General features: G+C 50.4%; 6 protein-coding genes across 7 annotated transcripts; 3 read left to right on the plus strand and 3 right to left on the minus strand.

The window, feature by feature from the left end:
- Nucleotides 1–24,320: 24,320 nt before the first annotated feature.
- Nucleotides 24,321–34,402, plus strand: LOC131212920 (tyrosine-protein kinase hopscotch). Its single transcript, XM_058207006.1, has 14 exons — nucleotides 24,321–24,578; nucleotides 25,564–25,886; nucleotides 25,970–26,246; nucleotides 26,329–26,486; nucleotides 26,559–26,654; nucleotides 27,219–27,332; nucleotides 27,528–27,826; nucleotides 27,900–28,027; nucleotides 28,114–28,759; nucleotides 29,006–29,125; nucleotides 29,889–30,427; nucleotides 30,510–30,847; nucleotides 30,944–31,184; nucleotides 31,630–34,402. Exons 1-13 carry the CDS (start codon nucleotides 24,321–24,323, stop codon nucleotides 31,086–31,088), a joined length of 3,441 nt encoding a protein of 1,146 aa, XP_058062989.1. The 3' UTR covers nucleotides 31,089–31,184; nucleotides 31,630–34,402.
- An 897-nt stretch (nucleotides 34,403–35,299) lies between these two features.
- On the plus strand, nucleotides 35,300–39,540 carry LOC131212753 (vacuolar protein sorting-associated protein 54). Its single transcript, XM_058206749.1, has 2 exons — nucleotides 35,300–35,481; nucleotides 35,671–39,540. Exons 1-2 carry the CDS (start codon nucleotides 35,300–35,302, stop codon nucleotides 38,441–38,443), a joined length of 2,955 nt encoding a protein of 984 aa, XP_058062732.1. The 3' UTR covers nucleotides 38,444–39,540.
- Nucleotides 39,541–39,599: 59 nt separating this feature from the next.
- LOC131209834 (enhancer of rudimentary homolog) lies at nucleotides 39,600–40,539 on the minus strand. Of its 2 annotated transcripts, none has more exons than XM_058202977.1 (2): nucleotides 40,409–40,539; nucleotides 39,600–40,213 (listed from the first exon to the last, which is right to left on the minus strand). In XM_058202977.1, the coding sequence occupies exon 2, from the start codon at nucleotides 40,142–40,144 to the stop codon at nucleotides 39,833–39,835; it is 312 nt and encodes a 103-aa protein (XP_058058960.1). In that variant the 5' UTR covers nucleotides 40,145–40,213; nucleotides 40,409–40,539; the 3' UTR covers nucleotides 39,600–39,832. The 2 variants fall into 2 exon arrangements, with proteins under 2 accessions (XP_058058960.1, XP_058058961.1); XM_058202978.1 differs by having other exon boundaries at nucleotides 40,346–40,487.
- A 367-nt stretch (nucleotides 40,540–40,906) lies between these two features.
- LOC131210157 (uncharacterized) lies at nucleotides 40,907–42,537 on the minus strand. Its single transcript, XM_058203362.1, has 2 exons — nucleotides 42,265–42,537; nucleotides 40,907–42,187 (listed from the first exon to the last, which is right to left on the minus strand). The coding sequence occupies exons 1-2, from the start codon at nucleotides 42,326–42,328 to the stop codon at nucleotides 41,004–41,006; spliced, it is 1,248 nt and encodes a 415-aa protein (XP_058059345.1). The 5' UTR covers nucleotides 42,329–42,537; the 3' UTR covers nucleotides 40,907–41,003.
- A 201-nt stretch (nucleotides 42,538–42,738) lies between these two features.
- Nucleotides 42,739–44,528, plus strand: LOC131210557 (nucleolar protein dao-5-like). Its single transcript, XM_058203820.1, has 4 exons — nucleotides 42,739–42,873; nucleotides 42,950–43,105; nucleotides 43,187–44,159; nucleotides 44,226–44,528. The coding sequence occupies exons 1-4, from the start codon at nucleotides 42,805–42,807 to the stop codon at nucleotides 44,417–44,419; spliced, it is 1,392 nt and encodes a 463-aa protein (XP_058059803.1). The 5' UTR covers nucleotides 42,739–42,804; the 3' UTR covers nucleotides 44,420–44,528.
- An 800-nt stretch (nucleotides 44,529–45,328) lies between these two features.
- Nucleotides 45,329–50,525, minus strand: LOC131208190 (uncharacterized). Its single transcript, XM_058200842.1, has 8 exons — nucleotides 50,503–50,525; nucleotides 49,113–50,441; nucleotides 48,555–49,048; nucleotides 48,357–48,492; nucleotides 46,616–48,292; nucleotides 46,409–46,555; nucleotides 46,178–46,334; nucleotides 45,329–46,110 (listed from the first exon to the last, which is right to left on the minus strand). Exons 1-8 carry the CDS (start codon nucleotides 50,523–50,525, stop codon nucleotides 45,844–45,846), a joined length of 4,230 nt encoding a protein of 1,409 aa, XP_058056825.1. The 3' UTR covers nucleotides 45,329–45,843.
- Nucleotides 50,526–62,184: the final 11,659 nt, after the last annotated feature.

The raw sequence follows: 62,184 nt of genomic DNA on the forward strand, positions 1-62,184 counted from the left end.
GACAGCATTAGCCGGACCAAAAACCAAATGCCCCGAGCTACCCCAAGCTGGCGAGCGTAATTCGCAACTAATCCACAGCCAGCATCAACTGGTCCACCGGTCAGATAATTATGCTTTTTGCCAATAAAATCGCCGCTCAGTTCAGGGGTAATCCGTAATGGCCCTAGCGTCATATGCTTACTACGATATCCGATACTTCCACTACAGTGGGCACACTGGTCCGGAGCGCCTCCACGTCCAGCTCCCATCGCCAGCACCTGTGTCCCCGTTCCGGTGCAACGAATAAAACTATAATGAATAGCGTGCCGCTCTGGCGCTGCGTTATGTTGGCGCTGTGTAAAGTCGAAACCCCAAAACCTTTCCCCACTAATTACCGGATATTGTTTCGTCCGGAGGTCGAGCGACCTCGGCACGCATTTCCATCCCTCTCCGGCACCGGGGTCCGGTCCGGTTGCGGTCCGGCAACTATTTGCCTCGTTGCTGACTCCTTATCTCTGTTGGAAGTTGGTGCAAGTTTGGCTGCCGCACCGGAGCTTACCGGGTCGGGCTGGAACTCCGGTTCATGAAGGAAAGGTACATCATCGTCCACAACTGACGGCTCGTCTGAAGAGTTAATATTGCAAGTAAACCACAAGACTGGCTTTCGGTTCGGTCGTGCAGTTGAGATGCCGGAAGAGAAAATCTCATAAAACGGGTTTTAGGTTGCAGGAGATTTTCGCTGCACTTATTATGGTCCATTATTCAGGTAATTATGTGAGCCAATTATCTACGTCGCTAAAAGTAGAAACAATCTACCGTATGGATATTTGCCAACTAGTTTTTAAAAAATTGACTAAAACTGTGTATTGCTATATCTGTTTTCTCAATATTTGTATTCAACGCCGTTTTCTCATTAACGATTGGGTTAATGTCTGGCATTGGATGAAATGAACAACATATTGTTTATTGTCTAAAACATTATATAAACAAATCAACAAATTTTCAAATAGCTCATCTCTTGGTTTATTTTTGATTAACTTATACTTGGCCATTGATCTTATAATATAATTTTATTCAGACCACCACAACCTATTGCTCAATCACATTAATTGTTTGCAGGTTGGCGAAACGCCCTTGGGAACCATTCTCTTAGCACATGACGTCACTCCTTGGAATCCACGCTTACACAGCCGAACCGAGAACAGGGCGCCACCACCGGGAACTCTAAGTCAATGTTGGTTCAAACATTTTCCTCAGTAAATTCGCTAACAATCCAGCTAACCGAACTAACCGGAGCCGGGTGCAGTGAAACCGATGCCTACCACTGCACCTCTTCATGGCAAATATTTGAAATGTAATTTAAATTATCTTCCTTCCGCTGCTGCTGCTGCTGAATGTCGGATGTCGGGCCTCGCCAAGTCGGAAGTCGACGGCGCCGCCGGTCTTAGGGCGAACTATCTGGGCGCAAAGGATAACGATTGAATTCTCACCGAGCAGTCCGTAGTATCTGTGTGCATGTGTGTGTCGATGATAGTAGTTCAAATTTGTAGTCGTGTGGTTCATCACCGGGTTTCACTTGCCGCACTTAAGTCTTACGGTTCCACCCCCGAAGAGGAAGGTGTCCTCGGCATCCGGTTGCAATTGGATCAGCTCCAACCAGCGCACGGTCTTCCGCAGTCGAAGGCAAACTTTGACAATGAAACCCCAGAACCCAGCCGGCCCGGGCCGGGCCCATCGAATCCGATGTGCTGGTCTGCCTTTCTCCGCTTTCTCCGCTTGCTTTGTGGGTTCTGGCTTGAAGGCTGTATTTGAACTGTAACCGAAATCTGTATTTAAATGAGAATTTCATTGGCATTATTTGCATTCGACTTGAGCAGTGTCTGCAGCCAGCCGGAACCCAACTCCCCCCCCTATTCCCGTGTAATCTCTCACTTTGTTGCCACCGACTGGTCGTTCGCGCTCGGCGCGCTAGTGGCGCACTTCCGGTGGCACTATGCGCAGGACCAGGCTGAATACCGAATTTGTTTAATTATCTGTGAAGAATGCGCCTTTTAATGCGACGTGGTGCGCGTGTGTTGGGAGTTTTTGGGTGAGTCCTGGGCAACGAACGACACCGTCATCGTTTCGGAGGACGACCTCGCGGCAGGTTACACGGTCCAATTTATCGGTTAATTTCATTTGAAATATTCCACCAGCAAATGGACGCCACCACCGGCGTTTTTTTTTCTGATCCCCGAGAATACTAGTTCCGGACCACCCTTCGGACCGTTACATAAAACAAACCCAAAGCCAGCCAACAAAGCGGGGCCAAATAAAGCGATTCCGGTGCGTGTACTTTAAGGACACCCGAAATGTGCCGCGTGGAGTAAACCGTCACGTTTGCCGGCGTCGGCGAAGTTCGATTCAAGGTAATGGCGATTCGCCCCACCGCGGCCAGCCCCACGATAAAAACTGGCTGACGATTGGCATCTTGGCCCAAAGCGTCGGGGAGACAGCTGCCTACCGTCCTTCTAATCTGGTCCCGGGATCCTCGTTGCGCTGAAATGTTTTGCTGTTTTTATGTATTCCTCGTTTATCTCGGCTGTATATCAAAACTACGTGAGGATGCTGTTGCTGAAATATGGTAATTCTTCGATTTTCCATCCACTTCGGCCGCCTCCGGTTCGGGGTGGACGAGTTCGTGTTCACATCTTGCGCCTGTCGGAACGTCCTTGGCCCGAGGGGCCTCCGGCCACCGTTTGGCGCTTGGTGCGCAAGTTTTCCGTTCCGATTTCTTGGCCCATGCAAATGGCCTACCAACCGACTGCGGGGCCGCCAGTTCACTGCAGCCTCTGTCGCCTCTGTCCCACCAATCCGTACAGTGGGATCGGAACAATACAAAAAGGCCAAATTTGGATAATTGAAATTTTTAAGAAACAAAAATGTTTAGTGTACGTAAAAATTTAACTGTTTTGAATGATATTTTTCGGAATTTATTCTGAAGGCATATTTTTAAAAATGGCAGCCTTTAAATCCTCGGATGTTCCGAATGTCATTCAAGCTGGTCGTTCTGTTCTTGGTCGATTGGTGTTGAGTTGTTGCAGCATTTGAGTCACCACAAAAATCCGATCTAAACACGTAGACAAATTGTTTCATTTTATGAAGATTTGTTTTACAAGACTTTCTGTATTGTTTATTTAATTTAGTGAAACGTAAAAAACAATGGTTTGATGGTTTTTGGCACCTTTAAACTCATCGCTCGCCCACAGTGGGGCCCCACAAATACAAGCTGCCAAGCTCCGGGCGTAGGCAAAATGACAATTGATTGGATTCGATTTCGTTTCCGTCGTCTTCGGTACCGGGCGGGGCCATGGGAGGCTTTTTCGCTATCGATTACCAATATCTTACGACCCGGCCGGGGTTGCCACCGCCCGAGGACCGCAGGGTCCCTGGTGCACCAAATCTCGGCTACCTTCGTCTCCGGCCGTACCGTGCCATGCCGGCTTATCTACAGGCAGGGAGGGGATAAACGGACCCCACCACGCTAGCAGCGGCAGCGGGAAGATGACTTTCCCGATTTTCCCGACTCGCCCCGTAACAAGCCGGGGGATGCGGAGCCGGGGCAAAAAATCGATGAAGCCATAAATTTAAAGATTTTCATATAAATGATGATGGGAGTGAAGCGATAACGATTTGAATATTTCGCTCCACGGTGCGCCCGCCACTTGCCGGATAGTCCATTCGATTAAACTTTGGAAAAACGGGAAACACTCCACGGTTTGGGCGTACCTTCCTAAAAACAATAGGCCTCCGAAGCAACAAAGCTTCAAACGAAATTTACGCCTATCTGCACCGGGCACTGTGGGCTCGCGGCGGAAAGGACGAGGAATGAATTGTGGTGAAAATCCCTGGTCCGTCCGGGAAATCCCGCCGAGGAATCTCTTCATTCTTCCGAACGGTCCATTAAAGCCAAGCACCGGCAAGCCAAGTGCCGCGAAGTGCTGAAATAAACAGTGGAAAACCCTTCAGTAAATTGAAGACTTACGAACGGAGTCGGGGACGAAAGCGGCCCAAGCGGGACAGGGCAGCCCCCGGCGGAACGGTTTATAAGAACTTTTTAGACAGACAGTTGTGTAAAGTGATGCTCCGGAGCGGCCGGATGGCCGGTGGTGGCCCCACCGAAGACGGAGCGCGCGGCAAACAATCGTCGGAAAATCAGACGTTTCCGGCCACAACTTTGCCCCCCCGGTGGAACTTGCTCGGAAAGAAAGCGCCAATTGTGGAAGCAAATGGCGCTTTCCACCTGGCACAAAACGAACAGCCAAGCCGCAGCAGACCGGATCGGAGTTGGGCCGGTGTTTTGTTCACCTCACCCGGGCGCATTTCTGGCGGTGGCCGAAAGATTAATTATTTCGCTCCGGCCCTGCAAGCCGGCAAATTGAACGTGCATAATTGAATTAGTACCTGCTGCTGATGCTGCCGCTGTCGGGGAGAAAAGTCGATGGCAAAAAACGCGAGGCGCGAGGAAAAACCGGGGGCCCACCGGAAGGGTTCAACGTTAATGAAAAGCATCAGTTTTGATGGGCAGATCGACAAATGGTAGCGAGCAGAGTCTGAAGTCGGTGGCTGATGCGCTGACAAGGTTATTGATATAAAATACCCGGCAAAGAGTTTATGATTTAAACAGTATTCTTTCGCGTTTTAATTAGTTTCATCACGGTTTTTGAGACTTGTAATCGGTTTGATTAATTATGTCTGTTTTAAATATCTTCAAAACGTTGCATTAGGTTGGCCGTTTGTTTTAAATAACTGTCCTTAAAAATGTTCCAAACTGTAACACGTGGACTAAAACGTCCCGGGTCTGAGAAAGAAAATTCGTTTATTTGTTCAAAATTCGCTTTATTCATCAACGTAATCTCCATCAAGAGCCTGTACTATAGTACCACTTTTGTGGAACGATTTATCTCTTCCCTCAAAATAGCTAATTTGGTATTGTTTGTTGACTTGTGTTTTCTTTCCTTGGTTTGTGTTCCTTTGAGCTCCGTGACAGACGTACCTCGGTTCTGACATTGTATGGTTTCTTTACAATTGTCGAATGGTCATCAGAACTCAGAATTCACATCCTTAAGGACACCTTTACGGGTCTGCATATCCGTCCCAACTTGCGTTGCTATTGCTGGATCGAAGAATTCAGAACAGGCTTTGGTCTCTGCGCTGAGTCCATTTTCGAGGATCCGATTCAAGTACGAACTTTTGTAGAAGGACGATAAGATCCGGAAGTAGCGGATTTTTGTTTTCGTCCCCAGGAGCAAACACATCTCGGGACATTTGTGTGAACATAAAAATCGAAAAACTTTGCACACTTACCGCCCGACACTAACGGCACTGTACGCAATCGATCCGTGAAATTTGTCCTCATCCCATCCATTTCGGGGACTGTGGATTCGCTAAATTTCTCCACTTGCTCCCACGAGAAGATGATTCGACGACCCCCACCGCCCTCGGTTCGAGAAAAAGATAAAAGCCCCGATGGAGACGCCTAGTGGCCGATGGCATCGAGCCAACTGTAAGGCGCCCTACACTTCCGATTTCGGTTTGTTGGTGGCGACGCGACGCGAAGCTGTCAACCATCCGGAACCGATGGCATTTTCTGCCCCACCCACACACAGGCACCGAACCGAACGAGGGTGGGCCGCCCTTCAAATTATGCGCCGCTGCACCCAGTGTGGCAAGTGTGTAATATTAATGGGAAAACTTTGCCACTTAATTCGATTCCTGTTCGCTGATCGTCAATGCCATTGTTAACGCCGCGTCCCGTAGCCACTTCCGGTGGCTTTGCGTTTTGCGAGCGAGGAGCAAGTTTTGGGAGCTTCTGATAGAAAGGAAAAAAAATGGACTGGGAACGCGGTTCGAAAATAAACTCCCACCCCGGCATGGCCACCCAACGAGGGCAGTGTGGGAAAACTATTTCCGCAGCCGCTCACCGAGGCGCCCTTTAATTCACTTTCGGTGAGTTCGGACGGGCCGCGGCTACTGTCGTCGGGCTATGTCGGGCCCACGTGCGCCGGAATCCGGAACGCTATTTTATGCATGAACTGCCGCGGCTGCTTTCCATTGTTTCGATTGTTGTAACGCGAGTGCATTTGGTATTCCGTGCGCAGCGCAGTTTCTTGCCTTGACTTTGCTCGGTTTGCCGGGTCACGGGTCGGATCGACAACGGAATACAACAATATGTTGTACCAGGTCGCCCGCTCAACATCGTTTATGCTGCGCGCGCGATAAAACAGTTCGGGCCAAGACAAATGCTATTTTGACCAACCCATACCCATGGGTTGGCAGCATCCTTGCGGATTGCTAGTGCACCATAAACGTGTGGTTGATTTATTGACCTACGGAGATAATGTTTTGAATTTTTCAACTCCGACTCAGCTGTGAACCCGCATCGACTCGAGAGCCAAAATCACAAAATGACGCCCGGCAGACCCTTTTTGGGAGCCAACGTCGCCCGATTCTCGAATTGCCCGAACGGTGGAATGCAAGCCCGGTATGTTGAGGTCAACGGGGACAACAGCATAAAACACGCAATCCACACCACCTCAAAGCCCCAAACCGAAGCAGACGCGCGCAACAACGGGACCGAGTTCGGATTCGGTTTTAATGAACATTTGCACAATTAGCACGGCGCATTTGCGCTGAGTGACATTATCTAACTCCATTACCGTGGTCTGCGGCTCGGTTGGGACGGAACCGGACCGGTGGGGAGATGAGGTCGTACACGCCGAACATGCCCCGCCACCTAGCCCCGGTTCGGTTGTTGTCGGGTGCATGCTGCACGTCCAAAACTCCACGACAGCATGTTTATGTAAAGGCTACGCAGCATCAGCACGCGTAACAACGCACGCAACGCATCCACTGATTTCAGTCGCGTCCAATAAATGTCATTGCGATGTTAGTCAGGCGAACGGCTCCGTTACCCCGTTGTCCCCGTATTCTTTCTCGCTCCTCTCTCTTGTATCCTCGGTCCGCTTGCTATCGATTCCCTGCGGAGATCCGGGAACTCGGTGGACTCGGATTTATTTCTTTTGCTTCCGCTTTTAGTTGGATGGACTCCGTTCGCGACTTCAAAAAACTTCACGATAACGTAGAATGTCCAGCAAGGCTGAGGCTTTAGGGTACAGTATAGCCGTTCAAACTTTAATTCAACCTTTTTTATTATTTTTAGCTCTTTCTGTTTGCAATTTAGGCAAACCTGTGATTACTTCTATTCACGGCTTTTATAAATGATCATTACTAAACTGATCTTAAATAAAGAGTTTAAACAAAACTTCAAAAATATATTCATCATGCTGTCGGAAGTGAAAAATTAAAATAAATTACCCAGATACAGAAGCTATCTGTTTGAGCAAGAGCAGGGAGCAATTTGATTCTTAAATTGTTTCCAGACGTGTTTAACAATAACGTTCTAAGCTGCATCCGAAATTGGTAATGTTTCGTTAGATAGTGAAAGAAAAAAGCTTAGTTCTACTGACTAAAAATTGTTTTTTAAAATTCTCCGTAAACCATTTTATGATCAACTATAGCTAAACTATCACCACTATTATCGTGTAATTTTTTGCCAATAGCTAGTGTTTTTTACAAATTATGACTCCCTTCAACATCCACCATAGCGCATGAGGTGCCAACGGTTGTGGGCTGTGCGTTCATCATCGCTACCGGTTTTTGCACACATTTTCCGGCCTTTTCCGACCCAAAACTAGTCGCACTTTGTGGTCGCGAGTTGATGGCCATTATGTACCTTTTTCTTTTTGCACAGCTTCATCCCAAAAAGTAGATAGCGATCCTTACGGACGGATGGTGGATTGCTTGCTGACTTCTCGACCAACGCACCAAACAATGGCGCAGACAGTGAAGCGAACGGACCTTCGGGGGTTTTCCGGCTCACCGAAAAGATACAAAACCTGCGCGGGGTCAGAAACGGATAATGCTGGATTGCGTCCGTCGTGCCGGGTCCATCGGGCATCGGGCGGGGCCAGACCAACAGACATGTGCATGTTGCGAGCATATCATCGATGTCGTTTGTGGCTACGTCCCAGCATCTTTTTCCCGACCTCCGATGGTGGTACACATTACGGCGGTGTTTTTGGCGGAATTTTGCATTCATGTATGAATTTCAAAAGCTTCGTTGTCAGAGAGGACACAGAACGGAGCCGGACGGGGAAAAAAATACCGAAACACAAACACGGAGTCCAACAAATAACTCGCTCCCTGTTATCCGATGCCTGACCGTCTGACTGACGTCCGATAAGATTATGGGGCCAATTGTGTTGTTTCGTCCGGGCGCATGAAAGCTCCCAACGAACGAGCCCCTGGCCGGCATGGCGTGCCGGGTCTGGGTCTGGGTCGGCACGGGAAAAAGGTGGAAAAATATGCGTCAAAAGGGTCGTGCCTCCACTTTTTATGCTCAACCCCGGGGCGTTAATTTGCCCATTTTTGTGTCCAATTTTCAGACAATAACAGAACAAAGTAACATTTTTGTGAAAATTTATGTCTCCCTTGGACTATAAATGGGATTTATGAGATTTTAAAAATACAACTTTATCAATTGATTTATAGTAGTTGATTGGTTTTTTCTTCATCGGGCTGGTCCGTCACACAAATACACAAGGGCTATCGACTGAATTTATTTAACAACAATTTAACAATAAACATTATCTCTCGGATCGTGTATGTCAATCATTATTCGAAAAGAAGCTCAATTTCCACGCAGGATGCGTTTTCGTCGGGGCAATGGATGCGCAAATAATGGAATCATTTTGGCAAGCGAAATGCATCCGGACGTGCTGAAAAGCCACAATTTTTTGGGTCTCTTTTTGTGACCGCGTTGGTTATGTCACTTTCTGGCACAACCGCACGTACATCGGTGAAGGTCAGTTCGAGTTTAAATTGAAACGATCGATGTCCATAATGATACCAATCATGCGATAGCCCATGGAGATGCCCATTGTTACAATAAACATGAAGTAGAAAACTAGAAGTTGATTGGTTTGTTTATTGCATTAAATCTCTATTCTAAATATAGGTCGCTTTCTAGATTTCGTCACAACAACTTATAGTCAGGACATAAGCTACATCGATCGGTGTTAAGGGCGTGTCTCTCATTTCACAACCTTCATTGTTGACAGCGAAAAACTGTCCCCCTTTCGATATGCTCTCAAGCTCATCCCTCGGTGCTCCAAAACGGAAGCTGATTATATCATCCATTAGTCGTGTCTGCCCTTCGTGACAGGGCACGATTATCGTGATCGGAACCTGCGTCACGGGTCAAAGGAGCTGGCCGGAAACGAGGCACGTTCCAACAATTAACCCTATCGACCGCTGGATATTTTCTGTCTCTATCGCTCTCTTCTCTGAAGCATCCCCAAAACCCGGATCGGATAACTTGAAGAAAGAGGCGGCCAAAGATCAGCTTACCGTCGTCGTCCTGGCGAAAAATGAGTCAAACCATCCGCAACCGGGAAAAGGTCGAGGAACCAAGCCGGAGGTAATAAACCGTTCCTTAAAATCCCATTACAATATTAAATATGGATAAAGAAATCATCTTCCCATGCCACGCCGTGTTATCCTTTGTCCTTTTTTATCCGGATAGGATGCCCTCCGTAGGGCCAACGAAAGGACGAGCAATGAGAGCCAATGATCGAAATGCTTAAGATGCGCTTTCCGCTGCCGCTGGGAGCGTCTTGTTGTGTGAATAAATAAATAAATAATTTTTCTAATCTCATCGTCAATAAATTTGCCCAAACGTCTCTGTCTTCTGCAGTGCTGTGCGAACGGGACCAACGGGCTCCCTTTCCGGCCGTTTCCCAGTAAGGATATGGGCCCCTCCGGAGTGAACCCGACTCCCTGTTTCGAAGTAGATTTCCGTCCTCCCGACCGTCTGTTGATTTTTCCGGGACGCCCGTTTTCGGAGGGAAACTTTTCGGTTCCGCAGGGATGCTGCCGGGAAACATAACGCACTTCTGCACGTTCCGTCCGCATCCCACAAATCACTTATGAGGCCGCCAACCAGCAGTACCGCCGCAGTGTGGCCCGGTGGGCCTACTTTCCCGCGGCGAATCGGAGCGGGGCAGCGAAACACCAAAGTTCACACCATCCATTTTATTTTGTGGCCACTTTCCCCACTTGGCTCCGAAGGCTCCGTGGCAGGGTGCAGGGTGCGGAAGGTGTAGGCTTCTTGGGCCAGTTTTCCCTCCGGGCCGTCCTTGTCGCTGCCCGTTTGTCCTAGCCGCCCAGATTGGCGATGGTTGAGATTTTTTAAACTTTCTTTTATTCGGTTGTTTTTCCCTCCTGGAGGCGTTTTCCGGCCGCCGACCACTTTTCCCACCTGGAAGATAAGCGGGAACCCCGCTGCGTATTGTTTTTTTTTCGGCGAGGCCTTTTCTGCCGGAAATAAAGAAGGGTGCCGGTTTTCGAAAGTGGCCCCTTTGCCGCATCCCATGCCCAGGGAGATGCTTACTTTTATCGGTGCACTTGTTGGAAATATTAGGCGCCAAGTTTGGGAGGACCATAAAATCAAATGCAATTGGATTCAAACTGGCCTAAGCCGTGCCACGTCCTGGCGATGGGGCGAATATTTGAATTCGTCTTGTGTTTATTGCGTTACTTTTTGTGTTAACACAATGAGTCTGCTGTTGGCAGAACGTGAATTTCAATATGGAATCAGAATTAAGAATCGCGATTTGGGTTTGGAGTTTTACAATTTTCCACCTCACAGTTCGATTTCACGCCAATTTGGTGGATCCGTGCTCTAAACGTTGTAAGTCGTAAACTTTTCCGAAGTATATTACATTATCAAATACCGCAAACAGTAACACGGGACCAGGCACATATTGAAGTCTGTCAAATTTCCATTTATTCCCCCCACCCCCAACTGGGCCCTTTGCCATGGATTCGGCCATCAATCTTAAAAATTTGGTGACTCTAGAGCGCTACCGGACCACGGAACACGACGAGCTCCGAGCGGCAAGCTATGCTTCGCCGTGCTTTATGTGTGGCTGAAATGATCATAAAATATGATGAAGAACTGGCCACCCTTCGATGCATTCCAGGTTCTTCCAGGACCTCGTATCGTAAAAAGGGGTTCGCCTGAATGCTGGAAGTGGTTACAATGTACACACTTTCGAGCGGTTTCCGGTGCAATCCCGGGGGCCGTGCAAATGGAAGCATTCGCACATGTCGCGGCAGCACTGAGGGTACCCGGGGCGAGTTGGTCCGCCGATGAGGGGGACAAGAAGACCGAAAAAAGCCACTTCCCACCACTCACAATCACGCGCCGGTGGGCGCATAAAAGAACCCGCCCGCCGCCAGCAACCTTCGTTATGTTTAAAGTCGTAAAACGCTAGATACTTACGAGTCGTAAAATATGTTAGAAACAAAAGCTCATCCCCAAGGCGCCCGAGGACGGGCGGCAGCGATGTTTTGTGTTTTTCGTATTCATTTTCACATTTTCCACGCTGCGGCCACTCGACAGAGTGGCCGATGCGGTCCTGTTTGCAGAGCACGATACAAGTGTAGCCCGAGAATGGTGGTCGGTTCTCCATAAAATATTGAACGCAACATAAACTTTTTCATATGCACTCTCGGTTCTCGATTTAATTTTATTCCCCGTCCCCGGGCTGCCGGCAAGTCCGTTCTACATCATTTTTTAATATTCTGTAACCGGCTTTTTTTCGCGGCGCTCAGAAATGCAACCACAAATCGGAACGCGGAGCCCGGTTGGCAGCGCCGAAAGAAATGTCAACAATGTGCACTGAGCCCGGTTTGTTGTTTTTGCGTTAAACGTTAATGAACATGTAGCGGTTTTTTTCTGCTTCTGTTGCTTATAGTTTGTTCCCCGCGGCACTCGCGCGCAACAGTTTCTCGATTCCGTTTTTTAAACAACAAACTTCAGACACGTTCCGAAAGTCCGTTGGTTGGAATGTCTGTGTCCGGTTTTCTGTCCGAACTTTCCGGCCCATTGTGAACAAGGTAACAACAATTATTAGCGGTTTTATTACACTAATTCCTAACTCTTTCTCTAATGTCCTTCGCGAAACGGTCATTTGAATATCGTTCTCATGAAAGCTCGATTTGCGAGCTTATAGCCAAACTTCCAACCGCTCGCCAATAGGTGGCGCTCTCTATCCTCATCCAAGAAAACAACTTTTTCGAGACTATACTAGGCGGCTACACGAAGCGTGAAAACTAGCGTAGAATTAATTTGTAATGTCAAAACGTTTACGCTTCGTGTGGCAGCAAAAATATAAAAACGAAATGTGAAACGTGTTTACGTTCGTGTTTTTGTTTCTCGGAGACGTCATTACGCAGATCTACAAATCTGAACAAACGAGCATCAATTTGTGAACAAATTTCAAACAAGTGCCAGTTTGTCGGGATCATCGGGATCCTCGGAATGAGAACTTCCAACGCTGGAAGCCAAATCAAACCAAAAGCAAACTGAAGGGAAAAAGGAACTGTTCCGTCATCAACAGTTCTTTTTTCATCAAACCTAAATAGCAACAGTTCTTTTTAGATCAAACCCAAATATAAACAGATATCTAAAACCAAAATCCATTGCGGGGGAAACAAAATTAGGGCAAGAATTGGATTCGTTGGTATGCGTGAGCTGTGGAAGGCCAAAAATTCGAATTGGACATAGATAACTTATCTATTTTGGGAAAATGTAACTAAAATCCTCACTTTTAAACAAGTATTTTGACTGTTGGTTTAATTTCACATCTGTCAAATAAAAGTCAGTTCTAGAGGCTGGGAACGCAAAAATGCTTGTTTGCGAACCTGCAAGCGAAAACCAGGGACCGGGAACGCAGAGGTTTCACAGGTTTCAACATCTTCAGTTGGTCAGAAAGTGCAGAGTCTAAAAAATTAAAATTCGAGCAAGAAGGAATATTTGAAACTTCGTATGTAAATAAACAAATAAACAATACAACAACAAACAATCAAGCTGAAAATTAGAGTGGTGCTTTAGTTAAACACCGGAGAGTTAAATTAAATTACCATTTTGTGCATTTTGGAGGACGTTAAGTGCGGAAGCTTTGCCGGTGTGATAGATAGATAACTTCGCCTCGAACGAATCGAAGAATCAGCTCCGAGTTGTGTGCATTGTGCTCCCGGTTTGTGTTTCTCCCCACCATTCATCAACCTGTTTTTTTTCCACGGAACGCGCCTCGTTGCATTCAGAAGTGCGTCACATGGGTGCGTTGTTTTTGTATATGACAGCCCAAAACAGAAATAGTGCGTCGCCGAAGTAATAACACCAAAACAACCGCAAACGCAACCCTGTTTCGTAACTTCGGCGTGTGTGGGAGTGAGTTGCAGGAAGAAGATGCACCGCTGCAGCTCAACACACACGCGCAGTTTGCTGCACCCGCGTCCTCCAAGTGTGCGTAATTGGCTTCTGGAGTCGGCCGAGTGGTGAATGAATTTCCGTTCTGTTGGAGGGTGCATTCCCCGTAGCTAGTTAGCTGCGTGTGTGTGGTTCTCGGAAAGCAGGCTTAGGCGGTCCCAGGACCCGGCCGTGCAGCGAATGCGTTTCGTCCTGGGTCTGGGATTTCCCGGACGCACCGGCGGGGGGTGCTTCTCGGAGGCCACCAGCTAGCCACTTGGAAAAGAAGCATTTTAACGTTTCGTTTCCGTGACCTCTGTGCGTGTTCCGTCCCTCAACTAGGCGTTGTGAAATGTTGTGAAAGAAAAATCGTTCAATTTACGTGCACGTATCCTATCGTTAGCGGATGAATCCAAAAGGTCCTAGGAAAATAGCCCCAATGTAAGTGCTCTGTGAAAATCGGTATCCGCTCGCCGCATCGTTCGATGATCACATCGCATCATCAGCATCGTCGCCGACAAGTGCAAAGTCCACTGTAAGTTAATGTAAGTATGCGTAAAATACTCATAGAACATTATTTGAAAAAGAAAAGGAACCAAAAAAACGGTCCCAGCATCATCATACCGAGAGGACGTTGGAAAATTTCCTTGAATTGGACGTAAACATTTCGTGTTCGAGGAAATCGTCTCTTTCTCTCGCCGAGACTCTCTTTGCAGCGCCTGCTACACGCGTGTCCCGAAAAAGCCGTGCGTGCTCACGAGCTAATAAAAGGAGAAAATAGAAAAACACCTCAGCAAGCCGGCATTGCTTTGGCCCCGACAAACCCAGATCCACCACCTTAGACGGTTCGGGTGCGGTGCAAGGTTTTTCTCTCTTTCTCTATTGCTGCCCGGAATTTCCGCGCCGTCGCCGTGTGCAGCTCGGTGTCTTTCCGGCCCGGGAAGGATTTTCCAGCCCGAGGCGATCATGCTTTTCCGGAGAAGAAAATCAAGTGAAACGTCGTCGTATTTCGGGCGGCGCCAACCGGGTGCTGACCACCGTGCCGTTATTTTTTTCCTGGCCACCAGTGGTGTGTTAAATTGCGAAAACAGCCCCGGAGTGCGACACCAAACTCTGCTCGGCGAAAAGCATAGGCGGCGATAAGGAGCGGATTCTGGGGTCGCCGCTCGCCGCCACCGCCCGGTCACATAAACAGAAGCATCAGGTTGTTGTCGCCCACCCCCCCAAAGGTGGGGAAGGCACTTTTTCTCCGCGATTCTGCTGGGGAGCATGATGGGGCCGCGCGGGCGTGTGACGTAGTAACCCAAAACACACCCAGACACATGCGCACACAACGGCGGCCTGGGGATGCTGCTCAGGACCAAAGTTGGACTTCCGCCCAGCAAAAAAGGGCGGACAAACAACTCTCGCCCGATAAACTTTAGCAAAAGTCCGGTTTGGAACCGAAAAGAAAAACCTGGTCTTCTATAAACAAATGATTCTAGGCTCTAGGTTCTACAAACAAATGATGACACGCCGAACCGCGCTGCGCCGCGGTTATGATGTTGAATTTTCGCTCCCATGTTTATCGGAATGTGATACGCCCACGTCCGCGGGCGCAGTAAGCATAAAGTTGCCCCGGTTCGGGAGCGCAAAGAATGGAGGGCTTTGTTTTGGTTCGACGTCACGGCCCCACCGAGGTTCTGGGTATTGCGCGGCGTGGATTATGGTTCCTCGAAGAAAGTGACGTCCTTTAAGAGGACCCCCCAACTCTGTGCAGCAGCAGCCGCCGGGTTGCGTGTCCTATGTATGCAAGGTAATTGCGACGCATTCATTTACACCGGGTTGGTCCCTAATTGCTTTGTTTGCCTTTGCCCAGGGCCATCCTGTTGAAAGCTCTTCAACGAGCACACACGCGTGCGGGCATTCCAATAAATGCACCTCTGTGCCGCTGTCGTTTCGGCCCCATGTCCACAGCAGCATCCCACCCATCAAGTGCCTTTGCGAAACAAAAGCCCACAGAATGCGCTGGACCAAAATGTCCGTAGGAAGAGGGATGAATTTTACTACGCCGCTGCTTCGCACGTCAGGCTCCAGAGAGCTATTGGTGCCAACCTTTTATTGTCGTCGCTATTGGCACTCCAACACCAACCCGCCGCGTCGCCTAATCCACTCCTTGTTCGATGGACAATGCCCCACACATAACGACATCGTCTCCTGGGGTCCTCGTTTATTGCTTTTCCTCCGCTGCGCAGGCTGTGCTGCGTGCCAACAGTTAATTTCTGCTCTCCGTTAATTTGTCCAACTTGACGTAGAACTAGTTTTTTTCGTTATTGACTCACGCTCCGACGGACCTCTTTTCATGACGGCTTAAAACAGGGTTTCCTGGTTTTTGCTGTTTCACCGTCGGATGTTGCTCCATCATCGTCTCAGCGTGAAAGATCCTGCACGGACGAATCCTGTCTACCCTGTCAAATGGTAGGTCGGTCAATAATTAGCAAAACCCAATAGCTCGTAAAGTCAGAGTAAGGCTTGACTCTATGTCAGACACTTTTTCGTTCACGTTGTCGCTGTGGCCGCAAAAAGAGCCCATGTTTTGGGGGATCATTTTGGGGCTCTATGGGGGGTTGAAGTCGAAGTAGTCCGCTCTGCAGACTACCTTTTTCGAAGGTCTGCCAAAAGGTTGAGAGAATTAGAAAGTGTGTAGTTTTTATCACAGACCCATATTCTCAGGCTTACTGTCCCCGTGTAACCTAAAGCAGCTGTTTCCTTACTCCGCCTTAGTTCGATAAAAGTCACAGCACACACATGTATATAAAACGAATTGAAGGACTTTTGGTAAATGTTTTGTAATTTTTCCACTCGGCCTATCTTTTTACTATAAAATGTTCCTTGTTGATCAGTCGTTCCCATAAACATAGATTGAAGTTGTGCCCGGAGTCCGTCGTGCCCGGAGCGTTGAACATTCGTTTTCAACATCATCAACCCATTTTTTCAGGACTGGACGAATTAGTCGGCAGTCGAAACGGAAACCATCTTAAAGAAAATAAATTTAAATTTCTACTTCAAAAGGCCCTTCGTGCGCTAGGCGACGCTGGTGGTGGCGGAAAGTCTTCCCGCTGAGTGATGGAGTCGAAATTACGTTTTGGATCCATGTTGCGTAGAGAGGAGTAGGCTTTGGAAAAAGAGAGCATTCGGTTTTTTTATGCAGCGTCGAACGAAATCTTCTGTTTCTTCTTGACGGGCACCTTTTCGAGGGGGGGGCTTCTACTGGCCCCCGAAGGCGTCTCCCGGGGGACGCCGGGCAACGGCAACGGCAAAACCAAAACACATCAAAACGTAGAAGACCACCGCGTGTGTGGAGAGTCTGCGACGCAAACCGAAAGCTTAGCGCGATTAGCCAGCGGGATCCGTGGTGGCGGCGCAGCATAAGATAAACGTAGAACGAAAGGCAACAGAATAGTAAAAAACCCAGTCCGTCCAAGCAACTTTCCTTCGAAACGTAACCAAGCACCATAAAAAAACGAGAGGTTGCTACGATGCTTCGTTTCTTTCCCGGCGATCGCCGTCAACCTTTGCCTTTTGCTCATAGCATTATGCTGGTGTTCTGAGTTCGTCGATTCGAAGTCGACGGCGGGCCTGGGTCCACACAGGGGTCAGAAGAAAGTTGTTATTGAGAGAAAGACGAAAAAACAGCGCCGCCCCGTTTATGTTTATGTTTGCTATGCTCTCACCAGCCCGCGTACGAACCCGTCAACAGGCTGTGCTGTGTTTGCATGTTGAATTATGGACCACATGCGCCTTCTCCGGTGCCTGGGTGCGAAGATTCTTGGTGGCTACTGTATGTGGCCACCACCACGCACCGAGGGCTGCTACCGTCGGAGGAACGAAAAAACATCAAATCCCCAGCAACAATCTCACCCCTTGGCCGGGCGAACGGGTGGCAGTCAATATCGGACATCTTTGGGTTCTCCACCACCGTGTCTGAATGGCCAAGAACAACACGCCTCCGTCCGAAGGGAACGGGGGGCTGCAACCTCTAACAAGAATCATCGACCCGGACCGGACGCGGCCAGCCAGCCAGCCGGCGGTTCTGGCCTCGTCTGGTTTTGGCTCATTGAGTATTCATTACCATAAGCCGTCGCTTCTCCGATCATCATCGTCATCATCGTCCACGTCGGAGGCGATGTTGTGTGGTGATGAATTTATGAAAAGGCTCCACCAGGAGGCGGCCTCCTCCAGAGCAGAACCCTTTCTCTGTGTGGGGGTGGGCTTAGGACGACGACGGGTCGAAATAATCGACAACCCTGCCAAAACCTACAAAGGGTGCAGGATTGGCCCCGCCATTACGAGGAGCAACCTACACGCTGGCGCTTGCTAATAGGGTAAAACAAAGCAATAGGAACTGTGTTGTAGGCTGTTGTCCCAGCGTTGTCCAGAGCCCGTGTTAGCTTAGGTCTGTTGGTTGTGCCCACATCTCAACGAGAGTTCTCCCTGGGCCCGTGAGGGACTCCTCTATTGTACTTTCGAAACCCGCGCGAGAGTGAGACATGAGAATGATTTGTGGGAGAATATGTGCTGCTAACATCGTAGCATAACATCTCTTTAATTGCGGCATGTTTTCGCCCCGGCCGTGCGTGCGAGAAGACGCCGCACCGGAATGTTGATGACAGGAGAGGCCAACCCGGGCACGCATAATGAATGTATTTGTATACTTTCGTCCCGGGCCAAATGTGTGTATTGAATGCAGTTATGATGGGGTTCTGGTGTTTTCTTCGGCGGACCGACCGCGGGACGTCGCAAAAAGTCCCTCCTCATGCGCTGGTGAATTAATTGTTTGCGATTGAATTAAAACATCAGGCCGGGACGGGCCGGGTCGGCCATTATGCATGTATTTCGGGGACGGAATACCAAGTATGTGGCGTGCTTACATCTTCATTTATTTGCCTTCATTTTCTCGCGGCTGACGTCAGAGGCTCTTTCGGTCGTGCCATGGACACTTCGGTTCGGAATGGCTGTTGCGCCCGATCATCCGGTTTTCTATATTTCAAATCCGACTTCCGATGGCGTTGGCTCACAAAAACTCCACCCAAAGCTCCACCAACTTCTCCACAACAGCATGAAGTAATCCTCCATCGGGCTGCGTCGTCTGGGAACGGTCCCACACCCAGCCGGCCAGCTAATGCGCTGGTAATAAAATGATAACAACAGTGAGATGTTTCTATTCCGCCATTTGCCATCCGTGCGTTATCGTCCTATCAGATCACGGGCGCTCAACGTATCATCTGTCCCGATGCCTGGCAATGCACGGCTGTGGATTGTATCTATTTCTTATCTGCAACTACGTCAAGGCGGCTATGGTGGCTACGTATGTAGTTGATGTAGACCTAAAAGTGTCTCCCAGCTACGACGTGTGCCCTTAAACACATACACGAGACTTGGAACGGCACGACGACGGACTGGCAGGGAATGGCTCTTGCTACTCTTGGTTGCGTCCCATGCCTTGTTTGGGAGACTCTCTCAGATGTCACTCAAGAAGTGGCCACGGGACTACCAGATAGGGAACCGGGAGGTCGGGAGGTGTCCCGTTTGACTTGGCGGGGCCCAAACAAGCCGCTCTCCTCGGCCGGTGGTGCTTCGCGGCTACTGTAACGGGTTGAACGCAACGCTGTCCGAGATCTTCCTTCGGGGCGGATGTTCTTCTGACGAGTTGGCAGATTCCAGTCCCAATGGACTGCTTGCTGTTGCCCCTCCCGATACCCACAGCCCTTCCCCGCAGTTCATGGTCAGTGGATCGCCTCAGTTAAAGCTGCTGTCACGACGGGGCGATCGTGTTCCGCGTGTCCCGTCACCACCACCGTCCCGTCGCACATCGGATCTGTCGGAGTCTCGGTGAAACTTCAGCCAGAAGCAGAGGGTAGAGAGAAATTAAAATAAAATAAATAAACCAAAACGCAACGCGCGACTCTGTGACTTGATAATCGGCTGCTTAAATGCAGCTCTCTTCCCCCCCCGGTGCCGGTTCGTGGTTTGTCCCCACCACCTCGCCTGGCCATACGCTTTTTGCGGCAGGGTTATGCGTGGCGACACGACGCAGAAGGCATCCAGAAGAGCCAACCATCGCCGCCACACACATTTAATTGCTTATCCGCCGGGGTCCTTCCCGCCGGGACCCTGACCTCTCCGTCCGGTTTTCTACTGGCTTCACGGTTGTTGATATTTATGTGTCTGGTTCCGTTGCGGTGTTTGCCTCTCGCTTTCTCTCTCTCTCTCTATCTCGTTCTCCCACCTTGTCGTCATGTCTTCAGTTCTGTTTCGTTTTCTTCATTCCCTCAATCGCGTCTATTCTGGCCCGCTTTCTGTTGGGCAAGCGCTAGGGAAGACCCCTGAAGCCTTGAGAAGACCAGAATAACAGACCCACGCCAACAACGTCTTTGCTGTGTGCGTGTGCGTATGTGTGTCCAGTTGGGCTTATGCTCGTTCTGTCTCGTTCCGTTCTATGCACGTGCCCTATGAGACACACTTGATTAATCGAATGTTTATGCGCGCTCCTTGGGCTCGCCAGCCTTTCCGACACTCCAGGATGGATGACGGACCAAAAATACAACCCGCCATACACAAGCACACATACGTACCCGATGACCAATACAAGTACTGCTTCTCGCACTCTTTCCTGGCCATGACCAAGGGTTGTCCAGGCAGCCTGTTATCGTTACCTCTGGCCTTGGCTTGCCGGCGGCGAAAGGTTAGGAGGTTCCCGTGGTCTGGTTTGCATTGCTAAGTTCGGTTAGCTGCCTTCTCCCGGCGGGTGGTGGTGCCCTCTAAGACCGTCGGCCATCCGTTGCTGGCGCGGCGGAGTTTTCAATTTTTGGGACCGACCCAACCCGGGGCTGATTATAGGGCGAACCTGTAGCAACTAATCTTCTGAACCCGTCGCCAGGCGCCTTTACCCAGCGGTGGTGCCTCTTTATCATTTACGAAACTAATCCAATCCGTGGTTTCTCGATGGTTGCGCGGCTCAGGTAATTCGATAACGGCCACGCACCACCAGCATCATCCTCTCAGCAGCAGCAGGAGCAGGATTGATCCGCGCGAGTGTGCACGCGCTCGCGCGCGCCCCGAGTTCGAATTTCCTAAACGAAGGCGAGTGGTTTCGGTGGTTTTTGGGCTCTTCCCTCTGTTGTGCTGAATTACGAACTTTTGTGTAGTTCCCTTCACTGCGCGCTGTCCACTTGGCTCGTTGCCTGCGAACACTTCTTGGAATCAACCCGAAAAGGGCGGCACCAGAAGTCCAGATCCACCGAAAGGCAACTTTATGTTGGAGGAACGTTCAAAGGCTCTCGCCTAATGCATATACGTTCCACTTACATGACAATATGGTGCGTTCGGAAACGGATCATTTTATTCGGATTCGGATCATTTTATCGGATCGTGAACTCCAATAAAGTCGTCTAAGTTTGTTAGAAATAGAGTAGGAGTAGAGTAGCTAGAGTAGCCGATCGGTTATAGCTCCCGTTTGCTTTAAGAAGATGGTGACTTAGGGAGAAGGAAAGGATAACAGCTCCGAATGCTGGAAGCATGTTACTTTGCCGTCGGAAAAGTGGCAGGAATTTCTTATTATAATTTCGGTGATAACCCGATGTAAAGCTATCTTTTAACGTATTTGCCAAATGATAGAAAAAAGCGGAAACCTTAAGGGACTTTGTGGGAATGTAAGAAGGACCAGTGAATGCAATTTCAATCCACCAATTGTGCCTGAGAAATGTTAAATTATTTGGTGTCAAATGCACTAAGATGCACCCACAATTCGACACATATCTTCCAGGATCCTTGAATATTTAAGGACCCATACACTAAGGACAGTCCGACTTATATAAGGTTGAAGTGATGATGTAGATCGAAAAAAAAATAAAAGGATATTCTCCGAATCAAAACGATGGTCGTGATATTTCAAGAGCACAGTAGCATCGTCTTGTTGGTGGTTTCCTTCCAAATTAGCCTTCCGTTGGTGGGGTGCGCCGGCCAATCTAATAACCGGCACTTAAAAAGCTTTTATGCGCCCTTACCTTAAAACATCTATTTCTAGTGTTGTTCGACACGCGGCGTGTAGACCCTTTCGCTTCCCAGGGTTTCGCGTTAGGTGACCATTGCAAAATTGAGCTGCAAAAATCGGGGCCTCGAAATGTGCGCAACTAAAGAAAGGAAGGGAGAGGTAATGCACCTGCCGCGTGTTTGTATACCGTTATTCGTTGCACTTTCTTTTACGCAGAATTCGACCGGGTGTCCGTTTGTTTGCGCAAACTACTCAACGATGTGCGCCCGCGTCCCGGAGGCTCGTGTTTCTTCGAAATCACACCACCACCACCGGCAGCGAGAGAGAGAGAGAGAAGGAGAGCGACAATAGCTCCGTGGGGTTGTGTTTACTCTTTGGTTGTTAAAAAAAAATGGCAAGATTGGAGTGCCAAGAAGTAGAACCCCCCGTGGTCTAGAAGCACGCGCCCGCCGCCGCCCTGCAATTATCGAAGAAAGCGGTCCCTTTCGCAACAATTGCCGCTACAGCAACAGCGCGGATGTTTGCGCATAACCCGAAGCGGGGGTTCTGTGCCGAGTCGGCTTGCAAAGCGTAAACAATGCAAAATTTATTAATTTATGCATAGGTCAGTGCATTGCCTGCAGTGAGGGGGGCCTGCTGAGTTGAGTGCAGTGTTGTTGCATCCCATGCGACGATTAGCCACGTCTACATGTGTGTGCCTGTTGCTAAGCAATGCAGTTGGCTGCTAGACTAGAGCAGAGCGCGATCGCGGTCGTAATCGTGTTGAAATCATAATCAAAGCACCTTCAGTCAGCAACCAGCGAACGGCGGCAGCCGAGAGTCCCCCCAGCGAAGACGACGACTGTAAAATGAGACTCATTATCGCACACCAGGCAAGATGCACTTTGCTCGTTGTGTCTCCCTCGCTCTCGGGTGCATCGGGCACGGGGAAGTGCACACACAGTGACTGCATTCAGGGGCGCTCGTGTTTAGGCGTTGCACGCGACGCTCCTTTTGGAGGGGAACCGAGTATCGAGAGCCTTGTGAGCTTGGGGAATAACTACCGTACTCTGGCACTGCGTAGGCCTTGGAAATCCTTTGGAAACCCGTTACGCGCTTCGAAAAAAAAACAAATGTTCCAAGAAAGTTTAGAGAATAACCCTCTGGGTCTTCTCCTTCTTCCGATTGCGTGACGGCGTGAATTTGTTGCGGCATAAACCATTTTCTACTACCCACAACACGGGGGTGGGGGTCTCTCACGGGATGCGCTGGGTCGAGCTGATGGCGCACGGACCCTGGTCTGGGCCGGCCGGCCGAGCCGATCCGGTTCGTGTCCGTTCGTGAGTGCAGTTTGCAATTGAACGTGCATTAATTATTATTCGCACACAATGACTGACACGGCTTTTGGCGCAGCTCGGCAGAAAATCGATGCACAAATGGTGGACCTTGTTCGCTTGTTCGCTCGTTAGTTTGAGTAGAAATTGGACCCCGTTAGATTGGAAAGAGCTAGGCAAAATTTGACAGCTAAAAGAGAGCGTGAAGCAACTTCACACGAAAGGCTTACGTGGATTCGAAACAAACCCCTTTACTACTCGAAAGAGTCTCCATTTGAGCTTTTTCATCCGGAAATTGAAATTCCATTTACACAGTTTGGGCAGTAATTGCATGAATATTAATATGAAAAATCTTCAAATAGCGCAGAATAACGCAGAACGAATAACTTTTCCCTTAATTGGCAATAATCATGCCATGGGCTGCACGGCTGAGTAGACTGTGTTGTACGATGCCCAGCACAATTTTCTGTAATATTGGCATGATTCGGTATGAAAAATGCACCGTAGTTACTTTCCGAGATCCGATTTCGTCCCGGGACAGTTTCCATGAAAACACGTTCGCGTTTCCCCATGTCGATTGCAGGTGGATGTGTGCAGTTTTTGTGCAGACTTTCGCAGAGGTCCCCAGAACCATCAATCGGTCAGTTATTTCATTTACCAACAATTTATTATACGTCAATGTTAATAGCAGATATTATGAGTTGGACGCGTTCGCACTGCAAGTCAGCACCTGATTCGGTTGCCGTTTCGTAGTAACTCGCATTCCCAGTGTGTGAATTCATGGCAACATTGATTGATCACAACTCTTTTTCATTCGGCTCATACCGTTGAAATCGCAATCACAAAGTAGTAAATGAAGGTCTGCGCTAGGCGACCGAGATTATTAGTTTAATTCTGAAAGCGAATAGTGTGATGAATTGAGCGGAAAAAGCGAGGATAATTCAGCCATCAATTATCGATTCCAACCCATCGGCGGTGTCGAATTGGATGGAAACATTGTATTGTACATTGCTTTTTCGAACACGAATAATAATTTCAATTATTTTATCCCTTTTTTTCAGGAAGAAAGTTATGACGACGGCCAGAAGCGAACGCGATTTATAGGTTCCTAGTGCGATGTGGTGATTATTCTCTGCGTGGTCGGAAACTGGAAAACTCGGGCAAAGGAAAGGAATCTTGCCTCTCCGGCAGCCACAACCGGTGGACGGACGGTTACGTCGCGTGCGATTCAGTGAAACATTATCTGTGATATCTTATGTGAAGAATTGTTCAAATTGTTGGTGCCCGTTATGTAAGGCCGACAGTGAACGATGAACAGCGCTGCGTTCCGGCCGGCCATGCTGTGCGTAAAGGTTTCCTCCATTTTAAAGTGTCGCATTTCTGCTAATTAGAACTTTAAGTACATCGTTTTTTGATAAACCGAGCGTTTCACTTTTCATAAGGACCAAAATAAACCTACTTATCAACAACGCGGAAGGGAAAAAAGTAGGTTGTTGATAACGATATGAGAGATAGTTGAAGCGGCGTCCAGCCAGAAGACACTTCAAAGAGCAGCGCAAGAGATAGTGGTGTGTGGCGATGTGCGTTGAATGTTGAATGTTGGCTCGCAACCATTCGGATCTGCACCTCCGCCGCCACTATGCCAGACGAGGTGGTGTACCAGGTGTTCAACTATGCGGAGGACAGCTTCCTGCGCGTGCCGGTCGGGTTGGGACAGGCTGGCGCCGGCCGGAACGACACCTGCGAGGGCGTCTGCCGGTGGATCTGCCAGAAGCTGAAAATACGGCCACTCGTGTTTTCCCTGGTGGGCCTGCGCCTACACGGTGAACGATGGTTTGTCGCCGGCAGTTCGCGGCCATCGACGGACAAAAAGTATGATTTTCGCGTCCGTTTCAAGGTAAGTTGAGGTGCTCCCCTTATGCTGCGGCAGCTGTTTACCTGAACTGCCGGGAAAGGGATATCCAGGCATCCATAGGCGGTGCGGTGCGGATTGCTGCATGAAAAGTGGCGGCTAAGAAATTATGAATGGATCATATGTGAGGGGCCGTGTCATGAGTTTGCTGAGTTTCGTAAATGGAGAATCCGCAGCCAGAACGTCCGACGGCACTAATGGGTCATGTTCGTATTTGATACAGTTAACGGGCAGGGTTTGCATGTTGCCTTTGCTATGTGGAATAAAATGGCGCCCTGTCTGGTGGAAATCGAAAATTATACTGTTCAAAAATGTTGATAAAGTTCAATTTGGACTCTTTTGAGATACTGAGATCTTTTGAGATTCGAAAGCATCGAGAACGAAATATCCTTCGAAAGGAGATGAAGTGCACTTTTCGATAACTAGGTCATGTGTGATAATTTGAATAATCAAAATAGAGTTGTGTTGATTTTTCGTTTCGCCCGGGCGCAACGGGCTTGCAGTTATTGAAGAACTGTATCCAATAACACTCTATATTGTTGTTCCTTCCCTACTACTGGCCAACGAAATAGCGGTGGCCTCCGACCACGGCTAGAACATCTGTACTGAGATGCCCTTTAGTAGAGATTTATTACAGCGTGGCTGCTACATGTTGATGTATGTTCATGTCGAGCATATTTTCGACGTTTACAGACGGACGTTGATCTTAATGACTATTCCGTGTCTCTGGCTGTAACGGGTTGCAAACGTCCGCAGATCATTCGTGTACGTCCTGCATTAAATCGTACCCTGACTGGAGTGCAACGATTTAAGTTCGTTGATGATAAGGTTCTGTCCTTAAAAATAGAAATCTGTACCGGCAAATAAAAATAGTGGACATAATAAACGTTTGGTGGAGTTTATTTTGATTCGGCAGTGTTTCCCGTTGACAGATTACATGTTCTAAAATCAAAATACCTCGTCCAAACAGGTACCGGATCTCTCGTCTCTCAAAACGCTGGACCTACCGCTGTTCAACTACTACTACAGCCAGTTGCGATGCGACCTGCTGCAGAACCGGATACCGGAGATCGATTACCGGAAGTACAAGAATAAAATCCTCGGCTATGTTGTGAACGACATGTACCGGAAGATGATCGAGGACAATGTTAGCTTGAACGAGCTGCGGCGCGACTTCGAGAAGTACATCCCGCGCAAGATCAGCCGCGAGCATCAGGTGTGCTTTTTCAATGTGGCCCAGAAACGAATCTTTGAATCGCTCAGCTTGATCCGCAATAAGGATCACGACGTAAAGTAAGCCAGCTCATACTGGACACCAGTATGGCCCGTGCGGTTAAATGTTCAAATTTCCTTTCTTCTGTCGTGCCTTTTCGCAGCTATGTTAAGAACGTGTACATTAACGACATCGACAACATAGCCCCGGGCTACCTATACGAGGAGTATAGTGGTGACATACGATACCCGAAGGGCGAATTTACGTCGCGTACGGGAAAATGTCCAGTAAAGTTGCGCTTCCAACCGTACGGCACTGTTTCGTCCCGGGAGCCAGCGAAGTACGACTCGAACGGACTCGGACACCACGAGGGTAGTGCCCTAGTGGAAGCCGACGACGCCCTTGCCAGTCCGGGACTGAAAGTATTCTACTCCTGCAAGGTAACACCGTTGCGGTTGCGTTGTCCCATTCTACTATTGCCAGGCAAAACCAAATGTCCATATCCTTCTTTTCAAACAACAGTGGCAGCATGTGACGAACATAGACGAGATTCTGACAATTCTGGTGGAAAACTTGACGGTCAAGCTGGCACTAGAAGACCAACCCGAACCCTACTGTATAGACTTTCACGATCAGACTGAACTGAACTCTTTTGTAACTTGCTTGGCCGGTTATTATAGGTAAGTGGCTGGACTGGCCGAATGTGGACTAGTAAAATTGAAAATATGCGACATTTTCCCCTTTTTTCACAGGTTAATGTGCAAATGGACTGTGTATTTATGTCAGGATTATCTATCCTCGCCATCGCTGGATTGGTTAAAGGAGCTCAAATGTCACGGGCCAATCGGGTAAGCGAGTGCAAGAAGCTGAACTTTGTAAATAAATACTACGACTCGGACGTGGAATGGCTGCCGCAGCCCTGCCTACGCTGCCCGGCAGTGAGATTTCCCCAATCACTCCTTACTCCCAAGCTCCACGTATCACGCTAAACCGCCGCTATTCTCGGCGTCATGCGCTGGTTTCGTACTCAATTCCGGTGAAACCTCCGAAAGTCGTGACCCACCGAACGGCACAACATTGTCCCTCAATTATTTCAAGCACAATGAATTAATTTGAAATCTCCCCGAAAAACATGACAATGAGATTACGAGAAATATTTGATTTGCCAACATGATGCCTCGTAATATGGGACTGTGGGCGTATATGTCGTGGATAAAACTTTCCGAGAAAATGATAGTGGAGCCCCAATGGTGTTAGACTGCTAATTTGCTAACCGCGGATTGTCTCTTAAATATCTCGAAAAGGACGCTATCAGCTGCCGGGTTGCTATCAGCTATCAGCAAATTACTTCACATTAAATTTATAATGCATGCGTTCGTTGAATGTGCCTTTTTCTGTTGTTATCTTTCCAGCGGCAAATATTCTACGGATAAAATTCGGGTAAAAAACAGTAGTCTCGGTGCTTGTGTCATACGGCAGTGCGAGGACCATTACGATACATACTTTGCCGATATGCTCGAGGAAGCGTAAGTAAATGCCGTTTCGGATGTTCGATTTTGGCTTACAAACCTAAACCTGCTAGCTGGCTGCAAAAGGTTTTAAGGATTTCCTAATAATTTTGAAGTCTTATGAATGTGCTGAAAAATCGATCACCAGCTTTTTTATTCCGACAAGCTCCGGGGTTAATTTTTCGTATTTATTAATCTTTGCAACCCCTACAGAGAAGTGATTAAAACGTACAAACTGACCTACACCGACGACGGGCAGTGGAACGTCCAGCGTGGGAAAGAAACCGTCTACGAGTGCAGCTGTCTACCGGAAGCGCTCAAGAGTTTAAACCCCGATATTGCGAGCGTTTACCGATTGCCACCCTCGGACAATGACACCGCCCCGAAATTGCTGCTCTGTCGCCCGACAGCCAAAACGTCCCCGAAGCGGCTACTTCGCGGTAGTACACAGGATCTGGGTCAAAAGCGGGCGTGCATCATCAACGCGTCGAAGGAGTTGGTGATCAATCGAAGTGGGTAGCCGAACCATGGTCCGAGAGTGCACGGGTTGGTCAGATCGTTAACGAAATTGCTTTCTTTGCGCAGATGCCCTGGAAGACGAAAGCGATGGTTTCACGCAACGAACGCGAGCCGATTTTCTTCTTCCCAGTAACAGTAAAATTGAAGTTAGTCTGAAGCTGCTAAAAAGCGACAGAGAGGGCGAACATCTGAAGGTATAGTTTTGCTACGACATGGTTCGTGGTACGACAAGAACCGCGACTAAACGAGATGTCGGTTTGTGCCGTTCTGTACTTTTCAGGACTTTCTGCAGATCGCTGGCCAGTGGGCAACGATCGATTCAATCGATATCATCAAACTGTACGGTATGACACTCTGCAAACCGATCACGATGGTGCTCGAGTACGGTCGGTACGGACGGTTAGACGAGTTTTTGCGCTCCCGGCGCCTACGGCCGACGGCCCTGATCGAGGTGGGACACTCGCTAGCCCGTGCGATCTACTATCTTCAAAAGCACGGTATCCATCACGGTAACATTCGCTGCTCGTCGATGCTAGTCACGCAGTTCGATGCGGACGATCAGCGAATTGTAGCGAAACTGAGCGACCCGGGCATGCACGGACAACGGCGCCTCACGAAGCACGATCTACTTTGGCTACCGTACGAGTATCAGGATCTGAGCGATGAAAGCGTTGCTAAACTGCGCCAGGATCCGCTGGTCGATGTTTGGGCCTGCATATCTACGCTCTGGGAAATCTTTAGCCGAGGCAGAAAGATGCACGTTTATAAGCCGGTCGAGTTTTTACCGACTCGCATGTGGCTCCAAACGATGGTAGGCGAACTGCGGGACTGCAAACAGATCTGCGAGTGTTTGACGTTCGGCTGGCATACCGATCCGGACAAGCGCCTCGCGCCGCAAATGATCGTGGGGTTGCTGGTGCACGCACGTAAGTGATGATTTCCTCTAGTTCAATGATTTGCAGGATTCTCTTATGCCTCTGCCACCCTGACACACTCGCTTGTTAAAAGTTTTCTCCTAACGCAACTGGGTAACTTACTCTTTCATACACTAATAACCTTTCGCAGATAATTACCTTTCATAACCTCTAATCTCCTTGATTGCATAACACGCCGCACCGTTTGTTTTTCATTCGTTCATGTTAGTTTTTTGGGTTCACAATTCTTTCGCGCAGGGCAACTGGACAGCTACTGCACGGTCGGGAACGGTCACGCGAACGGCGCGCACTCGGGCGGTGGCCCCAACATGCTGAATGGATCGTTCTTCAAAAGCAGTATCCTGTCAATGGAAACCAGTGAGTATGGAAGAGGTGCTAGCTCGTCACGCAGCAACGGGCGACAGCAGGGTTATATTTGCAGAATGCTTGCCGACATTCCGTCATCAGTCGATCACAGCAGCCCTTATTCAAACAATTTGAACCTCGCCAAAGATCTAAACGACGTCTTATGGTCTCCTCCGGTTCAACTGTGGCGTCCCAAGCTATCGGTGCCAAGTAACTATTTTGGTTTTGCTTTCGTTTTAATATCATATTTCTATGATTATAGTATCCACCATTCATTGAATTGAATTCGATGCTTTTTTCAAACTCTGCCACAAGACTGTAAATAGTTCGTGCTTCTATTGCTTTATTCTATAAAGCTCAAATATTCTTTTACTGGAACTTGAGGTTGTATACGTTCATGCATGTGTTTTTTGTAACCCGTTTTCAAAATTTGCCAAGCAGCAAGAAGGTTTTCCAATGCTTTGCGGACTCTCGTTTCGTACCATTAAATTGTATTTTCAGTTTTATATGCACCTGGTCTTAGGAAATCCGCTCAACATTCAAACGCGTCACTAGAATTTAGTGGATATTATTGTGCATACAATTCAGCTAGTTATCAACAGATTTTTGTGAGCGTATTGCAACGCTCACTGGGATTTTGTTCGTCGATAGTTATGGTGGAGGTTTGGTTTCTGTAGCAAAATGTTAATGAGAACTGTTTGGCGGTTGTTTCAAAACATTGTTTAAGTGTTTAGTATTTTAATTCATTTTTTTTCTCAATTTGACACCGTTACAGATTCCACACTAGTACGCACCGATTGCACGTCGTCTTCTTACGTAAGCAACGGCAGCGATAGTGAGTTGCGTAGCAATGCATCCAGCGGTAGTAGCTCAATGCCGCTCATCTCGAACCGCGCTAACCACTTCAGTGGGGACTCGTACCTGGAGAAAACGTTCTACGACTGTCCGGACTACATACAACACGGTGGGGCGCGTATCTTTTTTCACGAAACCCTCGGCGAGGGCAACTACGGACGGGTGTACCGTGGCACGCTCGAAGAGGGAAATACGTCGATGGTGGTAGCACTGAAAACGATACACGACGACCGGCCGGATATGGGGCGCGTGCGAGACGATTTTATCCGCGAGGTGGACATTATGAAGAGTCTGCGGCACCGGAACATCGTGCACTTCATTCGCTTCATCGATGATCACGACAAGCTGGTGGTGGTGATGGAGTACGTGGCACAAGGATCACTACTTTCGTTCCTCGGCTACCAGCGCCACAATCTCGAGGAGCTCGATCTGCTGCGTATGGCGCGCGATATTGCGAACGTAAGTGTCAACGTTTTCAGCAACCGGACCGATTCCGAGCAGTTGTTTAATCATCTCGGTTCACTTTCGATCATTCTACCAGGGCATGCACTATCTGTTTGAGAAGAAGATCGTGCACCGCGATCTAGCGACACGCAACATTCTAGTCGAAAGTGTCGATTGCGTAAAAATTTCCGACTTTGGACTGGCGCAGGTTACGGAGGGCGGCAACTACTATGTGGTTCGCCACAAGCGCGAGCTGCCACTGCGATGGTACGCACCAGAGACTCTCGAAACTCAAAAGTATTCCTTCCAATCGGACGTTTGGTCGTACGGTGTGACCCTTTACGAGATGTTCACGTACGGTGGCAATCCGTACTCCAATGTAGACATCCAAACCGCGGAACAGTTGTATCAACTGTTACAAAAGGAGAAAAAAATGTAAGTTCACCGGTGGTCTCCTGCAGAAATGTAACCAACCAACACGGGCATAAAATAATATGATTTCTTTTTCGCTACCATTTGAAAAACGCGCAGATTACAGCTTCCGGAAGTATTTTCCTACGTGTACGATAAGCTAATGGAGCCGTGCTTCAAGCGCAACCCACACGAACGGCCGTCATTTCAGGATCTAATGACGCAGCTTGATGAAATGATTGGTCAGTACGGTGAGCTGCTTTAGTGTGGTGTTGTTACTGCAAAAATACCAAACATATGAAAAGGAGAGGCCAAGGATTTTAAAGAAAAGGTTGTGGTTCTATGACGTTACGACACGCCGGTGAGATATCCTTCAAAGAAGACTGCACGCAGCTAACCGCCGAAAAGTTGCCGAAAAAGGCAACGCACAACCACCCTCTTCCCAACTCGCTGTTTGCCAATCCTGCCATAACTGTGTCCCTGACTCTATGTGCAATTTATCAACAACCAGCTAATCTTATCTTAGTGAATGGCGTTCTAGGCGTTCCTTAGGCTAAGAAAAAACAAACACAAACACCCTTTTGCAACACAAATAACAACTTCTACACTATTAGCACGATTGTGCTTAATATGAGATGGATCTGCACGGTGCACGTTGTTTTAATGGCAACATTGACACACAACACACAACCATACACAATGTTTGCGGCTTTTGTCCCGCCTTCTACCGGTGATCCGTATGAAATGCTATATTTACCGTTCGTTAGTCACTGTCGTCGAGTTTATAATGTGTACCTCTGCTTTAGGTCGCTCACATGGGCAGATTCTGCAAATATCTCTTTCGGATTGAAAGGAACAAAGTCTTATAAAGAGCCTGCAAGTAGTCCATGCTCCAAAGAGGGGGTCCTAAACGCGTGTGTAATGGGTGAGTTAAATCACCTCGTCCCTGACGAAACTAATCTAAAATAGATCGAAATGTATGTACCGTGATTGCATAGACGTGGCTTATTTAGAGCATCGGAAAAAAAACGAAACGATCACAGAGAAACCTAACGACAGAGTGGTGAGAAAATCTATTTCTCCCCAAATGTGCTATTTTATTTAGAAAGGCCTAGGGAAGAAACTTTGAACGAACAGGAAGTGAGCAACGTTTGAAATTTGCAGAAAACGAACACGTGCCAGTCCTGCATTCAGCTGCGTCAACCACCGTAACGCACGCTCGTTGTTGGTAAATCGGTGCCAGTACCTTATTTCCTGAGTCAATTTTACTAGCTACCTACGACCAATTTCTACCCTTCGGCTCTTCATCTAGCCTTTTTTAACCTGTATCGAGCACTGATAGAAAGAGCTTTGTTAATCGATAACTGTTTACTGTTGAAAACTTGAGAGCGTAGACTAATGTACGGCACTCGCTTTGAGCAGCCCAAAGGTTTCGAAACATTGGACAGTGAGAGTAAGACATAGGGTGCATGGAAGGATTTCCACCATAGATTCTGATAAAGACCAAAGTTTCGTTCACTTATCATGGCGTTGCTCCATCTCTTCTTTTCACACTACGCCCTACTCACTTCTGGAGTGGAACTTTCGGCTTAAAGAACACTAAACGTACAGAGGAAAAACATAGATCAATTTCTCAAAGTGCCACTTAAAACTGCAACCTGAAGACAAAAAGACAGGGTAGGAGAAACAGACGTAGTTTAAAAGGAATGGTAGTAAAAATGGTTTAAACCATCGACGAAACGAAACGACACACACTCCTTGTCGAGCATAGCCAAATGACAGGCACCAATGAACGCACGGAGCGTGAATTTTGTGGGCGAATTCTAATTACTTCCACGGGTCATATCGGAGGTTTCACTGATAAAATAATTAAGCATGCGAATTCCGAATTATCTATTAACCGCGTAGATCGCCCAAGTTGTGCCGTACCGTGTGCCAGTAACAAAAAAAAGCACTACAGTGTACCGCACCTAGTTATGTACTAAGAGAACAAACACGAAATGGCCGCCGATAAGGAAAGTAATCTCACATTTATGTGAAACAAACTGACCAATGCGAACGAGGTACGAACAAAACAAAAAATAGAGTCTTCATAAGAACCGCCGTGCTTTGTTTAGTATCCCATATATCAGATAGAATATCGTTTAGTTAAATAGTGTTTAGCGTGACAAAAATACTTAAGAGCGTCGTCGTTGTCCAGTCTGTTCACAGTAATCCATAAAAAATGGCGGCGTTAGAATTGATGTGTAAATCGGTTTCTACATGGCTGAATAATGGGGTCGAGTTCACGTCGAGAGCTTTCGATATCTTCTGATCCACCCTTTGTGCAACTCTTGTAATGAACGGAGGCAACCGAGGATGACAAAGTCTGGAAACTGGTGCAAACTATTGAATGGGAAGCATAGCCGCGTTCAAGGTTAGTAAGAAGGTTTTGCTCTGTTTTGTGTTTTCTTGTGGCATTTTAAAGACGATGTATAGGTTGATATTAATTGCTATTGCTTTTGCTGCTTAAAGTATGAGCCCCACTCGGTTAAGTTAAGTATTAAGTTTGGAAAAGAAAAGGGCTGCATTTGGAAGTTTTAGTCAGTAGTCATGTTTATTACGGAAGGGATTTCAACGTTTTATTCCCACCTTCGCAATGCGCGGTTGTGTTAGAAGCCTTATGAATTTGCACCAGCCTGAATTTAGATAGACGCAAAGAATGTTGATGAAAGGTTAGTTAGAAATCGAGGAGATCAGTCCTAGAGAGAGAAGAGCTTTAGCTGAGTGCTGTGTGGACGTACGATGCAACGTTTTATAGCAACTATCGATCACCTTTTATTAGGACTCTGTTATACTTTGCATTCAGCAAAACTTGCTACGTTTCGTCACTTTACTACACTATGTATAGACAGTTCGTTTTGGGACCGAAAGAGCTTTTGGTTGCCCTGGAGAAGTAACCATTTTTATCTGTCGCATATATTATGTAAGAAGATACGACAAAAAGACTAGTATAACGAGACAATGAAATAAAACACATGTATTCTTGCGGAGGCACACGAAACACAAACATGTAGAAAAAGAACTGCGCAAACAAGAGCAGACACTCGAATAAGAATTCATACAAGCTCCATTAATTCAATCGATTCAATTGATCTTCGACTTCCTGAACGTCGTGTGCGTATGTGTTTATTTATCAAAACTGCAAGAAGATCCTGTTCCTGGGGAACTGGCACCAAAAGGAAAACGGAATCCCACTATCATGCTTTTCGCGGGTCGTACAAAAATAAAAAAACGTAACAATTGTGATGATGCGAAGAAATCGAAGCCATGTGCGGACTACGTGGTACTGGTGTTGCAAAAATACTATACCATACTTTGGGTACTTATGTACGAAAGAAGAAATGTTAGAAGAAAGATATATCAGATCAGTTGTCCCTTTGTAATGTTTTAGGATCCAGAGGTACAGGGAACCGAGAAGATAAAACATACATGAACTCACAAAACCTACAAAAAGTCGTTTTAACTATGCGAAAGAGTATTCTTCTTATAAAGATTGAGCAAAACTTGAGTGTTTATCGGTGTTCACAGTAATGGTAGTGGGAGATAAAATAAAAGCATTGAAAATATGTATGGAAGGTAAGCGTGCGTTTCGTTCGAACGATGATGACATTAAAATTATAGTTTTATTTCATTAGATTTTTATCGTAAGTTTCTTACAGAAGTCGTTCTGTTAGCAGTTTTAGTGCTGCGATCCTGGCTGGGATCCTGTCTGCGTTGTGTCAGTGCTAAGTTTGGCTACTTTCTGTTTGAGGTTAGCTATCTCATTTTTTAATAGACAAATCTCTTCTTCATGCTTCTGTTGCTGCCGAACAGAAACAAACACGAATTCTGGTGTTGCTTTGCGCCCTTCGTCGATAATGACTTCCACTTCCATAGCTTCAGTCGATGCTTCCTCCACCGATTGACGGAGGAATTCGGATTCCTTTCGTTTCCGGTTCCGGATTTCGGTTCCACTGATCCCTCACCCTGGCGTATAAACACGAAGCAACGTCAAAATATGCTGTCACAATTTGGCGACGGTTCTGAATAATATTTTGGTGCAAGTTCAATGTTGAGTCGACGTGTCCTGTCCTCGGACAAGAAAAGTGTGCAGTGCGCTGAACAGGTGTATTGTTGTCATTGCTGCCGTGTCGAGGCTCTTCGTCCGCAATCCGTTGTCCGTGGTTCGCCGTATCATTTGTCAGTCTTCTCGGTAAAATCGTGTTGTGTCAGCTGCGCCCTGTCTGCTGAACTTATCCCACAGACCTCGGGGGCACTTTGAACACCGGCCAGATCAAAAACACATTATTTCCGACATTCGCCGTTGCATTTTCTGGGCAAAACAGTGTCCCCGGTCACCGGATTACTGGTCGTGCGTGCAAGTGTAGGTTGGTGTGCTTGTGTACGTTCAGATCCAATTCCACGACGTGTCTGTCCCCGTTGCAATATGTGCCAATGGCAAAGTCCGGCTCGGGAAGTTTCGATTTGAAGGACCCACCGCCCTGGCAAAGCTGCCAGTATTGCCTTTCGCCCTCGTCCACGTCACGGACGGACCCGCCACACCAGAGGCCACTATCACCGAAGCAGCAATCCCGCCTGCAGCAGTTTGTGTTCAAAAGCGCGACGGAGTTCGCAAGGTACGGTTACGGGGCGCTTTAATTAGCACCAATTTACGGAGTTGCGTGGCGCCCCGAGGTTGTCCTGCCCGTCCCGTCTTCGGCCGCTTGCAGCGGCGGGGTCAACTCGCGGAATTGACCTTTAATTGCCTTCGTCTGCCAGTTCAAACGTTCTTTTTCCGCTATTTACCCGTTCCGTTTCATCCACAGCCATCTACGGCAGAGCCATTGCACGGTGGAGGGCGGTTCGTTCGTATGTCGCTATGGTTACAACGGCGTCTGCTCGTCGCTGCCGCTCGATGGCGTGTCCGATCGCGATTACGAGACCCACGTCTCGCGGTGCCACGTGAACGCACAGCAAAAGGAGCCACACGTCAAGTGGTCGGTGTTCTGCGCCGCCCAAAATCTGCCGGCCGTGCTGAACGATCCCAGCCGGGGCAAGCAGACGTATTTTTTCACCAAAAAGTGGGGCGACACGTTCAGTGAGAATGCCGCGATCGCTGGGTCACCTCGATTGCCCGACGTCCGGTGGGAACAGTTCGAGGCGTACCGGAAGCGGATCGGAGTGCGCTATCGGTTGCACACCCGGATCGCCAACGTCCCGACTGCCGACGCAAACAGCCAGCGAGCCCTGGCCAGTGATGATCGGCTTCCGAACGGGACGACGGCCAGTTTAGCGGACATTCCGGAAGTGTTTCTCAAGCACCAACTAGAGCTGCACCGACCAGCCACTTTCGCGGCCGTGTTTGCAGGAATCGGGCCCGGTGACGGTGGAGAGCAGACGCGTCAATCGAGTCGCCAGCTCCAGGAACGGCTAAGTCACTATCTGGACATCGTGGAAGTGCTGATCGCGAAACAGGTGGCGGACAAATCGTCTGCCTTCTTTCACGCCATGACTTCCCAGGATGCGATTATGGAGCAAATGGCTGCCGGTCTTGGTACCGTACGTCGATTGCGAACGAAAATCGATCAGATTGACGAAGCGATGGTGCGCGAATCGCTACAAGTGATACGGGCCGAGCGTGTACGCGCCAACAATAATCGGGTGCTTGAGAAACTGAAGCTGATGGCGACCGTCCACCAGACGCAACCGATGATCCAGCTGCTGCTGAGCACGCAGGACTACGTGGCGGCCCTGGATCTGATCAGCACGACGCAGGAAATCCTCGGCCAGGAGCTGACCGGGGTACATTGCTTTCGCCATCTGCCGTCGCAGCTCTCTGAAATGGAGCTGCTGATCGACAAAATGCTGAAGACGGACTTTGAGCGGTACTCCACGGCCGATCTCAATCGGCCACTCAACGGTGGACGTTCGGAGAAGATGATGGAAGAGGAGAAACTCATCTGCATCATTTCGGGACTGCTGCGCAAGCGGAGTCTCGATTTCATCGACACGTACCGCGACGAAGCCATCACGACGGTGCGGGCGATCGTGAAGCAGCTCGTGATCGAAGTGATCGCTACGGGCGATGCCGAGATTTGCCTGACCGGTGCCGGCGAGGAAGCACAATCGCTGTCCCTTTCCGAGTGGATCACTTTGCTAGAAGGGGCCACTGGGGCGCTGCTCGTCCTGTTGCGCCGCCTTCGAGCAGTGCACGACGTTATGCAACAGACGGCCGATGCCAGCGCCGGAAAGATCACGGACGATGTCAGTTTCATCGACACGGAAGCATTCCTTTCGCCGGTCGACTACGGTGTGGTGCAGACGAAACTGGCCAACCTCCTGACGAGCGTTTGCAACTACTGTCACGAGCGGTGTGCGAATCTTGTTTCAAACCAAAGCCTCGAGAAAAGTGCGGCAGCCACTGCAGACCAGATCGCACATCTCACGACGATCGTGGACCGCTTCGGAGAAGGCTGCGAAGCGATATGTGGTGTTGCCAGCGTACCACTGAAGCTGGCTCTGCGTGCCCAGGCGAACCGGTTCGCACAAAAGTTTCACACCGAACGCAAATCGAAGCTGGCGCTGCTGCTGGACAGCGAGCGCTGGAAGCAGGCCGAAGTTCCGGCCGAGTTCCAGACGATGATCGATTCGATCGCCAAAGGCGACTTTCACTGGAGCAAGGGAGAATCGGCGACCGTGATGTCGACAGCGTCAACCCCGGTGCTGAACGGTAGCGTGGCCACTTCGCGTCCTCCGGCGTCGGTGCTGGTGGTAGATGGACAACCGTTCGCTCTGGTGGGCGCGGCCCTTCTTCTGGTGCAGATTGTTGGTGAATACTGCCGGTGTGCCTCCCAGCTACCCGTCATCGCCGCGCAACTGGCCCGCAGCGTCGTGGACCTGTTGCGCACCTTCAACTCGCGCTGCTGCCAGCTAGTGCTCGGTGCGGGCGCTCTTCACGTCGCTGGCCTTAAAACGATCACCAGCAGCAACCTGGCGCTAGTTTCACGAGCCCTACAACTAGTCCTGTGGCTGTTGCCACACGTCAAGCGGCACTTTCACGCGCTGGACATTGCCCTTTCACTACCTCCCGCTTCTAGCAACAACAACAGCGGCAGCCACACGCCGGCCAGCAATGGCAACACCACTTCCACAACCATCACTTCCATCCAATCGGCGATGGCCGGTGGGTACGAAACAGTCGAGAAAGATTTCATCAGCCACATCGGCGAAATCGAAGCCAAAGTCTTGTCGATCGTGTGTGAGCTCGTAACCGGCCAGCTCAACAATTGGGATGCACGGCCTCCGGTCCCGTCGCAACCGTTCCGCAACATTAGCCGGCAGTTCGTGAAGCTGCACGAAGCGATCGCACCAATCTTGCCCGAGTGCCAGGTGCACGCCATCTACCGAACGGTGCAGCGCAACTTTAAGGACAAACTGCGAGAACAACTGTTGCGGAACAATATCACCAACAACGGCGGGCCCCAGCACGGTGTGGTCGTTTCGGAGCTCACGTTTTACATGGGAACTCTACGAACGCTGCGCGCCCTTCCTATCGATGAACTGCACGACGACACGCTGGACGACATCTGGTTGAAGTGAGGGACAGGTGCTAAACTGCAGTTTGTGCCCTTATCTGTTTTATTTTTTAGCATTCCAGTTGGCTAATTTGCAAGTGTAGCTGTTTCTGTTCCTGTTATGTGAACTTTCACTGTGTCAGTCCGCTACGTCAGCGCTATCCTTCAGCCAGTTACAGGTTGTGAGCCTTATGTTTACCTTTTCTATTGTGTTGTTTGTAGGCAAACCCGTTTTAACGACAAAGAGTTTAGATTCCGGCAATATAGGTTAACGAAAATTTCTCCATAATCGCTTGCCAAAGGCTTTCCTTTTCGCGGAGTGTGAAGCTGCGCTGCCACGGTATTAGTTATTTTGCTCTAGGCTTTCGCTTACACAAAATGGTTGTTGCTTTCCGGGAGAAAGTGTAAAGACAGAGGTGATGGTCTGTTGTAGGTTAATGGTTCGAAAGCCAGTCGAAACGAGTATTTTTGTTGTTACTGTATGGTTGCGTACCGAGCGATCGGAAAGGATGTTTTGTCACCTTTCGTATATAAAGGAAAAATATGCTTATCTAATAACCCCGAATTAAGCCCTGATGAAACCCACACTCAGTTCCCAAGCTAGTCGTTGTGGGTGGCATGTTTACTTAAGCAACGCACCGCTCAGCCCGATTTGCGTCCCTGGCATATTAGTGAGGTTCCTTGTTCTTTCGCTTCTCTGCAACAACCCAACATCTGGTTATACCAAATATTCAGTCGATAAAATAGGAAGAATCGTCGGAGCAAGTTTTCTTTCCGATTAAGATTTTGTGCTTCGAATCGTTTCCGCAGATAGTAGCGAGCAGCTAAAAAGACCCAGTGATAATGTGATTTGAACAGGACGACGCAATGATTGTGCGAGATTGAGCGAAACCGTGCTCTTTTCAGTTACGGCATAAAAATGGAAACAAAAGAAAAATGGCACCGATCGACGTTGCAGCTAACTTACATCACCACCGCCACCGTTCGGACATTGAAGGAGTAGGGAGTAAATTTTTTGAAAAGCTAAGCTATTACGAAAACAAAACTTACAAACAGTACCGAACAGTTATCGAAAGTAGATTGAATTGACCAACCGAAAGGATCGACGGATAGTTAGAGCGGATACTGTTAGAAGTTTTTAGGTAAGAGTGAAAATAAACGAATCCGTACACCATTTATGACAAAAATGCTGTTTTATTCGTGAAATTCGTTATTGACACCTTGCTCTACATTCCATCGCTTAAGGTGCCACTCCAGCCTTTCATATGCTGCCGCAGGTAAATCCATTGAATCTTTTCAGGTGTTATCGAACTGTGTAACAGAGCAACTTTTAATGCATTACTTTAGTGCAAGAGATATCCATTGTTCGTCCGCATGTTTGCTCGCCGTTCGTTTGTGCTGACGCGGGTCCTGGTTATTCGGTGTTACCGGCCGCTTGCCTCAGCAGGACGTAGATTTTCTCCTTGATCCACTCCCTGTTGTACGGCGCGTATGTGTTGGTTGATTTTTGGTACACCAAACAGCTTAGGTCAAAGAGCTGGTCAACGAAATCGAATAACTGGCTTATGTCGTACGTAATGGTCGGTGTGTTCGGATAGTGGCGCTTCAGATGCTCTTCGTAGATTTTGCACACTCCCTCCAGGCACTCGTTGACGCTTTCGTAGTCGCTGTAGGTCCTTGTTTCCGGGTTTCGCCCCGGCTGCACCAGAAGGATGGTGTGAGACATGACGCCAATGGATGCCGCTCTTGGTTGCGGGAGGCTCAAAACAATCCACAAGATGCCCGAATGTTCTGTCTGTTGGAAACCGGAAAGGCAGAAATTGGTGAACTGCGCGCCATACACAACACTTTTTTCACCGAAAATCTCATCTCCACTTGTAAACAACGCTGAACGCTATATGCGCCAGGCAATCGTTGATTAGCTTACCGTGAACGGAGTGGAAGACGGATTGCACCGCGTTTGTTATAGGTAGCGAGCCGTTTTACTTACCACAGGCAATCCTTTTTACCAGCAATAGTGTTAAAAAAGGGCAATTAATCCTTCTCGCCGGTTCTAACAAAAATTTCTTGCTTCCAAACTAAACTACGCATGAACGAATGAACCACAGAAGCATCAAACGAACTGTCAGCTGTCAGATCACGAACAAAACAACTCGCAAAACATTAACACGGCTAAAGAAGTCGCGTGGCGTTTTTGTCCGTCGGAAGAATAACTGAAAATGGTATGAAATAATGATGTTGGAACTAGTGTTTTTACCAAACACGAAAGTCTGAAGATGTAGTTCAAATTACGAACAACCCAGCCATGACTAAAACTGAAATTCATAACTATTCTGTCGCTGATATCATGAGTGGAAGTCGGTATTTGAATTTTGAACAGCAACCACATTGAATGAATCAGTTACTATCATCCAGCTAACTTGCAGGAGGAAATTTGAGTTTGGGACGCTTGAAAGAGTTGCAATTTCTTGTGATAAGGCAAGGCCAATGAACATCTTTTTTATTGTCGAACAGAAAGTGCGGAGTAAAAAAACCCCCAATTTGTAAATAACACTTTTCTGTTGAAGGAAACCCAGTCGATCTCTTCAGCGTTTTCCATAGGTTCGCTTGCCACGGCGACGCTTTCCACCGATGTTACCATCAGAAATACCCAACAGCATTGATGTGTCTTCTTCGTCCTTTTCCAACACATTCAGGGCTTTGGAGAATACATCCTGTCGAGCATTATACACCGCACCGATCGCCCGAGCGAATGTAATCACCTCTTCCTTCGACACTTGGAGCGATCGGTGTACCACCGAAACCGGCACGATATCCGTACCTTCCACGACGAATGCCAAGGCCAAATAGTACAGAAGCGCTTTGTCCTGCGTGTACTTGGTAACTTGTTCGCGTCCCTGCGATTGACCTGCCTCGCAGCGAAACTGCAGAAACTGTTGCCGGATGGGCTCGACCAGAAGCGGGGCCAAGGGAGACACTAGAACTCGCCGGCGCTCCATTGCCCGGGGTTGGTTGCGGTTGGCCAGCAACCGAGCCAGAACATCCATGAACAAACAAATCTTGACCGTCCGAAGGTTCGTTTCGGACGACGGTTCACTCGATTGCATGATCGCCTTTACTTTGTTCTCTAGGTACATGTTGGCCATTGTAAGTTGCTCCGGTGGAATCTGCAGTACGGTACGTGCCGCTTCGTCGATCCGGAGCAAAACACTTGCCCCGATCAGATCTTCCGCTCGGTAGAGATCCCGTAGCGAGCGTGCATGTGGATTCGCCTTCGAACGGATCTCATTCTGTACGAGTTGCTGGTTACCCTGTAACACGGAAGGAGGGGAGACCAGCAACTTTTCGTTATTGGTCACCGCCAGCTCGTCCATCGTTTCCTGCAGCCGGTTCCCGATTACGCTAAAGTCAACCTGCTCCCGCTGAATGCGACGTTGAACACGATTTCTCGCCTTGGTGTCGAACTTTTCCAGCAGTCTTTTGATGCTTTCTCGGTCGAAGGATTGGTTCGATTGCATGCGCTCGTCATGGCAGACGTTGCTCAGCTGGCAACTTTCAACCTCCACCATCCGTGTCTTGCCCGTCGTTCGATTGCGTAGCGCTACAAAGGTCCGCTGTTGCTGTTCGGCCTGCTGTGCGGCTGATTGCACGTACCCACGGTAAAGGTTGTTCTTGCATCCTACGAAAACCATTCCGGTTCCATTTTTTGCCATATCCATAGCGCGCAACCCACGGCATTCGTTTGCTGGCTGCGGTACATGACCGTGTACTGCAAGATCCAACCGAGTAAGGAACAGCAAATTAACCCAACGTACCAATAGATCACACTAACGGTGGTCAACTTACCCATCACCGGATTATTGGCCCGGGCATCGAGCGTTACAATTTCGGTTATTTTGGAAGAGGACATGGCGAAATCGTTCTTGACCAAACGAGAAACTCCTTAACAAACTAAGGACCGACCGCAATGCACGTGCTGTTTGTTGCGATGTCTCTGAATAGAAAAAGACTATGGCAGGCTGTCAACATCGAAAGCACTGCCGATTCGATGCAGATTTACGTTGATGCACCAGATAGAAAACTCTTAAAAAGTAGATATTATGACTATATTTCACGGAGAAAACCATTCGGTTTCACAACATGCCGAAAAATACGTTAAATATCTTTTTCTTTACCGAACCAAACGGTAAACAAACTTTGACAGTTGACGTGTACGAGGTCGCTAACGTCAAAAATAGCGCGAAGAATCATTGCGTCCGCTGAAAATAAATCGAGTAGCCTAGTTTCGTAGGACTTGTAGCTAAAAAGTTTAAAAAGAGTTTAAACCGATTGTATGCCATTGTTTTATGCCCGATAGTGCTCCTTGCTCAGCTTGCTGCCTTCGAAATGGACACAGAATTATTGAAAACGTGCAACCGTGAGATAGCACAACTGGTTTACGACGCCAATGAAAAGGTAAATCCAGTGTTGAGCCAGGCCGCAGAGTAAAACAAAATTTGAAACGGTTGGCTTTCTTTCGATCGTATTGCAGGTGACCGTTAGGCAGATTAGCAATACCTGGCACATCGATTGCCGACAGTCGGTGGAGATTTTGCAGCGATGGATCGATGCACAGAGTGGAAAAAGTAAACTATCGCTAGAATATATTCTTCGCGGCGTCGATCGGAACGGCAATGTGTTTATGACCGTAAGTACAACCTCGTCGCTGCCCTTCTGCGCGGCGTAAATAGGATGATACTAACTACAATATCCACGCCAAACCGTTTAGCTTGCCAACGGAGAGAAGTACGCAAAAATCAGTCAAAAATACCCTGGCTGCACGAAGACGCTATACTCGGTGGAAGTTCACTCGGAGGTCAGACCTCTGAACATTACGGCGGATCGTGAGTTTGCCGTCATTAAATTGCGCCTCGAACCAGAGAAACGGCAGGTAGATCAACGACCTCCACCCGCCTCGCTCCCAACGCAACCGGCTGTTTCGATCAAACAAGGCAAGAAACCAGCGAGAAATCTGTTCGCCAAGGTCACACCGAAAGTGGCCGAAGTGAAGGAAACAAAAAGCTCACCCCCATCCGTGGCGATTAAAGCGGAACCGAAAACGAGCCCCCCATCGGCAACGAAAACATCCCCCAAGAAGCCATCTCCCAAGAAGGACCAAACCAGAAAGCCGGCGACGGGAAAGGGCGCCATTTCGTCGTTTTTCGCTGCTAAACCAGTTCAAGCGGCTGCACCGAAACCGGCTGTCGATGCACCGGTCAAACAAGAATCGGAAGCACCTTACACGAAACCAACCACGGTTAACGGAGACTCGGTGCCCGAACAAAAGCAGGAACATTCGCGGAAACGAACCATCCCCGACGACGACGAGGAAGACGATGAGGCGATTCCAAACACACCGCAAGAGGAAAAGCGTGTTGCGAAAAAGAAGCGCGCGAGTAAACCGGCGCTACAGCGTAAGAAGCAAACGAATCCGTCGAAGAAGTCCCGAATCTATGAACTGTGCGATTCGTCCAGCGACGACGAGGAAACGGGCGGTGGTGCGGAACAGCGGAAGGAACGATTAGTGGAGTTCGAAGACCTTACGGACGAACAACCGATGGAAGTGCAGGAGGAGCAAACGCAGCAAAAGTCGGTTTCACCGGAAAAGCCCACGGAGAATGATTCCAACAGTGCGAACCGCACACGGGCAAAGGTTAAGAAACCGGTCGTAAGAACCTACCAGGGGGAAGACGGATACATGGGTAAGGATCTGAGTTCTGATTTGCTACATTCCATTACGACTTGCTGGTGTCCCTATTTTTTCACAGTTACGGTCAAGGAGTTCGAAATGGTTTCGGATGATGAATGTCCTCCGGCGATGGACGAAGCGGGCAAACTTACCGTCAACGGCAAAGAAACGCCAAATAGTAACGCGCAGGCTGTGCCACCGGAAACGAAGGAAACTCCTCCGACACCGAAAACGAAGCAAGGATCTATAACGAGTTTCTTCGTCAAAAAGTGATTCGCAAGTCGAACCAAACAGAAGCGGTTCCGTTGTTTTCTAGAACACATTTCGTCGATAAGGTTGAATCTTTGGCAAAGTGGAGAAGTGTTTCTGCCTCAGTTATAAATAAGCAGCGCTAATTAAAAATATAAATTAAATACAAAAAGTTTGATCAACAGATTCAATTTCCACGTTTCGGCTGAGGAATGTTGAGCGGTGGCGGTGTGCGTATTCACGGGAATAGCTAGACGATACAACGACAGACGAACCCTTGTTATCCTTTTCCGTTCCTCTTTCCCTTTTTCATCCTCATTTCATGGAATTCCATTTGACAGAATACGGAGAAGATGTCGCTCTGAAGGAAAGGCAGTTTATCAGTTGTCGCCGCCGCCTTGGATTGTGCCTTGATATTTGTGTTCCGCAATGATGGGAGCGGCTTGCATTTTCGTGCTCCTTTTCTGTTTCCGCTGCTGCTCGACAACGGTCCTCCAGGATCTCAACGAAAAGCCATCGGAAGCATTTGCCATCGAGAGTCAATCGTAAGTATGGCGGATGTTTATTGCAAAGACCGAATTTAAACCAAACGTTTCGTTCGAACAGACACGGTTTCATATCGTTCGCCAAGGCGGTAATTCATTTCTTCCGCCTGCTGGGAACGACAATGCAAATGTTTGGACCCGAGCTGCGTCTGGCCAAATGTTTGCTGGCCTATATATTCACGTTCCAACCGGTCAGCGGCTTCGTAATCAGTGGTCCGGTGGTTGACTGGCTAGCGCGCTGCCTGGGACAAGAGGATGCACGAGAAGTGGTTCACTTCTTGTCGCGTTTCCTTTCCTAGACTAGACGTTCAGATTTGTTCAGAAAATTTTATTACTCTCCATTAGACGCTACATCAATCAAACACGCTCTAACCTTAGTTCGCGCACTAATAACACTACGGGATGCGACGCGACGGGAATACAGCACTTGGATCGCTACCACTACCGGTTGTCTCCGGCTACTACATTCTTGTCCATTTTAGTCTCTCCGCTCAGTGGTATGTTCCGCTTAAAACCTAAGCCGATAAGATACTTGCGCGCACGCGGACCAGCGATGTGCAGGAGGAGTTTTCAGCCTAGGGCTAGTTCCAGAAGCGCCGGCTCCTGCACACGGCCGGCAGCAGTTTGTGGCGAAACGACACGACAGATCATAACTTAAGAAGGTTGCGACGTGGTGAATAGTGATAAGATACAAATAGATAATAAACATTCTCAGCGTTCAGCGTCTCCAATCGACGGCACTATACGCGCGCCCGTGCGTGAGGCAGTTCTGGGGTAGGACGCGAGAGCTATCAGTTTGCTGGCTGCGCTAACGTAACGGGGGCTGAAAATATTAATTATGGCCGCTCAATATGTACATCTCTACATGCTAGGTGATTCTCGTCGGGGATCACGCGCTCCCGCTTAGCCGATAAACTGTGACAGATCGGGGAACTGGAAGCCCTGGAAGCTGAATGGAGACGCCTGCTGCTGCTGCTGCACGACGCGCGATCGTGCGATCCGCTGAGGAGGTGGCCGCAGGCTGATCGGAACATTGCGTGCCTGAGGGTTGCCGTTCTGCAGTACCAGACCGCACTGGGCACTGCACACGTCGTCCCGGAGGATCACGTCACGGGGCCACTCGCGGGCCAGCTGCGCACAGTCGGTGATGCGCAGCGAGGCACACTGAGGCTGTAGCGTGACAAACGGTTTGAGGTTAGGGCGCGCTGCCAAATCGGATTGCCGGTTTCTGACTTACCCCCTCGTTCGTGCAGACGCAACTGGTGCACGGCGACGGGAACGCAGAGTCACCGACGTTCACGTTCTTGCCACCGATCTGGCAACCCTGTAACACGTTCTCCCTCCAGGCGCTGAGATCCATCTGTGCCATCGAGCTACACGGTACCCGTGGGTTGCTAAACAAAAGGGGACAGAGATACCGTCAGCATCGCACCCAAACCCCCGGAACGGCTTTCGCCGGCGCACTTACAGGAAGTTGCTCGGTAGGTCGAAGGCCGCCCGCTGCATGTCGCCTCCAATGTCCAGATTTTCGCAGATGATCTTCGCCAGTGTCGTCTTGCGAATCTCCGCCAGCTGCGCCTCGGTGAACTTAACCACCGGATCTTCGTTCTCGTACCTATCGAACGGACGGGAACTCGTTAGCGATGCGTCGCGATCACCAGGATCGTTCTCTTACCAGAAACGGTCGCATTTGCGTAGCTGCCGGAACTGGATCGCAATAATGCAGGCGAAGGTAGGCCCCACCAGGCCGCCCTGCAGTGGCCGCTCGGACATTCCGCCCGGGAACAGATCGATGTCGTCGACGTGTGCGTAGATGCGGCGCAACCGGGCAATCACTTCCGGTGGGATTTCGCGGCCCAGATCTTCCCACGTTTGCGCCCGCTTCAGGTTGCACAGGGCGCGGTAGTTGTTGTACGACGGGATGCCGTGGTCACGGGCCCGCTGCACGTTCAGCGCCACCAGATCGATGCCGGAGAAAGGAATGCGACGGTCCTCAAACAGATGGTTCGTCACCTCGCCGGTGATGAACTGATCGAGCGTTTCCATCGGTGTGGCCACGAGCCCGCGCAGAATCTCGTCCACCAGGCCGTGCTGCAGGAACTGGTCGGTGCGGAAGAAACCGTCCCGCAGCAGCAGCGGCGGATCGATCGGTTGGTGCTGTATGCTGAGCCGCGGGATGTGGGGCCGCAGGAGCGAGTGGCCAATGCGGAACGCGGCCGCCGCAAACTCCGTCACGATCGACGGGTTGCAGGTGGGGTTGTACTCCTTGTAGTAACCCTGCGGCAGCAGCTTCAGCCCGTACAGATTGACCGCGTTCCAGCTGAGGATGCGCGGCAGGAACTCGTTGTAGGTGATGTGCTGGTTCTGGGCGATCACGATGCGCCGCGCATGCTCGTACAACTGATCACCGCTCCAGTGCGGGTTAACACCTCGCAGGCCCTCGACGATCCGGTTGTGATCGCGCATGAACGTCGTGTGGATCGCCGTCAGCCCCGGTTGCTCCGAGGCCCGGCCGTCTCCGGCGATGAAGCAGTACCCGCTCGGTGATTTGCACTCCGGGTGGACCGGCGACAGGGGCAGCAGCTCCTTGCCCTGGACCGGGTGGATCGTTGAATTGAGCCGGCCCGAGAACCCGCGCAGCTTCTTCCCGATGCACCCGTTCTCGCCGTACACCTGCGACGCGTCCAGGAAGGCCGTGTTCTGGTTGATCTGCTCACGCGGCCCCAGCGTCTGCTGACCGGGGAGCGAGCGCATGAACGGGAAGCACAGCCGCTCGCCGCTCGTGACGTTCACCTCCGGGTAGTAGTGGTCCCGCGGCGGCACCGGGAACGGATTGCACTCCGGGTGCACGGTGCGCGGCGAGTCGCACGATCGGCAGCTCGGGATCGACTCCTGGAAACCCTTGTGGATCGGTGTCATCGTGAGATCGTGGTCGAGGAACTGGGCGTACTGCATCACCATCAGCGAGTAGCGCGTGTGCAGGTTCGAGATGTCCGGGTGGATGAGCGAGGACACGGTGCGCGGATTGGGCAGGGCCGTACCGGTGACGGAGATGGTCCGCGGCGACGAGATGCCATCGTCGTAAACCGGGGGCAGCAGCCGGGCAAACGTGGTCAGCGATTGGCCGAGTTCCGGATTGCGCAGGTTGTTGCAGTGGGCCGTCAGCGTGCGGAACGGGGTGTCCGTGTCGCAGGCCGCCTCCAGGTTTTCGCACTGCGGCTCCAGATTGATCGGCGAGATCGACCCCGTAATGAACTGATTCACGTCGACGCTCTGCAGGGCGTTGCTGAAGTCGTCACTCGCGAACCCACCGAGATTGTTGTCAAACACCTGCCGCTTGCGCCGCCGAAGACTGCGGAAGAGGGAGGAAAGCACTGCTTGGGACCGGGCAGGACACGAGGAGGAAGAACACTTACGTGTGCAGCGAGCTGACGATCTCGTTCGTGGCGAGCTCGTAGAAGAGCGACGTGTTGGCGATGATCAGCGCGTTCCGGTTCGCCTTGCTGAAGGAAGCGGCCGTACCGTCCGGAGACTTGGCGTCGACACCTCCCTCTGCGGTGGAAAAGGGCCGTTCAGGACCGCCATGCAGACCCAGAAATCATTCGAATACTTACGCTTAATCCACGCCTCGTACTCGTGTTGCTTGCGTACGTTCAGCTTGGACTTGGCCTTGTTGAGGGCCTGGGCAATCAGGTCCATGTTGAGCTCCTCGAACTCGGCCGGGGTCGGTTGCTCGTCCTGCATGTACTCCTCCACCAGATCCGGCTGCTCCGAGGAGTGCCAGGCCGCCACGTCCAACCCGGCCAGCTGCTCGCAGTTCAGCCGCGCGTTCAGGTACGGGTCCTCGCGGATGAAGGCCTTCGGTTGGGCCCGCTGGATGTCGTGCGTTTGACACAGCAACCCGGACAGCGTCACCCGTCGGATGGCCTGCAGTTGGTCGAGGGTCAGCGACGACGGGGGTAGATCGTTCTCGTACCAGAACCGATCGCTGTTGCGCATGCTGGCGAACTGGATGGCCAGCAGGCAGGTGAGCGTGGGTCCGAACACGGTTCCGAGGGCCGGCGTTTCCATCAGCCCCCCGATCAGCAGATCAATGTCTTCCGGCTCTCTGAAGGGAAGAAAGGAAGCACAATAAAGGGATGGCCACAAACCCCTGAAGCGGGCCCACTTACTGGTATAGGGTCTCAAGGACCGAGCGTTTTGCGCGGCTCAGCCCAAAGTACGCCATGTCGTCGAAGCTTAGCTTGGTGCCGAACGGCTTCCCGAAGCGGGCCTCGCACAGGTTGATGGCCTTGTAGTACGCCGGGACACCATGGTCACGGCCTCGCTGTACGGCGAGCGAGATCGGCGTCCAGTCGTTGTTGAAGCCGGCGTGTTCCGGGACGAACGTCTGCTGCATGGCCGCACTGGACAGCAGCATCTCGGTCGACATGCTCTCGTTGTACATATCGGGCGGTAGCATCGTGAGGAACGCGGGCAGCGCTCCGACGGCCACCTCGTTGAACATGCCCGCCCGGTTGGCGCTCGAGTAGCCGGTGTAGTGGCGGCCGCTCTCCAGCCGCAGATCGTCGTTCTCGGTGATCTGGCTGCCGAGCACGACCGGCAGGAACTCGTTGAAGGTGATGTGCTGGATCTGCGCCATCACGATGCGGCGCGTCTCGTAGAACAGCGTCGTGTCGCTCCACTCCGCGTTGAGCCGAGCTAGCCGCTCCGCCACGCGGTTGTGTTCCTTGAGCAGGACCGTGTGCAGGGCTCCGATCGCTCCCGGCTCCTGGCACCGCAAGCACGCGCCCGTATCGACCTTGCCGTTCAGGAACGAGCGCAGCGCGTGGATCTCCTTCTCCGTCGTGCCGTACAGCCCCGATCCGTCCAGGAAACCGGAGGCCGCGTTCATCTGGTTCCGGTACTCAAAGTCACAGCTGGTCGGCTCGTGCGACGGAATCGAACGCTTGTACTCGCGGCATTCGTCCCCGGGCCGCACGTAGCACTGTGCCAACTCGTCCTTCACCGGGTCGGCCTCTTGGGTCGCGTTGTGGCAGCAACGGTACCGCGCGTTCGGTGACAGGATTTGCACCAGGTCGTTCGCCAGCAGTTGGCCCCAGGCCGGCAGCATGGCCGTGACGTGCGGATGGGTTGCCTTATCGTCGGCGGACCGTTGCAGGTGCGAGACGACAGCATCCGGCGACGGAAGGGCATGCGAGCCGGTCGACGTGCGAGGCTTCACCCGTCCGTCGGCGTACGCCGGTTGAAGCAGCCGGATGAGCGGATCCCCTCGGGCACCCCAGTGCCGGTGGTTGATGTTGTTACACTCGCCCGACGCCGACCGGAACTTGCTCGGGGGGCATGGCCGCGGTTGCTCCGGTTGACAGTTGGCTGGTCCGCCGGGCCGCTCGAGCAGCAGCGCCGCACGGGCACGTGCCTTCAGATCGGCCCCGCCACTGGAATGGAGCAGCAAAAGGAGGCCCCAGGTCGTCACCAGCAACCGAGGCGCCAGCAGTGGTCTGCAAGAGGCGAAACGAAGGTCAGAACGGTGGTGGATCTGGTTCCGACAACCGGTCCTACCGGCCACCCTCCGCTACTCGCATCCGATCAGGGCCGGTAATCTTTTTTTGAATAATTAATTCCAGCAAGGATCCGAGCATGGCGCCTGATTTACGCATGAAGACCATCGCCACCGATCGGAATGTCGCTTATGGGTGCGATATGGCGCTAGAACTCAGGAATCCGGTTTAGACACAACATGCTAATAACGCACGAAATGGCACCCATTCTTTCGGCTTAATTATGCACGTGGACCCTTTGGGTTCCCTTTGGTTGGGCCCCAAAAGGCCCCGCCTTAGCATAGCTGAGGCGAAAGTGTTTAGGTCTCCGTGGTCCACCGAGGGACGAGGGCAAAGTTTCCTGCGGTTGGAATGTAATTTCTCTGGCGCGAGCGGAAAACCAGTTTCCAAAACCAGAGTGGCCGGTGGTCGATTCTGGGAAGGATATGATGGCCATCAGCCTCGTGGATTGCTTTCGCGAGTCGCTCGCCAATTGATTGCAACCGCTTTGCATCAATCCGGAACCGGAATTTATTAAGCCTGGAAAGTGATCCGGGCAGATTCACAAGCTGCCGCCAAGGACCTAACAATGTTGCGGAAGGTTATCGGTTGATCACCTGGCGTTAAATGAGCATGAGTAGATGTTTTCGTTATTGATTTTATGTCTTCTATTTCTAACTGTTTGTAATATTTTAATCGTTCTTTACCTTTATCAAGTGTTTAATTATGCTATTGACAATTCAGTGGACGCACTATCAACAGACCCTCAGGCGATTGCCTTTTTAGTGTAGCCCGTTGCTTTTAACTGACTATAAACTTCCACATAGTTCCGATTACGTAAATATAATTTATAAGCCATTCGCCAGCTCTACAAACTTGTGCAGGATTTTTCAGCGATCGATCACTTGCAGTACTATTTTTATAGTAAAAATCAATCCTTGATCGAGTTGCGGAGACCTGATCTCTGTACATTAATCTTAATTCCAGCTCAATGATGGTTGATGACAATGAGCAGCACAGAAGACCTCCATTCCGTTTCAAGGTCTCCTTCCCGTTCAGCTCAGCTCAGGTATCAGTGCATCCTGATCGCGGCCACCGTCTGGTGCCAGACTTCCTGCACACCATCTGCAAAGGGTGGGGGTTCCAAGCTGTTCTGTGACCTTTCCGTGACTCCACGCAGCCGGAGCCAGACGGGAAAAATGGCTTTGAATAAATCGCCGGGGACTATCGTTCGCTAATCAACCGACGAATTTCAAATGCGCCGAGGGGGACCCGATGTCCATAACCCGCCGGTGGAGGAAGCCGAAGGCCATCGGAACGGGCGAAATGCCGTTACGTAAATGCGCGTGTTTGCGAATTCCATCCGCCTGCGCCTGGGTTGTGGAGCAACGGCTTGCAGGAGATGGCCACTGCTTTTCTTATAAATATATTCCACAGCGATCGGGATGCGCAGGGGCGGGCGGGCGGCTGGTCGGTCAGGCGTCCGCCACTTACGCCACTGGGACGGGACGAACTGGGCAGAAACGAAATTAGGTTATGTTTTGATTTCACTTTCGCTCGTAAGGCGCACTCGTAAGGGGCGCACGTAAGGCCTACTACTACGACGAGACCGCCGGTAAGCAATTATCACGGCCGCCCCGGCCCCAGCTTCGGCTCCGGCCCGGGCGATTCGCGATCAATCGTGCGTGGAGTAAGCACAGTGAAGGCGAAGGCGAAAGGAGGAACCGGAGCGAGATCGAGGAGTACGTTCCAGTTGCTACCGCCGCACCCAAATGGGGCTCAAATTGTCCACGGCACGAATTAACACACTTTCTTAGCCCGTGGGCCAGTTGGTCGGGGGTTATGGCAGGGTGGCAGGGATCCGTCAACCGGAACTGGTGCGCCCGATCTTCTTCATCTTCCCATCACGGCGTTGATCACCGTGTCTCGCTATTGAGTAACCGGATGGGCGTCGCGTCACGTAATCCACGAGGTCTGTGTCTTTGTCGTCCGGAACCGGAGGGCTTACAGTCCAATTAACAGCACGATCGCTACGACCTTCGGGACGAAAATGCGGTCACCGAGCGGGATTACCTCCAACGGAAGGAACTCCCATTCGGATTGCTTACCGGCTTAGCTCAATCTCTCTGCCTTTTCTCTGATTTGAGCGGGTCCTTTCAGATCAGTGAACAAATAACATCACCATTTCAATCTCAACGATTGCAGGCTCCTTGATCGGCCTGGGTGGGAATCTCCGATCTGCGAGCTAAGCGATGCTAATTAGCAGGATGTTTTCTTCCAGATCCGTCCGGGGTTTTGGGAATGACGATACCATATTATCGTGCAACATCCTCCGGATCCGGAAAAACCCAAGATCACGAGTTCCAACAAGAACCTCTCCGATGGTAAACAATCCGAACAGGACCCGGATCTCCGGTTGTCTCAACTCGATCCCTTTTTTTTCGTGTTGCAAACTAGTTACCGTCGGTATGTGGTGGCCAACGGGGCCCATTTTCAGGTGCTGTGTGATCTCACGCTACCCAGCGCAGACCTTCCGCGGAGTGTGTTGAAGTGTTTTCGTGCGCTGGCCGATGACCGGGCAGATATGATGAACCCCGCGGGGGGTGCCTTCCGAAACATTCTTTTAGCTTTGGTCGAAAACAACTTCTTTCGTCATCGTGGAAGATGGTTCGCAAATTAGTCGGCGCAAACGATCGCGACGAAGATTGGCGTGATAATTGTGTTACGGCTCCGGGTACGCACCGGTTTTCGCCGGTTCGCCAGAATGGACGTAGCAAAAATCCCCGATCGTCTAGGTATACCCGGGGTGGCTCTCGGTGTCTAGGTGCACCTGTGGCCGAAACCCGAAAGCACTTCAATCTGCAGCGCACGTCCAGACGCCGTCGGCCAACAATCACCTGTGACCTTCGCCACGTTCGGACGTTTGGCACGTAATCATCGTCCTTTTTCTTCGCCCAGAACGACCAGCCGGGTGTGACTCCGACGCCGTCGTTAGGTGCAGCAGGGTAATAATCAGCCTAAGGATAGCGTGCAGTTGACAAGAATGTGGCCGCCACCGTTGACCGGTCGAACGGTGAAGGGGGTAAAAAGTGAAAGTAAGTCTCCAGCCCATCCCAGCAGCTCCTGTTTCAGTGCGATCGAGCCCGGCGGGTTATGAGACTATCAATTCTCATAGCCAGACCAGTGGTCGATCGTGCCACAGAAAGAGGCACGCCGGAGGCCGGAGGACTACAATTATCTAACACACCGCCATTTACAGCGCTGCCGCTGGCTGGTCGATAGAGTCATCTGCTGCCACCGAAGGGACACTGATTGCCGTGCGGACGCCACCGCGCATCGTAAATCGTCCACCGTGCCGTGGTCGTGGTTCAGTAGACCCTGACCGGCTTCTGCCCACTTTCGTCCCCACACACAGGTGCGCTGGTGCGGAATGCTAATTCGCCACATTCTTGGCAGAAGGTGTTTGCCGTTTTGTTTTTACCACCGCCGGCCGCCACCATCAGCGGGGAAGATCTACGGGCTGCGATGGCACGGTTCCGACGGTTTGATTAAATCATCATATCTCGTTGCCCCCCCCGGGGGGAGGCGGGGTGTATCGTTACATTGTCCGCGCGAATGATTTACCGATTAAAGGGGTGACATTAATCAGCGTCGTATTAAAAATAAACAAACAAAAGACTGCGCCGCGGCTCGCGGGTTTCAAGCGACGAACCTCCTTTTTTGGACGCTGCGAACATTTTACAATGGAACAATTGGCGCGATTTCATTCAAACGTGATAGGGGATTTTGTTTTTTGGTCGGCCGAGCTCTTGTTTGAGCATCGATGAAAACGGACCCATCGGAAGGACTGGGGGTTCGTTATGCTGCTGTTTGCTCTTACGCCGTGTTCTGTGTTTGCTCATCACTTCACGCCACGCGCTGTTGGCAGTGCAAACCGCAACTCTGGTGGGTAGATCACCGTTCACACGCGAGCTCAAGTTCTGGGATGGCCCCAAAGTTCATTGCCAAATACCTGGAAGCCATTCTGCCGATGATCGGTGGCAGCGCTCTGACAATAATCACCAAACGGATTGCAAGAAAAACATTGTCTCATGACCTTTCGGTTCGGCCAGAACGTTGCGGAGTTCGCGGGGACAGGAGGGTAATTAACAAAGTGTACCGAGAAAGCTTTTTTGATGAAAATGTAGCTGGCGAGGGTCCTTGGTTGGTTTCGGCTGCAGCCTTAGCGTATTGTGAGCCGCAGATCGGCGATCGACACAGAAACTCATTTAAATAAAAGCATCCACTCACTCCGAAGGGATCGATTGATCGAATTCACATCGCCATCAAAAACCGAACGCCAAACTCCGTATTGGAGGGGTGCCAACTCAATGATGAAACTATTTTTTACCGTCACCATCAGCAGCATCATCACCATCATCGGCCTCCCCTGAGTAGTTGTCCTCGTTTTACGAATTCAGTTGGCATTCCTATCGCCGGGTGGACGAGCGGAACTGTGTTTGCTGTCGGTCGTGGTCCCAGATAGTTGTGCCGATCGCAAGATATACCCCATCCAGCCAGCCAGCGGTGGAAAGGAATCGATCATTAATGTCTTCAATTGTCGGCTCAATTGCCCGGCGGTTCGTGGTGCATACGATCGCGAGGAGGACGAACGTCACCGACGGACCGACGTCGCTCTTGAATAGTGCTTGCCGAGAGTGCCCTTTCGAGTGCCATCCGTCAAGGGTGAGAACACTGGCGCAAAGCATTAATCATGCGATCGTGTCACGCAAGGCCCGGTGTGTCGTCCCTTTTTCGGGCCACCGCGTGCGACAATTTGATGACATCGGTTTTTCTGGAGCAGTAGGTCGGATCGGGGTAACGAGCCGTTGCGATTCACTCTCACCCACAGCCCCACCGTAAATTCCTCACGTAGCGACGCTGGTGGTGAAATAATATGTTGGCGCGCGAGGAGGAAGCGCGCACCCGAAGCAAATTCAGACACGAAGCAGCAGCATAACCACCCAATGGCCGAGACTTTTCTTACGTGGCGCTGCTACTTAGCCCGCTTTACATCACAAGTATGTTGAACGAACCGTTAGATTGCATCGAGCCCATTAGCTAATTAATGGGATCGTTAAAAGAGCACCAACACATTCGAGAACGGGGATGAAATTCGTATCGTTTCAGCAACACGCGACGAGTTCATCGAACGATCCTCACCGGGTGGCAAACCCGATTTATGACGACTTCACCCGAAGGCCACCGTTATCTCGATCAGGTCTGTATCATTGTTAGCCACTTCCTGGGATCCGCTTCAGGTTTTATCACTTTCCACGCAATTAGGTTTCTCGCCATTACCCAACGAACGCCTTCGATGAATTTGACTGGAGTTGGGCCACGAGACAAAGTCGGTTCGGTTCAATGGCTTCCCCGGAGGAGATTCACTCGGCTCGAGAGGTGATTGTAGGAAGTTGCCACGCTGCCACGGGGGCCTGTAAAACGCCTGCGCCTTAGACGTATTTGAATATTTTATATCGTGCGATCTGCTGCCCTCCACGTGCGCCCCAAACACGCAATTGTTAGCTCGCTGGCTCCCGCAACTTCCGCCACGGCTCCAACATTCCCAGGCTCGCCGAGCGGCCTAATTGGCGCCCGGCCGGACGATCACGGCGATCGATGACGATACTGTCATCGGTTGGGGTTGTTGTGCTCCGTTGCCTCGGAGGCTGGGAAAGAATTGCGAGTGGCGATTTCACGGCTTCATTTAGTCCGCTCATCTTGTTGCCCAAACGCGGTCGTCGTTCTCAAGAAGCTATTAGCAAACCAACACGCCGGGCTACCTTATCGATGCTTGTCATGAGCGATGGGGTGCTTCGGGTTAATTAAAGAGGAGTAGCTCACGGGACCCGCGGGGGCTTTCGCAACGTGAAGGCGTCCCACTATCGCTCGCATAATGTCAGGGTTAAGTGCCGTCTGCGCCACCGGTTTTCGGTGCACCTCTAACGGATGCGCTGAATGGTGAAATCTCACCAAACTCATAATCAGCAGTTGCGGCCTGGCCTGGTAGGTTGACGCAAATTTGCGTGCACATTTCGCCATCGCCCCGACAACCTTCGGCAGGCGTGCATCGTTAGGGCCAAGCGCCGCGCAGAACTTCGGCCACGCTTCGGCACGCTGGTGCTGTGGCGAGTGTCGTGCTCGCTTAAAACTTTTGTTTAAACCCAGACACACCGGCACACAGACAATCCATCGCTATGCTGTAGGGCGCTGCTCGTGACCGTTTATTGAACAGCGGCATCAGCTTTCAAGCGGGAGCCCTCTGGAGGCCATACCTTGGCGTGTGCGCGCGTTGGCGGAGAAAGTTTCAAGGACCGATCTCATCACCTCGTGTGCTGTGGCACCAATCGGTATCCTCCCTTCGCAGATCATCTCCACACCCGGACCGGCCAGAAACTGAAAGTACTTCCCCCCGTGCCATCGCCACAGGAAGTAGCGATCAGAAGTGGAGCTTTCGTTTCTCGGGATGAGAAACTTTCGTTTTCAATAAACGGGCTGCATTGGCCTCCCGCCAGTTCCTGGTTATGTCGGTGGGTGGGTTTGGGGCCGCTTCTTCTTTCGCTCTCGCGCCGGTAGAGAGCGTGGGGTCGCCTTCGGGGTCGTTGGTGGTTCCGACGGACCAACCGGCAGGGCAGTGGCGACCAGCAGGGCTGCCGTCGGTCGCTTAAATTATCATCGCTCACAATTGAAATTCATTTTATTTTCTTTTAATTTATCCGCTCACTGTCTTCCTGGCTGGCAGCTTTCGGTTTTTGGGCTAACCGGAGGAAGTGAAATGTTTTTTTTTGTCTTATTAAAACCCCTACAACGGACCGCCACGGTTGGTTTATGTAAGCAACCAATTTATGGCGGCATATTTACGGCCCACATTTCGGCACTTTGGCCACTTTCTTTCGCCACCACCCGAAGGATTTGCCGATCGAAAAGACAGCCATTAAACGTTTTACGAAAAAATCACAAAAGCACAGACCAATGCTGTCCATTAACACCCTTCTTGGCCAGAGTAGAATCGACCACCGTTGCACGGTGGATGGTACCTAAAAAGGTCATTCGGATGAAATGCCGTGGATGGCGATTTGCATAGAGCGCCCCATTTGCCAAACACTCTGCGTTTGTGGTAGCAGCCAACGGTGGTGCAAAGCCACATTTTACACCCCACCGGGGCAGCACCCACCCCTCTCGGTTGAAACGAAAGCCTCAACGCACACTTTCGCAGACGCAACGTTCACTTTCGATCTTACTTCATCTGGCCGAGGGGCCGATGCCGAAAGAGATGAGCGATCGCGAAAGTAAATGAATTGGCGTTTCTTTCACCAGCTTCGGTTGTGTCTGAGGACGCGTCTGCTATTACCCGGCGGTGGCATTCAGCGTCTGGGGCCGTTCGGACACAACGTTTACGTTTAATAAAGCCGAGCGCAAAAAGAGGGGTTGTATTTGGTAACGTCACCGGAGAAATGGTACCACTTCCGATCGTGGAGCCGAACGGACGGATCGATCCGGTTCGATCCAGACGAACTGTGACGCCAATGGTTGGCTTCTTCAGCTTGCCGTTGGCCACTCGTTTTATGTTAAGCGATTTAATAACGTGTCGTAATCGAAATCGGAAAGGCACGCGAGCGAATCCGCAGACGCGGAGTCGATCGGATGCGTTGGCGATTTTTCTCTTTTCCTTTGTTTCCGTTGTAATACCCATCGATTGATTAGCGGATGAAGCTGGCCAGCGTTACGTTTGCGTTTTTTAATGTTGGCTATCGTTTGGCGATTAAAAGTAAGTGGAAAATATAGAGTTGCCGACGATCGATTGATCGCAGTACATTAAAGTAGTAATTTTTTATGTATAAAAAAGCCACCCCTTTTCATTATTAAGTGGTTGTGCAAAAATGTTATGTTATTTACGTTAACTCTATAAAAAGGAAAGGATTACAACACTGCCACAGCCGTTGGCAGCCGCGATTTCAAGCAACGGACGACGATCGGTCGGGGCTCGTTCTCGATGGCATCGGAATCGAACGACAGCAACAATCAATCAGACGAGAAACCCCCTTATTATCGGTGTTTGCCTAATGATATTGAATTATCCTGTGGTTCACTTTTCGGATCGGTGTGAAGGTGAGAAGTGAAATTAAACTGTCTCATTATGGTGCTAATTGGACGTTGCGCCGTAGCCCATATATCACATCGTGCGCCGTCGTGGCGCACGACCGTATCTTGCATCCACCAACATAACCAATTATTATCATTCGTTCGGAGCTCGGAGATCAGACCGGTAGAATCCTGAATCGTGGAATCGAGTTGCGAGTCGTGAAGAAGAAGAATGGATGTCTCCTCCAAAACTTATCCGTACTGTTCGTCGCCCACCCCGGGGACATCTTCGGCGGACCGGTTTTCCTTGAGCAATATTCGCCTGAACGATGCTGCCGTCGCCAATCGGCATTCCGGAGCACACAGACGGAGCAATAACCTGACACAGTTATTTATATCGCCAAATTTATGTGTCTACAGGTTTCGGGTTGCCTTCCAGGTTTCCCGAATGATCCTCGAATCGTTCCTATATCGAATGCACTCGCGGTGTAGCCTTGAACGTCCGGGTTCGTTTGGACCAACCAGAAACGACCGAAAGAGTAAAGACCTTTGCCGAGAGGGTCTGGTTGTGTGGGTCGCTTCGTGGTGATCAATCACCCAGTGCCCAGTGCCATCGCTGGGGACGGTTGATGTGCGAAGATCACTTACTTTTGCAGCCTTCGTGGCACCCCCCACCGGTTTGTATGCTAATGAGAGACGGAATGAGGAAATGCACCGCCGTCGCCGCCGAGGCATCGTTTCCAAAACGCCGTGCTTGGCGGCGAAGGCTACATCTGTCATTCCCCGAGCGACAGATGATGTGTCTCCGGCGACGCTGGGGACCCTGGATGCGGACTCGCGATCGGATCTCAACCGAGTCGAGTTGGCGATAGAAAGTGAAATATGGCGACAAATCAATCGAACAAAAGGTGAGGAAGCCTTCGGCCGGGCCTGGCCGTCCCTGGCAGCAGGTTGATGCTACGGTGACGGCGGCGGCGACAACGATGATGTCAGGCCCGGTGCTGGTGAGCGTAACAGGGCGACAGAAATAGGCAAACAGCCGGAGTTTGCCGGTTTTTCTCGAGGCTCCCATCGCAGGCTGGTTTCGGTCCCCACGTGTGCGTATTACCAAACCTCAAACGCGCACGAAAAATACCTGTTCCGAAGCCGGTTGTTCCCGCTGCCTCTTCCGAATTATCGTTCTGTGTTGTTGTTGCTTGCCGGCGACGGCAGGGTCGCAAACCTCGTTGAGTCACATCTTCGACAACCAACCCGGATCTTCGACAACCAACCAGCTCGATCGTCACGTCGGTATCGCGATAACCGCAGCGACCCCGCATCGCATAAACACAAAATACAGCGACACTTGAAGCGGCGGCCACTTTATGCGAACGTTCAACCGGCACGCACACAGCCCGCACGTCACCACGGAGAACAGAATCCGGGAGCATCACGAGGAGTGCCACTAACGTGCGCACGTACAGCTCTCATCTCGGAAGGTTGCGGCGCGTCTCGAGTGGCCGGGAAAAGGTTAATGATGTTAATTGGATAAGCCGCCGGAGCCGGGCACACACCGGGCTTCCGTGGGAGGTGCCTCCGCTCGTTTGCCAAACGGCAGCTGCGAGGCCGCAAATCCGCCTTTACCGGCCACCCCGGGGGTTAACTAGTTTCCTGACTCCTGGTGTTGGCAAATTTTCGAATCACAAAAAACCCAGCCTAGTGATGATGATCGGGAGAATTCATTCACCTTCGCTAAAGTGGCGGGACTAATGGGTCACTGGGATTAACCCGGGGACCAGAACGCACCAGGGCAGAAGCACCAGAACAAGCCAGGGCAGGCAAGTTACGCAGGGAGCCCCCGAAAGAAAGTGAAGCCTCCCCGACCCGGTTACTCGCACGCGCAGATCTTACCGTCGTTGAACTTTCACTCGCCGCGTCTCATTTGGTGTATAATTTAACGGCACGATCGTGTGTTTTTACACCAACACACATTCGCTAGCACGCACTAGTGTTGGTGTATGTATGCGTATGTGCGTGAGCCACACTGTGCCCGTGCCGGTTGCGAGAAGAAATGGAAACAGATTCGCAACCATCCGATCGAACGGAACGAAAGACTTGAGTGTGAAGCGACGAACCCGCACGAACCTCTGCTCGCCGCCCAATCGGAACGGAATGGATCTGCGTTGATGATCTTCCGCTTCGCCCCTCGGTGGCTCATGAAAATTCATTCGAAATTATTAAAAACAATCGTTGGAACACACCGCCGAAAAAAACCACGTGCGTCTGTTTTGAAATCGGATTTATCGGCACCAAAGTGGCCGCCGAGGGTAATAATACACATCCTTTAGCTAGCGGCGCATGACCAACGACGACGATGACGATGGTGGTGATGGTTTGTAATAAAAAAGTGCGCGCGATCGCAACCCGAGGATCGGTCCGTAGAGTACGTCTCCGTGCGGGGCAAGTGGCATAGGCGTTCACCAAAATGGTGCTAATGAGTTCGCGGCTCGCTGGTGTGCCCTTCAGACGGACGTTGGCGAACCTGGCCGATGGCGAGGATGGCGTCGATTGGCCTAAATCTTTTCCAGTTTTATTGCAAATCAGTCCTCGCCGGGGGTCACCCGTGCTACGTGCCGGCGGGAGACCTTGCACTTCGGGCGTCGTGCCACGGCTAACGTCACGTCTAGCTAGGTTCCCGAGTTCGGGCCTGATCCTTATCGGATTGGTGTGGTGTTGCACACGTAGACGAGAGCCGAAGGGGGCCTCTGCAACATTGTCGGCTTGGTAGGCGAGTTGGCAAAGAGTTAGACCGCGTAACATAGGACTATGGGTATGTTGGGCAAGCTATGCTCATGGCGCACGGTTATGCGCCAGCGCCAAGTAACGTCCGAATGCATAATAAATGGCCTCGTGTTTCGGCAGCCATTCGGGGCGTTTGCGCTGAAGTGTGCTTATGGTTTTTTTCGGTTTTGCGCACCTCGGGTGGCGTAACGAAGGCCTACCGAGGAGTCTACTAGCGCAAAATCCGGCTGCTTGCTGTTGTTGTGATCTGCGGGACTGCTTATGTTTTATTAATGAACCACTGTCACCGGGAAGGACTCCGGGGAACCAGGCGGTGGTTCCAGGGCGACACGCGGCTACACGTCGTCGTTATGCTTTGTGTCCTCTCGGTTCGTGTCTCGGTGGTGAGTCGGGCGAGAGAGGAAGATTTATCAACCACAGCGCAAGCCGGGAACCCAACGGACAGGTCTTTCGGGTCAGACAGGTGTGTGCGTGTTCAAGTGTAACGGGTCTTTTTTGGAGGTCTGCATCAAATTGGATAACAGGCTTTGTCTGAATCGAGCCACGGCCCGAGCCATTCGCCTGCCGATCCTCCAGGAAGTGAGCTTTGTACGAACAGGTTTGTTGTCGCTGAGCGGTTTCAGATGAGGGAAATGGCTGGCGAATTCGCTGGCCGGATCTACGGTTCGGGGAAAAATACATTGGGCCGACTGAATTGAAACGAAAGGACGCAAGATTTCGAAGGGACTCGGCTGCTCTAGTCGATCGACTTCGCTGGTCAATGGCAGAGAAATAATCAAAGATCACCAAAGACACATTTCTG

The sequence above is a fragment of the Anopheles bellator genome, chromosome 2 (genome assembly GCF_943735745.2).
Source record: "Anopheles bellator chromosome 2, idAnoBellAS_SP24_06.2, whole genome shotgun sequence".
NCBI classification, from domain to species: Eukaryota; Metazoa; Arthropoda; class Insecta; order Diptera; family Culicidae; genus Anopheles; species Anopheles bellator.

What these genes read in the sequence shown, in the direction of transcription:
- LOC131208190 (XM_058200842.1), bottom strand. Translation starts at nt 50,525, where the DNA reads ATGCGAGTAGCGGAGGGTGGCCG. An exon ending in CGAGTAGCGGAGGGTGGCCG is followed by an intron (nt 50,442 to 50,502) that starts GTAGGACCGGTT and finishes CGCCTCTTGCAG; the next exon opens with ACCACTGCTGGCGCCTCGGT. An exon ending in GACCTACCGAGCAACTTCCT is followed by an intron (nt 46,335 to 46,408) that starts GTAAGTGCGCCG and finishes CCTTTTGTTTAG; the next exon opens with CAACCCACGGGTACCGTGTA.
- LOC131210157 (XM_058203362.1), bottom strand. Translation starts at nt 42,328, where the DNA reads ATGTCCTCTTCCAAAATAACCGAAATTGTAACGCTCGATGCCCGGGCC. An exon ending in GGCCAATAATCCGGTGATGG is followed by an intron (nt 42,188 to 42,264) that starts GTAAGTTGACCA and finishes TGGATCTTGCAG; the next exon opens with TACACGGTCATGTACCGCAG.
- LOC131212753 (XM_058206749.1), top strand. Translation starts at nt 35,300, where the DNA reads ATGGCAAAGTCCGGCTCGGGAAGTTTCGATTTGAAGGACCCACCGCCC. An exon ending in AGCGCGACGGAGTTCGCAAG is followed by an intron (nt 35,482 to 35,670) that starts GTACGGTTACGG and finishes TTTCATCCACAG; the next exon opens with CCATCTACGGCAGAGCCATT.
- LOC131212920 (XM_058207006.1), top strand. Translation starts at nt 24,321, where the DNA reads ATGCCAGACGAGGTGGTGTACCAGGTGTTCAACTATGCGGAGGACAGC. An exon ending in GCCGATATGCTCGAGGAAGC is followed by an intron (nt 27,333 to 27,527) that starts GTAAGTAAATGC and finishes CAACCCCTACAG; the next exon opens with AGAAGTGATTAAAACGTACA. An exon ending in TTACAAAAGGAGAAAAAAAT is followed by an intron (nt 30,848 to 30,943) that starts GTAAGTTCACCG and finishes AAAAACGCGCAG; the next exon opens with ATTACAGCTTCCGGAAGTAT.
- LOC131210557 (XM_058203820.1), top strand. Translation starts at nt 42,805, where the DNA reads ATGGACACAGAATTATTGAAAACGTGCAACCGTGAGATAGCACAACTG. An exon ending in TTTACGACGCCAATGAAAAG is followed by an intron (nt 42,874 to 42,949) that starts GTAAATCCAGTG and finishes ATCGTATTGCAG; the next exon opens with GTGACCGTTAGGCAGATTAG. An exon ending in GGGGGAAGACGGATACATGG is followed by an intron (nt 44,160 to 44,225) that starts GTAAGGATCTGA and finishes ATTTTTTCACAG; the next exon opens with TTACGGTCAAGGAGTTCGAA.
- LOC131209834 (XM_058202977.1), bottom strand. Translation starts at nt 40,144, where the DNA reads ATGTCTCACACCATCCTTCTGGTGCAGCCGGGGCGAAACCCGGAAACA.